At 51.8% G+C, this 71,619-nt stretch overlaps 3 protein-coding genes across 3 annotated transcripts; 1 reads left to right on the top strand and 2 right to left on the bottom strand.

The window, feature by feature from the left end:
- Positions 1-22,542: 22,542 nt before the first annotated feature.
- Positions 22,543-26,791, bottom strand: LOC306757211 (glutathione hydrolase 7-like; the record flags this gene model as incomplete). Its single annotated transcript, XM_079242176.1, has 14 exons — positions 22,543-22,557; positions 22,802-22,939; positions 23,020-23,137; positions 23,249-23,398; positions 23,643-23,731; positions 23,798-23,928; positions 24,007-24,094; positions 24,163-24,244; positions 25,363-25,488; positions 25,867-25,934; positions 26,001-26,118; positions 26,194-26,342; positions 26,411-26,598; positions 26,677-26,791. The coding sequence occupies 14 exons, from the start codon at positions 26,789-26,791 to the stop codon at positions 22,543-22,545; spliced, it is 1,575 nt and encodes a 524-aa protein (XP_079098302.1).
- Positions 26,792-26,900: 109 nt separating this feature from the next.
- On the bottom strand, positions 26,901-32,737 carry LOC306756679 (uncharacterized protein). The gene is made up of 4 exons (XM_079241507.1): positions 32,635-32,737; positions 31,963-32,156; positions 31,823-31,883; positions 26,901-27,400 (listed from the first exon to the last, which is right to left on the bottom strand). The coding sequence occupies exons 2-4, from the start codon at positions 32,090-32,092 to the stop codon at positions 27,175-27,177; spliced, it is 417 nt and encodes a 138-aa protein (XP_079097633.1). The 5' UTR covers positions 32,093-32,156; positions 32,635-32,737; the 3' UTR covers positions 26,901-27,174.
- A 1,185-nt stretch (positions 32,738-33,922) lies between these two features.
- On the top strand, positions 33,923-36,586 carry snai1a (snail family zinc finger 1a). Its single transcript, XM_079241506.1, has 3 exons — positions 33,923-34,133; positions 34,494-34,991; positions 35,450-36,586. Exons 1-3 carry the CDS (start codon positions 34,058-34,060, stop codon positions 35,632-35,634), a joined length of 759 nt encoding a protein of 252 aa, XP_079097632.1. The 5' UTR covers positions 33,923-34,057; the 3' UTR covers positions 35,635-36,586.
- The last annotated feature ends 35,033 nt before the right edge of the window (positions 36,587-71,619 follow it).

Below are 71,619 nucleotides of genomic sequence, written 5' to 3'. Positions count from 1 at the left end.
AACCTTTAAAACATTCCTGGATCCAAACGGTGATCCGAATCAGCTCCAAAATGATATCAGTTCTTCCTTTTCACATTTCCAACAACTCCTGAAAATACCGTGAAAATCCTTCCATAACTTTTTGAGTTATCTTGAAGACAAGCAGACAAACAAACAAATGAACGCTGGTAAAAAATAAATAAATAAATAAATAAAAATTTAAAAAAAACCATAATAATAATATTAATATATATTAATAAAGTATTTTTCATTTCATTCATTTAATTTCATAAGGAGGTAATTATGTTTCTTGTCAGACATACTGAGAAGGTCAGCAAACAGCTGCATGGTGCTGATGCTACAAAAATAAAGGGAACACTAAAATAAGACGCTGTAGATCTGAATGAATGAAATATTTTTATTAAATACTTCTTTCCATAGCTGAATGTGCTGGCAACAAAATCACATAAAAATTATCAATGAAAATCAAATGTATCAACCCATGGAGGTCTGGATTTGGAGTTCTACTCCAAATGAAAGTGGAAAAACACACTACAGGCTGATCCAACTTTGATGTAATGTCCTTTAAACAAGTCAGAATGAGGCTCAGTAGTGTGTGTGGCCTCCGCGTGCCTGTATGACCTCCCTACAATGCCTGGGCATGCTCCTGATGAGGCGGTGGATGTTCTCCTGAGGGATCTCCTCCCAGACCTGGACTAAAGCATCCGCCAACTCCAGGGCAGTCTGTGGTGCAACTTGGCGTTGGTGGATGGAGCGAGACATTCAATTCAATTCAGTTCAATTCAACTTTATTTATATAGCGTCAAATCACGGCAATGCCATCTCAAGACGCTTTACAGACAGAGGGGAAAACATCATGAAGGCCAATTCATAACAGCCTATATAAGGAAACCAACAGATTGAGTTGAGTCCAACTCAATCTCCCATCCTGAGCAAGCACACTGGCAAGAGTGGGAAGGAAAAAACTCCCTTTTAACAGGAAGGAAACCTCCGGCAGAACCCGGCTCAGGACAGGCAGCCATCTGCCTCTGCTGTGTGGGGGGAAGAGGACAGAAAGACAACAAACAACAGGAACTGCTACTCCCGGCCAGGGAGACCTGCTGAGACAGGAGACATACATGTTAATGATGCAACACTGTTATGGGGGGGGGGGGGGTAAAAGAAAGAGATAAAGAGAAAAAGAAAGAAGCTCAGTGTATCAGGAAATGTCCCTCAGCAGTCTAAACCTATAGCAGCATAACTAAGGGATGCTAACCATCCCTAGCTATAGGACTTATAAAAAAGATAAGTCTTCAGCCTAGTCTTAAAGGTGGGGAGGGTGTCAGCTTCCCTAACACTAACTGGGAGCTTATTCCATAAGAGAGGGGCCTGATAACCAAAGGCTCTGCCTCCTGCTCGGCTCTTTGAGACTCTAGGAACCACAAGTAAGCCTGCAGTCTGCGAACGAAGTACTCTGCTTGGTATATAAGGAACAATGAGGTCTTTGATATATAGTGTTGCCTGGTTGTGGAGGGCTTTATATGTAAGGAGAAGGATTTTAAATTCTATTCTAGATTCAACAGGCAGCCAATGAAGAGAGGCTAAAACTGGAGAAATATGATCTCTCCTGCTGGTTCTGGTCAGGACTCTGGCTGCAGAATTCTGGATCAGCTGAAGGCTTTTCAGGGCATATTTAGGACAGCCCAGTTATAGAGAGTTACAGTAATCTAGTCTCGAAGTAACAAAAGCGTGAACCAGTTTTTCTGCATCACTCTGAGACAGAATGTCCCTAATTTTGGCTATATTACGTAAATGAAAGAAGGCTGTTTTAGTAACCTGCTTAATATGTGGGCCAAAGGACAGGTCAGGGTCAAATATTACTCCAAGGTTTCTCACTGTAGCACTGGAAGCTAAAGTAATGCCATCCAGGTTCATTACAAAACCGGAAAATTTAGCTCTGAGTTTTTCAGATCCAACGAGAATTACTTCAGTCTTATCTGAGTTTAAGAGGAGAAAATTTCTAGACATCCAAGTCTTTATGTCTATGAGACAATTTTGTAGCCTATTGGGCTGATTTGTTTCATCTGGTTTAAAGGATAAGTATATTTGAGTATCATCTGCATAACAATGGAAGTTTATTCCATGCTGTCTAATAATTTTGCCTAAAGGGAGCATATATAGCGTGAGGAGTATTGGTCCAAGTACAGAACCTTGAGGAACTCCATGACTTACTGTAGTTTGTGAGGAGGACTTGTCATTTACATGAACGAACTGAAGTCTATCAGATAAATATGATTTAAACCAGCTTAATGCTGTACCTGTAATTCCAACCACCTGTTCTAGTCTTTGTAACAGAATGTTATGATCGACTGTATCAAATGCAGCACTAAGATCAAGCAAGATAAGTACGGACACAAGTCCTTTGTCTGAGGCCATAAGAAGGTCATTAGTAACTTTCACCAATGCTGTCTCAGTGCTATGATGAGCTGTAAATCCTGATTGAAACTCTTCGCATAAATTATTTCTGCTCAGGTGGGCATGTAGCTGAGCTGAAACTATTTTCTCCAGAATTTTGGACATAAACGGGAGGTTAGATATAGGTCTATAATTTGCTATCACCTCTGGATCCAGAGATTGTTTTTTAAGTAAAGGCTTGATTACAGCAGTTTTAAATGATTGTGGTACATATCCTGTCACTAAAGACATATTGATAAGATTTAGTAGTGATGCATTAATTAAAGGGAAAATGTCCTTAAAGAGGCTCGTTGGGAGAGGGTCTAAGATACAGGTGGATGGTTTAGATGAAGCTATTATTTTAGTTAATTCAGAGGGTTGGACAGGACAGAAACTATTTAGACACAAGTCAGATCCTGGTTCTAAGGATGCTTTGGAGACCACAACAGGCTCAACATTATAGGTAGAAGGAAGAATATTGTGAATTTGATCTCTAATAGTGTCAATTTTATTCCTGAAAAAATACATGAAATCATCCCAGCTAAGTGAGAAAGGGATACATGGCTCCACAGCGCTCCGGCTCCTAGTAAGCCTAGCTACAGTGCTGAAAAGAAACCGAGGGTTGTTTTTGTTTTCCTCTATCAATGATGAATAATAAGCTGTTCTTGCCGTACGTAAGGCTTTTTTGTATACAATTAAACTTTCTTTCCAGGTTAAGTGAGACTCCTCTAGTCCTGATGAACGCCATCTGTTTTCCAAACGCCTTGACGCCTGTTTTAGAGCTCGAAGCTGGGAATTAAACCAGGGAGCCTTCATAATCTTACCTAATTTCTTCTTCTTTAGGGGAGCAACATTATCCAAGGTTGTACGCATTGAAGCTGTTATAGTATCAGCATGTTGATCAATCTGAGCAGGAGTAAGGCTTAAAGGGGGACTCTCAGTCATGCTAACACATGGTAGAGGGGGAAAAATGATTCAATTGATTGTTTAAATTTTGTAATATTATTTGTAATATTGTCTGATAAACATCTACTACTATAGTAGAATTTATTTTTGGTCAGTGAGTAATCAAATAAAGTGAATTTAAAGGTTAATAAGAAGTGATCGGACAAGACAGGGTTTTGAGGAAAAACTTTGAGCTTATCAGTCTCAATACCAGATGTTAGAACAAGATCAAGAGTATGACCATGAGAGTGAGCGGCTTCATGGACATTTTGTTAAAACTCAATTGAGTTTAGAATAGAGCTAAATGAAATGTTTAAACTATCATTTTCAACGTCAACATGAATATTAAAATCACCTAGTACAATGACCTTATCAGTAGTCAGCACTAACTCAGACAAGAGATCAGAGAATTGGGTCAGAAACTCGGAGTAAGGTCCAGGTGGGCGATACACTAATGCTAAAAGCAGCGGTTTCTCTGAATTCCATTTTGGATGAGATAAATTTAATGTCAGGAATTCAAAGGATTTATAGTTAGTTTTGTGCTTAGGATTAATTAAAAATTCTGACTTAAAGATAGCTGCAACACCTCCTCCTCTGTCTGTAGTTCTAGGAATGTGAAAGTTTAAATAGTTAGCTGGCATAGCTTCATTAATACTAACATAATCCTCTTGCTGTAACCAGGTTTCCGTAAGACAGAATAAATCAATGTGGTGATCACCTATCAAGTCATTGACTAATAAAGACTTATTTGGGAGGGATCTAATATTCAGTAGGCCACACTTTATTGTCTTATTTTCAGATTTTATTAGATCCATTGTTTTTATTTTTATGAGGTTTTCACGATTAACCCCAGAAGTGTTTTTGTGTTGTTTAATTCTTACTGCTGGGGAGTTGTATAAGGTCGGAATGGGGTTTTGGGCAGAGCCGGATTAACGCAAAGGCAAACTAGGCACATGCCTAGGGCCCAGACTGGCAGTGTGGGGCTCAGACAGAGGGACAAAAAATAGAATAAAAATATATTTTTAAAAAAATATGCAAATGTTCTAGCTACAATTTATTCCACAATTGATTCTCCAATATTTATTTATTAATTAAAAACAGTGACGCTGTTTATCTTAATGTAACATTACGTGAAATCCGGGACATCAGCAGCAGTCAGAGGTCGGGTCAGATTGAGCGGGACAATAACGGTAGCAGGCTGGTCGTCTTGTGAGTAGGCTAACATTCAAGATGCTTTCAGGTGCAGCAAAACGTAAAAAGAAAAAAATTAAGAGGAACAAAAGAAGAGACTGCGGGGGGCTTTACAAAAGTTTCTTTCGGGCAGCCGCCCGACAGCTGAGAATCTGCTGGAGTCAACAGAGGCCGAGCCAGGCCGGGAGACACGGCCCGAGGACGCGGCGGAGGATGTCGTGGTGCGGCTGGCGCCATCAACCTCCGCAGCTCAGCAACCGCCATTAACCTCAGCAGCAGTGCCAGTAAAGGACAAAACTATGGAACAGCAGCCAGGCAGATGTGGTAGAAGTGAGCCCAATATTGTTTTGACGGGGCCTCTAGACCCAGAAAGGGTTTTGACAAGCTACCCATCTGATCCTGCAAAGTGGGACAAAATTGATAACAGGATGCGTGAGTACTTTGCACTAAACCATCCATGTTAAAATATTGGAGATTTTTCTGCATCACAGAGGAAATATGGAGACATTAACAGAAGTTTAAGGAACATTTCTTTAGAAAAAAGCTAAATGGAGAAACCCTTTCAAGAAAATGGTTGGTGTACTCACCTTCTGCTGGCACTGTATTCTGTTTCTGCTGCAAGTTGTTCAGTGTAAGAGACAATCAATTTGTCACTGGATTTAATGACTGGAAAAACTCTACAAATCGCATACAGGAACATGAGAATAGTATGGATCATGGCACTGCTGTGCTGAGTCTATCATCACTTGGAAATAAAGATGCACGCATAGATTCAAACATTGTACAGCAACAGGAGTCTGAGAGAGCATACTGGCTCAACATTTTGAAACGTATAGTTGTTATGCTGACGTTAAGTGCGTGGCATTCACATGCCGACTCGGCTCGGAGTTCCAAACAAACTTTATTTGTTCCTTTCTGACTTCGGGTTCTTTCCAAGGTGGATGCAGGACACAGGTTAGCTGGCAGGCAGACAAGCGGGGAGGTAAACCGGCTGACAGAGGCGAGCAGGCAGTCAGGCAAGCGGTAGGGCAGCAATCGGGCATGCAGGCAGGATCTCTGACGGGGAAAAACCACACAGGTTATCGATCTGTGATTCACACTGGGAAGAATCATTGAGGCCGAGAGTTATACCGCAGGGCATTCAACAATCTGGCGATGAACAGTAGGCTGGGCAGGTCTTAAATAGTGCTGTCGCTGATTGCCCAGATGAAGATCAGGTGCTGATCCAGGTGCCAGGATGCCGACACGCCCACCAGGGAACAAGATCACAACAATAGTTGCAACTATTCAGTTTCTTTCTTCACGAGGACTGCCCTTTCGTGGGGATGATGAGCTACTTGGATCACCCCACAAACTTTTTGGGCTGCTTGGAGTTAATTAGTCGCTTTGATCCACTTCTGTCAGAACATCTAGCCAGGTATGGAAACAAGGGCAGGGGAAATACCAGTTACTTGTCCTCTACAGTTTGTGATGAGTTTATTCAGCTGATGGCTGAGAAAGTTCTGCGTACCATTGTAAAAGAAGTCAAAGATGGCAAGTATTTCTCCATCATTGTGGACTCAACACCAGATGTCACCCATGTTGATCAGCTTGCTTTGATAATTCGCTACGTCCAGAAGAAAAGTGGAGAGCCTGTTGAGAGATTTTTGGAGTTCATACCACTACATGGTCACACTGCAGAACACTTGGAGAAAACACTCAAATCTGAGTTAAAAAAACTGGATATTGATTTGATGGACTGTCGCGGCCAGAGCTACAACAACGCTAGTAATATGGCGGGGAAATATTCTGGACTGCAGGCAAGAATAAAAAACACAAATCCTCATGCTGACTTCATACCATGCTCTGCACTTTCTCTGAATTTAGTTGGTGCATTTGCTGCAGAATGTTGCCTAGAAGCAGTTTCATTTTTTGGCTTCATTCAAAATCTCTACAACTTTTTCTCAGCTTCAACTCGGCGGTGGGAGATTTTAATAGCCCATCTCAGAAAATGTGAGCGAGGTCTGACACTCGAGCCTTTCTGACACAAGGTGGTCTGCGAGAGCTGATGCAACAAAAGCTCTGAGATTTGGCTACAAAGCTATTCAGGATGCTTTGGATGAAATCAAAGTTGACCATGGAACCCCCAGAGTTGCTCAGTATGAGGCGAGTCAATTAATAACAGTGATGGACACCCTTGAAACTGCAGTTATGACAGTACTGTGGGATGAACTGCTGAGAAGAATCAATTTAACCAGCAAAGCATTGCAACAGGTACAAATTGATGTGTGTACTGTTCCTATTTTGTACAGTTCACTCATAGAGTACATAGGACAGGCCAGAAATGATTTTGACATCTATGAAGCCGAGGCCAAGACCGTCACAGCAACAGAGGGATACAACGCAGATAGCCAAACAAGACGGGTGAAGAAAGTTATTGTGGTGATTCCTGTTCCTTGGTGGGCGTGGTCAGCTGAGAACTGGAGGCACACCTGATCCACATTCCAGCAATCAACAACAACCTATTTAAGACCAGCTCTGCCTGCTATCCAGCGCCAGATTGTTGATTGCCCTGCGGTAAAACAGCTCTCGGCCTCTGCGTACGTTGCTTGTGCAAAACCTCGATTTGTAACCTGTCCTGTCTTCCTCCTGCCAGTTCATAGACGCTACCTGCCAGTTTTGCCTGCCTGCCCGTCCGTTCGCTTGCTCCCCTGCTTACCTCCTGCTGCTCGCCAGTCCGCCAGTCTCTGAAGTTCTGCTGGAAGAGTTCACAGGGATCCGTGGAGAACCAATAAACCTCTCTCTGTACTCTGACAGTGTCCGCTCTTTGGATCCTACTAGCCCCTCTTTTACAACAGAACAATCTGGCCACTGAATGGATCCGACGGACGCGAACCTGGAAGCCACCGCTGACAGCCTTCAGCGCACCATTTCAGGTCAGAATGCACGTCTCACTCGACATGAGCAAATGATGCTAACTCTGGATCAGAACTACCATGCGATCCTCTCTCAGCTAACCCAGCTTACAACACACGTCGCCGGCTTGGGCCGTCCTGCACCAACTCAGCTGCCTGCTCCCAATCCGCCCGCTCACCAACCTGACTCAGCACACCCCGTAAGAGACGCATATTCCAGATCCCAAGCTGTATGCTGGCGATTTAGGCAGATGTAGAGGATTCTTGCTTCAATGTTCACTGGTATTCGATCAGAAACCATTCACCTACGCCACGGACCGATCTAAGATTTCTTCTGTGATCGGTCTCCTTGACGGGAGAGCTCTGGATTGGGCTGAAGCAGCCTACGAACAACAGGGTTTCAGGCAGCAGTCATATTCATCTTTTGTCCATGAGATGAAAAAGGTTTTTGATCATCCTGTAAGAGGCAGAGAGTCTGCTACACATCTCCTCAGCCTCCGTCAAGGAAGTACGAGTGTGGCTAACTTTGCTGTTGATTTCAGGACAGACGCCGCAGATTCAGGGTGGAATGAGGACGCTCTCCGTGACGTTTTTGCTAACGGTCTGAGCAGCTGGGTGAAGGACGAACTGGCAACCCATGACACGCCTGAGTCCCTGGAGGGACTAATTTCCCTCGCCATCCGGGTGGACAACCGACTGCGGGAGAGGGACCGGGAACGGAGATCCCAATCTGGTTACAAGCAGGAAAATTCCTCTGGAGCAGTACCATCCTTCCCTCACACAGCCACTCCCTCAGAGGAGCCTATGCAGCTGGGAAGAGCGCACGTTTCCCCGTAGGAGCGGCAGAGGAGAAGGACCTCGGGTGACTGTTACTACTGTGGACTACCTGGACATCGTATTTCATTCTGTCCCAACCGATCAAAAGACTAGGGCCGTCAGTAGCGGTGGGGGTACTGACGACCACATCCTCTGAGGTATTTCCCCACACTAAAACTCTCATCCCAGCAGTCCTGTTCAGCGATAATGTTCCCCATTCTGTTGATGCCTTGGTTGACTCTGGTGCAGAGGCCAATTTTTTGGATAGAGCCTTGGCTAGCTCGCTACATATTGGCTTGAAGACCCTCTCATCCCCCATATCTGCGCAGGCCCTTGATGGCAGTCTTCTTTACACCATCACACTGAAATCCCTTCCTATAAGAATGATTGTTTCAGGTAATCATCAGGAACTTCTCTTTTTTCATTGTTGATTCACCTAAGTCCCCTCTGGTTTTAGGCCACCCTTGGCTGGCTCTGCACAACCCTCACCTGAACTGGCAGACCGGGAGGATTATTAACTGGAGTTCCTTCTGTCATGTTACCTGCCTTCATTCAGCTGTTCCTGCTACCCTTGTTTCCAGCCGCCAACCTGTTCCCCTTGACCTGTCTACCGTTCCTTCAGTCTATCATGACTTAAGGGAGGTCTTTAGCAAGGACAACGCCTCGGCTCTTCCCCCACATAGACCTTATGACTGCTCCATTGATCTGCTCCCGGGGGCGCCATTACCCACCAGCCGTCTATATAACATCTCCCGACCAGAGACTGAGGCTATGGAGAAATATATCTCAGATTCTCTCGCTGCAGGACTAATCAGGCCCTCTTCGTCACCCCTAGGGGCTGGATTTATATTTCGTCTCAAAGGATGGTTCACTCAGGCCTTGTATAGATTATCGTGGCTTAAACGCTATCACTGTAAAGAATAAGTACCCCTTACCTCTGCTTGACTCTGTATTCAACTCCCTTCACGGCGCCACGATTTTCACTAAATTGGACCTCCGCAACACTTATCATTTGGTGCGAATAAAGGAGGGTGATGAATGGAAGACTGCTTTCAGAACCCCTCTCGGCCACTTTGAATATCTGATCATGCCATTTGGGTTGTGTAACGCTCCTGCGGTGTTTCAGGCCATGGTCAACGACGTGCTGAGAGACCTCATTAACCGTTTTGTTTGTTTATTTGGATGACATCCTCATTTTCTCCCGGACTCACTCGGAACATGAGCAACATGTTAGACAGGTACTGCAGAGACTGTTGGAGAACCGCCTGTTTGTCAAAGCAGAGAAATGTGACTTTCATAAAGATACCATCTCGTTTCTGGGCTATATATTTGAGCGTGGACATGACCGAGCTGACCCTGAGAAGATCAAGGCTGTTGCGGAGTGGCCGACTCCAACCTCTGTAAAACAACTGCCGCGCTTTCTGGGTTTTGCAAACTTTTATTGACACTTTATCCGCAACTTCAGCCGTACAGCTCTCCCCCTAACACGTCTCACTTCCCCATCGGTTCCCTTTTACTGGTCAGATGCGGCAGCCCAGGCTTTCAACAAGCTTAAGGAACTGTTCACCTCAGCTCCAGTTCTTCTCCATCCGGACCTGAACCGCCAATTTGTAGTGGAGGTGGATGCCTCGGACACCGGGGTAGGAGCAGTGTTGTCCCAGAGATCTCCTGAGACCCAGAAACTACACCCTTGTGCCTACTTTTCCCGACGTCTTTCCCCTGAGGAACGCAATTATCATGTTGGGGACCGAGAACTCCTTGCCATCAAACTGGCTCTAGAGCACTGGCGGCACTGGCTGGAGGGATCCAGAGTTCCATTCCTTATTTGGACGGATCACAGAAACCTCGAGTATTTGCAGTCAGCTAAACATTTGAATCCCCGCCAAGCCCGTTGGTCTCTATTCTTCAACCGGTTCCATTTCACACTGTCGTACAGACCAGGCTCCAAGAACCAGAAACCTGATTCACTTTCACGTCAGTTCACCCCTGAAGCCACCACCTCTGTGGTGGAAACCATCCTACCAGCTTCCTGCATCGTGGCTGCGGTCTCATGGGAAGTTGAGAATAGGGTCATTGCAGATCAGCAACACCAGCCTGACCCGGGTACTGGTCCCCAGGATCGACTGTTCGTTCCCGACACCGCCCGATCCCTGGTCCTCCAGTGGGGTCACTCCTCCCGTTTGGCTTGTCATCCTGGTTCCTCACGCACTCTCTCCCTTATCAGACGCAGGTTTTGGTGGCCAACCATGGAGAAGGATGCGCAGGAGTTCGTGGCTGCCTGTACTACTTGTGCTAGGAGTAAGGCATTGCATCGACCCCCGGCTGGACTTCTACGTCCTCTGCCTGTCCCCAGCAGACCCTGGTCGCACACTGCAGTGGATTTTGTTACCGGCCTACCTGTTTCCAAAGGTAAAGACACCATCCTGACTATTGTGGACCGTTTTTCCAAGGCTGTGCATTTCGTCGCTCTCCCCAAGCTTCCCTCGGCCAAGGAGACTGCCGACCTGTTGGTGCACCATGTCTTCCGACTCCATGGATTGCCCACTGACATAGTCTCTGACAGAGGACCCCAGTTCACTTCACAGGTGTGGAAAGCCTTTTGTCTCTCCATCGGTGCCACAGTCAGTTTGTCCTCCAGTTTCCACCCCCAGACTAACGGTCAAGCCGAGAGAGCAAACCAGGACCTGGAGACCGTCCTTCGTTGTGTGGCTGAATCCAACCCTTCATCATGGAGCAACCATCTGGACTGGGTTGAGTACTCGCACAACTCCCTCACATCCTCAGCTTCTGGTTTATCTCCTTTTGAATGCTCTCTTGGGTACCAGCCACCCTTGTTCCCTGTCCAAGAGGTTGAAGTAGCTGTTCCATCAGTTCAGCACCACATCCGCCGTTGTCGTCGGGCCTGGAGGACGGCTCGGACTGCGCTACTTCGGGCTGGGGAACGGAGTCGACGCCAGGCCGATCGCCATCGCACAGCTGGGCCCAGATACACTCCTGGTCAGAAGGTCTGGTTGTCTTCAAAGAACATTCCCCTGAGAACTGATGCCAAAAAATTGGCTCCCCGCTACCTGGGACCTTTTGATTCAGCGGGTCATCAATCCCACGGAGGTTCGCTTGCTGCTCCCCCGATCTATGCGGATTCATCCCTCCCATGTCTCCCAGTTGAAGCCAGTGTCTTCCAGTCCTCTGGTCCCTCCTTCCGGGCCCCCTCCTCCCGCCCGGCTTGTGGCTGGTCGCCTGGCTTACACCGTCCGACGGCTTCTGGATGTGCGCCGTCGCGGCCGGGGCTTCCAGTTTTTGGTTGACTGGGAGGGTTATGGCCCTGAGGAGCGGGCCTGGGTCCCCCACTCTTTCATCCTGGATCCTTCCCTGGTCTGGGATTTCCGTCGGGCCCATCCCGAGAAGTTCCGGTCGCCGGGTGGCTCCCGTTGAGGGTGGGGTACTGTGGTGATTCCTGTTCCTTGGTGGGCGTGGTCAGCTGAGAACTGGAGGCACACCTGATCCACATTCCAGCAATCAACAACAACCTATTTAAGACCAGCTCTGCCTGCTATCCAGCGCCAGATTGTTGATTGCCCTGCGGTAAAACAGCTCTCGGCCTCTGCGTACGTTGCTTGTGCAAAACCTCGATTTGTAACCTGTCCTGTCTTCCTCCTGCCAGTTCATAGATGCTACCTGCCAGTTTTGCCTGCCTGCTCGCCCGTCCGTTCGCTTGCTCCCCTGCTTACCTCCTGCTGCTCGCCAGTCCGCCAGTCTCTGAAGTTCTGCTGGAAGAGTTCACAGGGATCCGTGGAGAACCAATAAACCTCTCTCTGTACTCTGACAGTGTCCGCTCTTTGGATCCTACTAGCCCCTCTTTTACAACAGTTATGTTTGGTGAGTCTGCTGGTCCAGAAGCGCGTCGCTCAGGCCGTGAAGCATTTCTGATTGACACACATTATGTCATCTGTGACTGCTTGTCGCAGGAATTGAAACAACGCTAAGATGCATACAAAAACGTGGAGGAGAAATTTGGTTTCCTTACCAAAACAAAATCAATGGACATAGAACTAATCCGCGCAGCTACAGAAAAGCTAAATAAAATATACCCTCAGGATCTTGAGGAGGACTTTACAGCAGAGTTTTGCCAGTTCATCTCAATGGTAAAAGATGAAAAATCAGTCATGGCTATGTACAAGAAGCTCCTAGAGCTAGGCTTGAGGGATGCTTTTCCTAATGTGGACATTTGCCTTCGCATGTATCTGACATTACCGATTGCAAACTGTTCAGGAAAAAGTTCAGTTTCTTTGAAACAGGTGAAAACATAGCGGAGAGCAACAGTCACAGGAAAAAAAACTGCATGCCGTTGCCCTGTTGGCCATTGAGACTGGATTTACAACCGGCCTGGGTTTTGAAGATGTTATTGAGGACTTCAGCAAAACTCAGGAGAAAGCATCTCTAAATGTAAGTTTTCCATTTAAAAATCGCAAACAGCTGTCTTTCATCTGATGTGTAAATTTGATTATTTCTCCACAAGATCACGATGTCGTCAAGACATGTTTCTGCTGCAATGGCCTGTGATTCAGGAAGGCTGAAGGTTATCCCTGAGAGGAGCATGCTAAATGGGTTCCTTAGTAAGTGCTGCTGGTTTTGTTTATTTATAGTTGAACAGTTTCCAATTATCTTAATAAATGTGAAGGGTTCATGTTTGCATTGTTGTTCCTATATTTAATCACAGGTGTGAATATGGGCTCCAGAAGAAGGGACAAGAATGTTTGTTCACCCAATTCAGGCTCGTTTCCTTGGCTGTCTGAGCAGGTTAGTAGAAGAAAAAAGTGGAAAAATGTGTTCCTGGATTAAACATAAGGATCAAGTTATTTAATGATTGCTTTTTTTTTTTTTTTACCATGTTTGTGATTAAATCTGCTTTTAGAATGCAGTCTAGTAAAGCACACCATCCAGAGAAACATCCAGACCAGTGGAGAGAACTGCTGAACAGTACAGATGAGCTGCTGAGTGATAAATACCAGAAAATGGAAATGAGGTGATGCTTGTCCACGAAAATAAACATCTTTACCTGTACAGCACACTTTCTCTTACTGCAATTTTTATTGATCTTTGTATATTTCACTATAACAATTCAATCTGATCAACACATTTAATGGAGATTTTCTGCTAAATGCTGTAGCTTAAAACATTTATCTTATTTGCTCTGTTTGCATAGTTTACTGACACCTATAACTTATTTACTGATACTACTGCCTCAACAATGACACTCCCAATGGATAAGATTAGGATAATTTAATGGCATTTAGTAGAGCCAGCTGTGTAATAACATACAAGTAATGAAAATGGAAAAGTAGTCTAACATATAACATACGACTTATTTTGGCATACAAACAACCAATTTGTTACCAAAGACACACTATGTAAAATGTGAATTAACCTTTGTTATCTTTGGTAAGTTTCAGATTTCAGTTCATAAATAACATCGATGGAAGGGGGCCCAAAACATGCAGTGTGCCTAGTGAAGTCCATTTATTTAATCTGGCTCTGGTTTTGGGTGGGAAGCCAGTAAATAAGACGTCAGCTGCTCTGCACACGTCACTACAGCAGCAAACTCCTCCGTTTCTGGATGATGAAGTGCATTAAGGCTGATGAAGCAGGGATTTCGTGGAGCTGCAGAGTCTTCAGGGTTCTCCCTCGTTTGCATCTGAAGGTGCTGCTTTCTGGTATAAAAACATGTAAGAGTCACATAGCAGCCTTCGGACCAGCTCAGGGGCCTGAGATGGGTGCGTTCGGACCAGTTCCTCCTCCGACTGGGACAAGAAGTCGCCAAGTTCAGGACAAGCACGGATCTCAGGAATGTTGTAGCCACTTTGGTCGTCACCTAGAAGGAAGAATGGCCTCAAGATTAGGAAGCAGCTTCTGAGGAGATGAAACGTCAGAGTTACTCTCAGCAGCGCCGTTATCTGCTGCGGCCAAGGTTGCATCATCAACAAGGAGACCCGTCATGGCTAACAGAACATCAAGTGTTCGCACCAACATCCAGATTAAACTTCGTTCCAGGTATTCAATTCCCACGAGCAGAACGAAACCAAAAAAGGACTTGAAATGAAAGAGCAGTTACGTATCTCACCACATCTGTCTGCCATGCTGTCAAAGAAAAGCCACGACTGAGGGGCGGGGCCATACTTCACGAAGGAGACGTAGTGGCTGGTTTGGATGCAGAGCACAGCGAACAGCTGCATGGTGCGCCTGGCTAAGGGAGCATCAGCTGCTGCGACCGCCAGCGCCCTGGGAGAGTGGCCACGCCGAGCCGGATGGCTGTGCACCTGATGGAGCACAGACCAGACCAGCAGAAATGAAAGAAGATGAACTGGTTTAATCATCTGCTTTGTAAGCGGTCGTAAAGCCCACCTGCGTGCAGCAGAGCCTGCAGTACTGTTTGATTCTTCCTGGCTGCATTTTGCAATCTGGTAAACACTGAAGACACTCAAACTCTGCCAATCGTCCACAGATGAAGCATTCCCTGGGCGCTGTCAGCAGAATAACGTCATCTGTAAACAGCTGCAAGGCAGCATGTGGTCCATGCATTGTACCATATGAATATCTCACAGCTGTGCAGGAGGTCTGTGACGTCCAGCTCCACGGAGGGCATGATGTGAGGAAACATCTTATACTTGTTTCCACACCTTGGCATCTGGATAATTAAGCAGGATGGCATCTGAGGGACACATACAAAGAGGTGATGAAACAAACAGCGATGAAGTGGCTGAAGCCGCGGGACAGAAAACAACTCACCGTTTCAAATTTGAGGTCAGCTGACAAGCAGGATGTGTCCAGAAGCTGTTGGACGGAGGGCATCTGTCCCATCAGCTCTTTTTCCAGAAAGATCTGGAGGGTGTAGGCGCCTTGAGACATCTCCCCCTCTGATCTAAAGAGACAAACTTTCAGCTTTCAGCAAAAAGGGGAGAAAAGTTCATCAGAAGGCGGGAACACACCTGAGTTTGAGCAGCGGCTCCATGCAGAGCACCTTCTGAAACAGAACGGTGATAAACTCTTCTGGGTCTGTTGGGAGAACAGAACTTAGCAGGAGGCCCCCGTGCTACAGGGCATGTTACACACACACACGTACCTTTTTCATCTTTCCTAAAGGTGTCGCAGCCAAGCTGCTTACGGAGATTCATCACACACTCTGCAGGTACGAAGCCCTGTCTGCGATTCACACACATCATCACGCAGGCTGCAGGACGTTAAAGGTCTGAGATGAACGGATGGTGTTACCTGCGGAGACGGTTGACAATGGCTCTCAGAGTGCAGCTGATGGGTCGCTGTGGGTCAGCAGGCTTCTGGCAGATGCAGTCAACAGCCACAGATGAACTAAACAAACTGTAGACAAAAAACATCTCATGCATTTATCCAATGAGATTAAAGGGAATCTGTGATGTCATTTCACTTGCTGGTGAGGTGGTTTTACCTGAACAGTGTTGCATCCAGGTAGCAAGAGTTACTGTGACCCTGTATTCCCTTCATCCTCCCGGCCAGCAGCGGCAGCACCTCCGACTCGGGGACGGGCGGAGCGTCCTCGCCCGAGTCTTCGTACAGCGGGACTGGAAAGCAGCGAAACGAGGAAAAGATGAAACAGCCTGGGAAATAAAACAGTTTAATACAAAACGAAGCTAAGTTTCAACCCTGACCTTTGACCTTGACCCTGACCTTGACCCTGATTGAAATTTATGACTATTTCATTTTATATGTGTACATATATATACACACATATACAGGTTGTTTCTAAATATTTCTATATGTATATTTTTCCTGTTTCTTTCTCCAAACAGGCAAAAAGGGAGTTTTTAGTATTTATGGGTGCAGTTATTTGACTGGTTCGGCCTCCTGGAAGTACATGAAATGATTTTTACATCTTTCTTTCATATATAAAGCGTCACGGTGGGGTTAGGGTTAGTCAGGGGAGCTGATAAATGTGTGATTTGAGTTTGTGGCGAGGATGAACGCAGCGGTCCAACCTGGAGGTGTTTCCGTGGGTTTGAGGGTCTCCCGTTGTGTGGAGGAGCCGACGAACCTGCTGTCAGGGCTGCACCTGGTGATGGGAACAAACAAAGCCCTGCTCCCTTGGCAGGTGAAAAGCCTCTGGCCTTTGTGGACCCCATCAGAGCAGCCGTTCACCTCATAGTCCTGAAACAGATCTGAAATCAGCATTGCGACCAAACATAACAGAGCCTGGCTGAGGAGCGTTTGATTCACTCACCAGCTCAATCCCAACCCACTGGTCTGTTTTTCCTCCAGGGGTCCCCAACCAGCGGATGACTCCGTACACGACGGTCCCAGAGCTGGAAGCCACCTCCACCAAGGATCCCACCTCCAGAGGAGCACGAGAGACGCTCGGCTGTTGGACCTGAATGACTGTCGGCTCTGTGTGGGTCTCTGTGGCGGATCGTGCACCAGATCCAATACCTGGCATGGAGTTGGCGCGGGTCACTGCTTTTCTGTTTAGGCCTGCAGACAGACAAGGAGGTGTGAGCGTCTGAGGAGGGAGATAGGGCTGCTATCAGTCATATGACTTTTTTTTCCACCTGACTGAGCTCCAGGTGACATACATCCAGCTCTACGGAGCAGGTATGCAGACAGGTTGAAGTCCAGCATGCGCAGGAATGTCAGATATGTGATAAATCTACTGTTAGACGTTCCAGAGTAGCTGGACCAGTTTTTCCTGTGTCCTCACGCAGGTGTTCAGTCAAAACTTAAAGTTTCCGGGTTTGATAAGAAAACAGGGACGCAGGTTTTGTTCCCTCCGCCAAGGAGGTGATGTTTTCAACAGCTTTATCCGTTTGTGTTCAACATGACTCAAAAAGTTACGGATTGTCATGAAATGTTCAGGACTTGTTGGAAACGTGAAAAGAAAGAACTGATTTAAATCTGGTGGTGGTCCGGAAGAGATTATCAAACAGGTTTTTATGTGATACGAAGCAGAAGAGCTGCCCACCTTTCCCGTCTCTCCAGTGCAGACGAGTGGGGACAGAGCTGGACGGGACCACCTGGATGATGTCTGCAGCGCTGAAAAGCGGGAGCGGAGCCGGTTTCTTGGGTGATAAATTATGATCACCATCCTATAAAGAAGCAAAGACAAACAGAAACTCACATCTTAAGAGCAAACATTTGATCTTGATCTCAACTTTATTTTCCATAACAACTTTGCCAAAAGTCGCATGGACCACTGCAGTTCTCATCTGGTGCATTTTAAAAGCTTTATTTAAAGGAAAGCACAACCCACCAGAAGTTCCACCTCGAAGGCCAGCATGTGCAGATCTTCCTTGGTGTCCTTCTTCCCAATTTGCATGAGGTTTCTCACCAGACCAGGGAGGAATCCCGCCCTGTGTTTGACCACCACCAGGTCCTCCTGGACCAGGTTGCAGATGGCCAGGAAGAGCTGCGGGCTGCACAGCAGCTCCAGGCGCTTAGCGGCGTTGGAAACAAAGAGCAGCAGCTGAGCCTGGTGGCGTGTCAGCGGGTACGTGTCCTCCTCCTTCAACACGGCTCCTTTCTTGGGGCTCCCGGCGTTGCTGCCTCCGCTGAGCAGAAGGCCGATCAGCTCCCCACGCGGCGTCTCTGCCTCCACGCGACCGATCCATCCTTTCCTCGACTTCCCGCGTTTCACGATGAAAAACTTCTCTTTCACAACAGTTTCAGGCTCCATCGGTTCCAACAAGCTTTTTTGTTGGTTTGTTTAAAAAGAAACAGGTTAAGACTAAAAGTGCGGCTTGTGATGATCTGAAAACAAATGTATTTTATTCTAGATGAAGGTTTTAAATTTCATCCTAAAGAGGATAGCATTTGAGTTTGTAAAAAGTTCTCCTTTCTGACTGCATTTCCTCCTGCTTAGGAAGGTGTGTCTGCTGCTTTTAACACCTGCCTGGCGACGCCCACCTGCCTGTCGACGCCCACCTGCCTGACGACGCCCACCTGCCTGACGACGCCCACCTGCCTGGCGACGCCCACCTGCCTGTCGACGCCCACCTGCCTGACGACGCCCACCTGCCTGTCGACGCCCACCTGCCTGACGACGCCCACCTGCCTGTCGACGCCCACCTGCCTGTCGACGCCCACCTGCCTGACGACGCCCACCTGCCTGGCGACGTCCACCTGCCTGGCGACGCCCACCTGCCTGTCGACGCCCACCTGCCTGTCGACGCCCACCTGCCTGGCGACGCCCACCTGCCTGTCGACGCCCACCTGCCTGTCGACGCCCACCTGCCTGTCGACGCCCACCTGCCTGGCGACGCCCACCTGCCTGTCGACGCCCACCTGCCTGGCGACGCCCACCTGCCTGTCGACGCCCACCTGCCTGTCGACGCCCACCTGCCTGACGACGTCCACCTGCCTGGCGACGCCCACCTGCCTGGCGACGCCCACCTGCCTGGCGACGCCCACCTGCAGGACCGTCTGGATGAGTCCTGAGATAAAACCACTGTTGCCAACTTGGCGACTTCTTGTGAAAAGCGACAAATCTAGCAGCTTTTACAGGAGTTATTGGAGACTTTCCTGGTGTTTTGGCGACTGACTTTAAAGCACATATTGTAAAGTTATTGTCAGAAGGAGAGTCTCTCCCCGTCCTAAAGCACTCAGTCGCTCCGGCTGCAGCTGCAGCCAGTCAGAGGAGCAGAGAGGACACCTGCACGACTCCACCTACAGTCACAATGAACAGCCAAATCCACCACTGATCCCGCTCTGGATTACAGAGTGGGACGTAAATTACAAAGATTTTCACGTCACGCAAAAATAATTCATTCTATTTGATTACATTCACAGCCTCTGTCACTTACTCACCTCATCCACTGTGTGTGACACAAGCATATTTATCTGGCTCCTCATGTCTCTAGAAAGTACAGAAAGCAGTGGGAATCAAACCCTGAATTAAAAACTGGCTGAAGCCGTTTATTGGAGACGATACGAGGACATTCTGCCTGGATTATAAGACTGATTTCTACGCTAAACTCTGTGATTAAAAAAATTTAAAAAACACAACTCAAAAACATATTCATAAAGCAAAGCTTTATTATAGTGCAACTCATAGCAAGCTTCAGCTAAAAAAAATAAAATAAAATAAAAATAAGAAAACTACATAACAATTTATAAATAAATAAATGTATCTCTATCAAAGTGTCTTTTTTTTGGGTCACTGGCAGTCCCAAGTCCAGATAGAGGAGGAGGGTTGAACATGCAGCTAGCTATTCCACAAAACATAATCCTTTGGTTAAATTTGATGTAACGTTTAATAAAGCAGGACAAAGCTGATTTATACAATGTTGGTTTAATTGTATTCAAAATTATTTTTCAAAGGGATAGCCTGTTTTAATGGCAAAATAAAATAAAAAATAAAAACAATAACCATTAGAAAAAGTTTATTCATAGTACAAAACATATTTAGGGTGGTTTTGACTGACCTTTTGTTTCTCCCACAACGTTATTCCTCTCTCCTACAACGTCCATTATATTTCATGCAAATGGTAAATTAGGTGCAAATTAGGCGGTGACGTCATTTAGCGACTTCTAGAACAGCCAATAGCTACTTTCTTTACTGAGGAGTTAGCAACAGTGGATAAAACTGCCTTGTGGTTTAGTCACAGAGAACCGTTTTTTCATCTCACTTCTGTTTCAACTTGTTCAGCTGAGAAAAAACATTTTTCATCAACTTGGCATCTAGAAGAATAAATTTCTGCTGCTCCTACACCTTTAGAAATCCATCAAAATGCAAGATTTACCAAGCTGTTGGTTTCCAAATAATGCATCACAAAAAGTTTAGACATATATGGGTTTGTGTGATGTCAGAATGTATAGTTGGTTACCTTTACAGGTTAGTTAAATTTCACTTACTCTTAACTTTCTAATGCACATATACACACCAATGTAAGCTTTTGTTGCAATATTGACATAACGGAATTACCACTCCATGATTAAATGGTCTAAATTAATCAAGTATATGACTGTAGCATGAACCTTTGACACTTGACGTAAATTCCACATGATCAAATATCTGATCATGCATCCATTAAGTGAAGACAATCTGATGTGATAATACAGTCTATATACGTAAAATGCTTTTGATGTAATACTCAGCTCATGTTATAATAAAACAGGACAGAATTTCCAAGCTGAGCCACAGCTGTTGTCCAAAATCTGAATAAATTCTTAACAAGCAGCTCCAGGCTGTAACTTTATTTACAGCAAAAAGACCAAAGTAGGCTGGCATACAATAAAAAACAAAATAAGAGGTACGTTGACAAGACCTAAAAACAAATTTAAAGAAGACATTTTTCATGATTACAGATGCTCAATTAAAGCAACACATTCAGATTATGTGTTTTCAACTGCTAGTGACAGAGCTAGTGAAAGAGCTAAAGAATAAGCTAGTGACAGAGCTAGTGAAAGAGCTAAAGAATAAGCTAGTGACAGAGCTAGTGGCTGAGCTAATGTGATAGAGCTAATGAATTAGCTAGTGACTGAGCTAGTGACAGACCTAGTGACTGAGCTAGTGACAGGGCTAGCGAAAGAGCTAATTATTGAGCGAGTGACTGAGCTAATGTGACAGAGCTAATGAATAAGCTAGTGACTGAGCTTGTGGCTGAGCTAATGAATAAGCTAGCGACTGAGCTAGTGACAGGGCTAGCGAAAGAGCTAATTATTGAGCGAGTGACTGAGGTAATGTGACAGAGCTAATGAATAAGCTAGTGACTGAGCTAATGTGACAGAGCTAACGAATAAGCTAGTGACTGAGCTAATATGACAGAGCTAATGAATAAGCTAGTGACTGAGCTAGTGAAAGAGCTAATGATTGAGTGAGTGACTGAGCTAATGAATAAGCTAGTGACTAAGCTAATGTGACAGAGCTAATAAATAAGCTAGTGACAGAGCTAGTGACTGAACTAGTGACTGAGCTAATGTGACAGAGCTAATGAATAAGCTAGTGACTGAGCTAATGTGACAGAGCTAATGAATAAGCTAGTGACAGAGTTAGTGACAGGGAAAAATGTATGATTGTTTGTGTTTTCTAACCCGAGTGTGTGAGGCCTTCTGTTAGCTTTCAGTGTTTGTTTTTTTTTGTTGTTGTTGTGGAAATCCCTTATTGAAAAGGGCTTTATTACGTGATTTGACGAGGCGTGATGGAAGCTGTCGCTGCTAATTCAATTCAACTTTATTTGTATAGCACCACTTCACAACAATGTTGTCACAGGGCACTTTACATAATGAAATAAAAGTACATCTGTTGATGTTAATAAATTAATCAGGTTGTGTTTGTGACCAAGACAATCAGCTCAGAGCTTCTAGTTGTTCTAAATGTTTTTGTCCCTGAAAAAATTTAATTTGAAGAAAGCTGATTATATTGAGCTCATCAGTTAGATGAGTGGTAGTTGGAGAAGCCTGGCCCTTAAGGGCTACTATTCTGCTGGTTTTCAATGTTTCTTTGCTCCAACACACCTGATTCAAATTAATAATTTATAGTGCAGAAATTCATAAGTTGTTCCATTTAATTAGAATCAGGTATGTTGGAGCAGGGACACATCTAAAATATCTATGACTGCAGCCTCAAGGACGGACACCCCTGTATATAACATATCGCTTATTTCAATGTGAAGTGCAATATAGTTTTGGCTTCAAGATGAGAAACTCCACCCATATTTACATGAAGACATTGAACTTTTTTCCACTTTTAAAACCACAAGGGAGGAGTAATCATGTCTGATTACTCAGCATTAATCATAGCTGCAGGAAAATGAGCCAGTGAGTGTTTACAGGAACTAATGCCTGGCGGGGAGCGCTGTGAGTGACATGTTGTCCACACAGTTACTTCCACGTGATGGAGTCCACATGCATGTGTGACAGTATCTTGACTGAGGATCAGCTTTACATAACACCCTTATTTCTTCAACATAATCTGCTTTTGCTGGCAGTGTTTATGATGGTATTGGAATTTACTGAGAAAATGCTTAAGTTATTTATTAAATGAGAGCACATGTAAATATTTTTGCTTTCTTTCAACAGATTTTTCAGCCAACTGTCCTCTGAAGGCTGGTGAGCAGCGTACGAGGACGAGGAAACAGGAGTACAGCCTCCAGAGTCCATTTTCAACAGAAAAGGTCATGAAAACTACGACAAAATACAACCAATAGCACAAGTACCTTAATTAGGAGATCTTTATTCTTCTGGTTTAACATCAAAGATTGTGTTCATGAACTCTGGTCAGTTTCTTGCTAAATCCGCACTGTTTTTACTGGAAACTCATCTGATAAGAGAAAATTAGAAAGAATATAAGATTACTAATCTCTCAGTGATAAAGCCAAAGGTCAGCCGCTAAACACGAGGTCAAACTTACACTTCACAAGGTTGTTTGGCCTGAGTTGGAGAGGCTCTCGTTCTTCTCTTTATGAAGGAATAGCACACTGACTAGCATCTAAAGTATACACACATTAATATTTTGGGGTTTTTTTATGTGTGAAAATGAGTCTGTAAATAAATCTCTTTCCAACCTGGGTGATGGGACGCAGGTGGGCTCGTCCACCTGAACTGCTCAGTGCCATGTAAGTCCCACATTTGCTCCAAAGCGGCAGCATCATTGAGGGCATGAGAAAGGTCAGAGGCCTCTTACCAGGCTCCACTCCATTAGTCTGTGGCACAAACTGAGATTTTTCTTTCTTTAAAGGCTTCTGACTTGCCTCTTTAGCTGAGATTTGTGATCATATTGCACCTGCTTGGTTTGAAGTTGCCCTTCAGCTTTATTTGGCCAGATGAAGTCAAGAATGAGGCTGTTGAGAACGATGCCGGACTGAGTTATGATCCCGCTCCCAAATGGCCGGCTCAAGGAACTGCATTGTCACAGCAACAACAGATAAGACAAGAATGTTAACTGCTCAGCAGCACATACCAAACATATCCTGCTGACAGGATCAGTATCAGACTGGAGACACAAACACCACCTCGCAACAGACACCACGAGGTTATCTGGCCCCATGACCACAACTTGTCCAGTCTGCAGCTCTGGGGAGGAGTGGATGTCGGAGTTGGGGCCAAACAAAGAGGTTTCAGAAGAATTCATCCTTCTGCGTAGCAACGCAGTCTGATTCTTGCTGGAATTAGAGCAGAAAGTGAGACTTAAATCAGACTGATGTAAATGACGTTCTGTTGGCTCAGAGGATGAAGGCAATGTGGCAGCTGGCATGTCCATCGCCCCCATCATGTGCACGCCTCTCGGACTACCAGTTTATCTGAGGGCCATCTAACAACACTGGTGCAGTTAAAGGATGGACAGATGGATGATGGATAAATAAAGTATCAGCTCTGACAGGCTGACATTTCCTCAGAATAACTTACCTGAGTATGAGGGATAGAAACTCCGTCACAGCAGAGTTGAATTCAGGGTCACCCAGTCCACGGCTCATCGCTAAAGCTGCCGTCAGAGCCTTTAGGCAGAGAAAAGGGGGAGAAAATCTTCTATGTGCTTTAAATTTACAGCACATACCCAATACCTCATCAATCCAGCTGTTTGTCTGATTCTCCGTGACGCTGCCTTTTCCCAGATGGAAACTCTCCAACAGGTTGAGAGCTGTGATCAGCGCTGCACCCGCCGATGGGGGAGGGGGGACCTGAATTATCAGCTCTGAGAGCAAATCAGGCTCTAGATGAAGACATCAGGAGGATTTCTGGAGTGTACAATGCAGGGGAATGTAATATTTACCGTTGTAGTGGCCTTCCAGTGGTTTTTGCACCTCGACGCTGTAGTTACTGATGTCTTCTCTGCTGAGGACGCCTCCGTTCGCTCGCACCTTTTTTGTAGTGGAACAACATTAATATTTCCTCCCATGACAGCAGAGGATGGATTTTCTTTAAATACCTCATCCTCCATCTCTTGTGACAAAGTCCCGTGGTAGAAATGAAAAAGGCCGGCCTCCAGGACTCGGGCCACTGCAGGTATTCTGACATATGAACCAGGACTCAGGTCCCGGTCATCTAGGTGAAACAGGTCCCTGAAGCGTCTCAGCAGCTGCTTATCTTCTACCTTCCACAGTGCTTCAGCTGCAGACAAAGACTAGTGAGATCCTGCTACTTTCAGCCTCTGCTGAAAATCATATGGCAGCAAAAAGCAGCTGACTCCCATCGCATGGCGAGTAAGTTCCTGTTCAGGCCTTCAGGTCGGAGAATCTGAGAACTGACGTTGAGAAGCACCTGAAAACAAGAGCTTTGTTCCTGCCATCATTTTCCTTTTAAACAAGACTTTCTGCACCTTTCATGCTTTCAGGTCAACAATTTACTCATTTATTTCCATTTGAGCTCTTCGTACTTCTGACACTAGATATCATCCATCTTCTGCCGCTTATCCGGGGTCGGGTCGCGGGGGCAGCAGCCTAAGCAGGGAAGCCCAGACTTCCCTCTCCCCAGCCACATTTGCCAACTCTGCGGGGGGGATCCCGAGGCGTTCGCAGGCCAGCTGAGAGATATAATCCCTCCAGCGTGTCCTGGGTCTTCCCCGGGGTCTCCTCCCAGAGGGACGTGCCTGGAACACCTCACCAGGGAGGTCCAGGAGGCATCCTGACCAGATGCCCGAGCCACCTCAACTGGTTCCTCTCGATGCGGAGGAGCAGCGGCTCTACTCTGAGCCCCTCCCGGATGACCGAGCTCCTCACCCTATCTCTAAGGGAGAGCCCGGCCACCCTGACATACATGAATTCCTCCACTTGAGGCAGGACCTCACTCCCGACCCGGAGAGGACACCACATGCAGGGAGCTGAGGAGTGGGATAGGGTTAGGGTGGCTGGAGCACGTCCTCTGGTCCCCCATTTTGAAGAGGGGCACCACCACAAATGTAAAACGTTTCAAATGAACAGTGGAGTGAAATCCGGCCAGATGCAGCGTTCTGAACCAGATGCAATCAGAACCGATCCCTCTGGTCCGTTACAACCGTCCAAATGGGACAAAATAAAAGCATAAATTATTGTTTAGAAAGAAAAATGTAACTTTTGTCTTTCATTGGTGAAACGAGACCGTCTCACCGTGCCGTTTGGTCAAAGGAAGTACTTCTAAGTATGAAAGTTACCTTGTCGACGGAGAAACATTCTGAGAAAGTAATGAAGGTTTATTTGGCTCACCGAGACTCTGTGACATGTTGAATCCTTTCCGGGCAACATCTGCAGCCCTGCTGACAACATCCTCCCATGGCAGACTGCATAGAGTTAGTACAGTCATATTTAATATACATGCATATTTTAATATACCATTTGATTAACATTTTATTGCTTTTACAACGTAGACATATGCATGCATGTCCACTCAGCATGTGCAGATCCAGAAATATGGTCCAAGGTGGAGGAGTCTCCCCAAGCAAAGCTAAGAAAGAACTTCTTTCCTATGAACCACGATCTGAATGCAGCACAGGTAAGCCTTGTGTTCTGGGTAATGCACCTGCCTCTTGGCATTTCCAGCAACCTGGCTGCTTTTTAAACTTAAGCCTGCAGAGTTTGTTGTTGTACTAAGCAAGTACAGGTCCTGGGTCTGCAGGATTAAATACCAGAGAATGAGAAAGCCTTCGCCGTCTCCTTACCTTCCGTACAGACTGTGAGCACGATGCAAGCCCAGAAGCAACCCTGGTACACCCACAAGAAGACCTGCCTGAAGACATGTTATTATCAGCAAGTCCCACCAGAAACACGTGCACACACCCTCGTCTTCCATTACCTTCACCTCTGAAGCATTCTGAAACATCTCCTCTCGAATTTTTCTTGGTGCTGATCCCTGAAAATTGATGACCCTGGTTTCATTCCTCTGGACGTCGTGGACCAACATCAGCCCTCCTCTGCAGACAGAAACCCGCGACGACTTGCCGTCACTCTTATTTCACAGAATCTCGCCTGAGAACTGGATGACCTACCCGCCGATCCCAGACACATGCGGATGCACCACACCCAGGCAAAGGGCGCCAGCCACGGCTGCGTCCACGCTGGATCCACCATCAAGAAGAACTCTTTGCATGAGCGCCGTGCACAGCTGGTGGTCTGACTGCACAGCTTTGATGACGAGCTGTGGAGGAGCTGTGATTAGCAGTGCAGGACAAACTGCGCTCATGTGGACAGTCTGGAGCAACATACCAGACGTGCATCCAGGTTGATTTGCAGAAACAGAGCGATGGTTACTCCAGCTGCAAAGACAAGCAATGCAGCGTAGACCTGGACAGGCATTCCCTGACTGCAGCAGTCCTCCTCCTGCAGCTTGGACAAGCTTTGCTCTAATAGCTGCGGGCTTCCAGAGGAGATCTCCTTTAGCTGGATGGGATCTGCTGCAACAAGTTTAGTCTCCAATGGATCCTCACAAAAGCGTTGATTTATCTGGTTTATGCTCCGCTTGTATTTCTCACCATGTTTCATCAAGTCATCTGTTGTGGACCCATCAGCCAAGTCAGATGGAGCAGCAAAACTCTTGTAGCTGCACGTGGACTGCTGGTTCAGTTTAGTTTCAGCAGAGACATCCATCGCCGCTCAGAGCTCCTCCAAGTCCGTCAGCAGGAATCAAACCCAGCAGGTGTAAATTAGCTCCAGACCAGTTTGCTTCAGTTCGGCTGCGACGAGTTCAGGGCCATCAGGACATCATAGTTTCAAACTCAGACTTTTTATTTATGCATCTTAAAAAGCAGAAGTTTATTTATTCATGTATTTACAGACAAATGTATTTTAGCACATAAAAAACTTTAACAGAGTAACTGAGAAACATTTTGTAGAAGCTGCACTTTTCTCATCTACATGTAGAAAATCAGCGGCTTCGGTTCCGATCCGGCTGCCTCCAAACAGGGCGAGAGCTGCAGAACCGGACCCGAAGGTGAGCTGGAAGTTTTTATATCGGGACCAGATCCATAACGTCAGCGGCTGAAGCCGCGAGGCCCCGGCTGCTGCAGGTGGAAGGTGTGCTGGACCGCCCGGCGAGCCCCGTTCTGGCGCTGGATGGCGTTACGAGACCCGCACCATCCGTCCGACTGGGTTTTCTGGATGCAGGTGAACTGAGTCGGTTCTGCCAAAGTTCTGGGCCGGGAGAGGGAGCCCGATGTGGCCCGGCTGCTTAGAACCGCCGACGCTGCTCCGGCCTCGCTGGACAGAAACAGAAACGCTGGAAATCAGCAGGAATACGAGAAAAATGTCCCAAACGGGCCACCAGGGGGCCACCAGGGGGCCTGCAGAGGGCCACCAGGGGGCCTGCAGAGGGCCACCAGGGGGCCACCAGGGGGCCTGCAGAGGGCCACCAGGGGGCCACCAGGGGGCCTGCAGAGGGCCACCAGGGGGCCTGCAGAGGGCCACCAGGGGGCCACCAGGGGGCCTGCAGAGGGCCACCAGGGGGCCTGAAGAGGGCCACCAGGGGGCCACCAGGGGGACTGCAGAGGGCCACCAGGGGGCCTGCAGAGGGCCACCAGGGGGCCACCAGGGGGCCTGCAGAGGGCCACCAGGGGGCCTGAAGAGGGCCACCAGGGGGCCACCAGGGGGACTGCAGAGGGCCACCAGGGGGCCTGAAGAGGGCCACCAGGGGGCCACCAGGGGGACTGCAGAGGGCCACCAGGGGGCCTGAAGAGGGCCACCAGGGGGCCACCAGGGGGACTGCAGAGGGCCACCAGGGGGCCTGCAGAGGGCCACCAGGGGGCCACCAGGGGGACTGCAGAGGGCCTGCAGAGGGCCACCAGGGGGCCTGCAGAGGGCCACCAGGGGGCCACCAGGGGGCCTGCAGAGGGCCACCAGGGGGCCTGCAGAGGGCCACCAGGGGGCCTGCAGAGGGCCACCAGGGGGCCACCAGGGGGCCTGCAGAGGGCCACCAGGGGGCCACCAGGGGGACTGCAGAGGGCCACCAGGGGGCCTGCAGAGGGCCACCAGGGGGACTGCAGAGGGCCACCAGGGGGCCACCAGGGGGACTGCAGAGGGCCACCAGAGGGCCTGCAGAGGGCCACCAGGGGGCCTGCAGAGGGCCACCAGAGGGCCACCAGAGGGCCTGCAGAGGGCCTGCAGAGGGCCACCAGAGGGCCTGCAGAGGGCCACCAGAGGGCCTGCAAAGGGCCACCAGAGGGCCACCAGGGGGCCACCAGAGGGCCACCAGAGGGCCTGCAGGGGGCCACCAGAGGGCCACCAGGGGGCCTGCAGGGGGCCACCAGAGGGCCACCAGAGGGCCTGCAGAGGGCCACCAGGGGGCCACCAGAGGGCCACCAGAGGGCCTGCAGGGGGCCACCAGAGGGCCTGCAGGGGGCCACCAGAGGGCCACCAGAGGGCCACCAGAGGGCCTGCAGAGGGCCACCAGGGGGCCACCAGGGGGCCACCAGAGGGCCTGCAGGGGGCCACCAGAGGGCCTGCAGGGGGCCACCAGAGGGCCACCAGGGGGCCACCAGGGGGCCTGCAGGGGGCCACCAGGGGGCCTGCAGGGGGCCACCAGGGGGCCACCAGAGGGCCACCAGGGGGCCTGCAGGGGGCCACCAGGGGGCCTGCAGGGGGCCACCAGAGGGCCACCAGAGGGCCTGCAGGGGGCCTGCAGAGGGCCACCAGGGGGCCTGCAGGGGGCCACCAGGGGGCCACCAGGGGGCCACCAGAGGGCCACCAGGGGGCCACCAGGGGGCCTGCAGGGGGCCACCAGGGGGCCACCAGAGGGCCACCAGGGGGCCTGCAGGGGGCCACCAGGGGGCCTGCAGGGGGCCACCAGAGGGCCACCAGAGGGCCTGCAGGGGGCCTGCAGAGGGCCACCAGGGGGCCTGCAGGGGGCCACCAGAGGGCCTGCAGGGGGCCACCAGAGGGCCACCAGGGGGCCACCAGAGGGCCACCAGAGGGCCTGCAGGGGGCCACCAGAGGGCCACCAGAGGGCCTGCAGGGGGCCACCAGAGGGCCACCAGAGGGCCTGCAGGGGGCCACCAGAGGGCCACCAGAGGGCCTGCAGGGGGCCACCAGAGGGCCACCAGGGGGCCTGCAGAGGGCCACCAGGGGGCCTGCAGAGGGCCACCAGAGGGCCTGCAGGGGGCCACCAGAGGGCCTGCAGGGGGCCACCAGAGGGCCACCAGAGGGCCACCAGAGGGCCACCAGGGGGCCTGCAGAGGGCCACCAGGGGGCCTGCAGAGGGCCACCAGAGGGCCACCAGGGGGCCTGCAGAGGGCCACCAGGGGGCCTGCAGGGGGCCACCAGAGGGCCACCAGGGGGCCTGCAGAGGGCCACCAGGGGGCCACCAGGGGGCCTGCAGAGGGCCACCAGAGGGCCACCAGGGGGCCACCAGGGGGCCTGCAGAGGGCCACCAGAGGGCCTGCAGGGGGCCACCAGAGGGCCACCAGAGGGCCACCAGGGGGCCACCAGGGGGCCTGCAGAGGGCCACCAGGGGGCCACCAGGGGGCCTGCAGGGGGCCACCAGGGGGCCACCAGAGGGCCACCAGAGGGCCACCAGAGGGCCACCAGGGGGCCACCAGGGGGCCACCAGAGGGCCACCAGGGGGCCACCAGGGGGCCTGCAGGGGGCCACCAGGGGGCCACCAGAGGGCCACCAGGGGGCCTGCAGGGGGCCACCAGGGGGCCACCAGAGGGCCACCAGAGGGCCACCAGAGGGCCACCAGGGGGCCACCAGAGGGCCACCAGGGGGCCTGCAGAGGGCCACCAGAGGGCCACCAGAGGGCCACCAGGGGGCCACCAGGGGGCCTGCAGAGGGCCTGCAGGGGGCCACCAGAGGGCCACCAGGGGGCCACCAGAGGGCCTGCAGAGGGCCACCAGAGGGCCACCAGAGGGCCACCAGAGGGCCACCAGGGGGCCACCAGAGGGCCACCAGGGGGCCACCAGAGGGCCACCAGGGGGCCACCAGAGGGCCACCAGGGGGCTACCAGAGGGCCACCAGGGGGCCTGCAGGGGGCCTGCAGGGGGCCTGCAGGGGGCCACCAGGGGGCCACCAGAGGGCCACCAGGGGGCCACCAGAGGGCCACCAGAGGGCCACCAGGGGGCCTGCAGAGGGCCACCAGAGGGCCACCAGAGGGCCTGCAGGGGGCCACCAGGGGGCCTGCAGGGGGCCACCAGAGGGCCTGCAGGGGGCCACCAGAGGGCCTGCAGGGGGCCACCAGGGGGCCTGCAGGGGGCCACCAGAGGGCCTGCAGGGGGCCACCAGAGGGCCTGCAGAGGGCCACCAGGGGGCCACCAGGGGGCCTGCAGGGGGCCACCAGGGGGCCACCAGGGGGCCTGCAGGGGGCCACCAGAGGGCCACCAGAGGGCCACCAGGGGGCCACCAGGGGGCCTGCAGGGGGCCACCAGAGGGCCTGCAGGGGGCCACCAGGGGGCCACCAGGGGGCCTGCAGAGGGCCACCAGAGGGCCTGCAGGGGGCCACCAGAGGGCCACCAGGGGGCTACCAGAGGGCCACCAGGGGGCTACCAGAGGGCCACCAGGGGGCCTGCAGAGGGCCACCAGAGGGCCTGCAGGGGGCCACCAGAGGGCCTGCAGGGGGCCACCAGAGGGCCACCAGGGGGCTACCAGAGGGCCTGCAGGGGGCCACCAGAGGGCCACCAGGGGGCTACCAGAGGGCCTGCAGGGGGCCACCAGAGGGCCACCAGAGGGCCACCAGGGGGCCACCAGAGGGCCACCAGGGGGCCACCAGAGGGCCACCAGGGGGCCTGCAGAGGGCCACCAGAGGGCCACCAGGGGGCCACCAGAGGGCCACCAGGGGGCCTGCAGAGGGCCTGCAGAGGGCCTGCAGAGGGCCACCAGGGGGCCACCAGAGGGCCTGCAGGGGGCTACCAGAGGGCCACCAGGGGGCTACCAGAGGGCCTGCAGGGGGCCTGCAGGGGGCCTGCAGGGGGCCACCAGAGGGCCACCAGGGGGCTACCAGAGGGCCACCAGGGGGCCACCAGGGGGCCACCAGAGGGCCACCAGGGGGCCACCAGAGGGCCACCAGGGGGCCACCAGAGGGCCACCAGGGGGCCTGCAGGGGGCCACCAGAGGGCCTGCAGAGGGCCACCAGAGGGCCACCAGGGGGCCTGCAGGGGGCCACCAGGGGGCCACCAGAGGGCCACCAGGGGGCCTGCAGGGGGCCACCAGAGGGCCTGCAGAGGGCCACCAGAGGGCCACCAGGGGGCCACCAGAGGGCCTGCAGGGGGCCACCAGGGGGCCTGCAGAGGGCCACCAGAGGGCCACCAGAGGGCCTGCAGGGGGCCACCAGGGGGCCTGCAGAGGGCCACCAGAGGGCCACCAGGGGGCCTGCAGGGGGCCACCAGGGGGCCTGCAGAGGGCCACCAGAGGGCCACCAGAGGGCCACCAGAGGGCCACCAGGGGGCCACCAGAGGGCCTGCAGGGGGCCACCAGAGGGCCTGCAGAGGGCCACCAGAGGGCCACCAGAGGGCCTGCAGGGGGCCACCAGAGGGCCTGCAGGGGGCCACCAGAGGGCCTGCAGAGGGCCACCAGAGGGCCACCAGAGGGCCTGCAGAGGGCCACCAGAGGGCCTGCAGGGGGCCACCAGAGGGCCTGCAGAGGGCCACCAGGGGGCCACCAGAGGGCCACTAGCATCTTGATTTGCCGCCTCACCGTTTCCTCTCCACGTCGGCGTTCTGGTGAGCGATCTCTTGCTTTTCAGGCGAAGCTGCTTCTGAGGAAACATCTGGACAGTTAACCATCAGACCGGCTTTGACCAGACGACATCATTTACATAGAAAATGTCGTCTTACTGATATTTTCATTAGATGCTTCGCCTGGATGATTGACAACAAGCCACCCCTCCTCCACCTCCCCAGACTTCACATCTTTGGGGGTCTCCTCTGCTCCCCCGAAAAGGAGGCGTGTGATTGTTCTGAACATGGCAGCTTGTTCCTGACCTGCTTCTCTTCTCTGTTCAGCTTCTGGTGTTTGAGACGAAGTTCAGCTGCAGAGACAGAACGATCATGTTCATATAAGCAGAACAACAGCGACTCTTCGTCCAACTGACTGAAACCTTGGGATTGTTGTTTTTTAAAGGTTCAAGCAGGTCAGCTGACTGGGATGTCCAATGAAACGCTTGGTGGGTTTAAAAAGGACGCCAACTCCACAGAACTTCATTGTTGTGTCCATCTGTGCCTGAATCCATGTGGGCGGAGCTTCTCTCGTCTTCTGCATGATGCTGAGCCTTTCCACATGCAATTTATTTTATTTATAACATGCTGGGATTAAAAAAAATAGTTTTGGATTGCAAACAATAACACCTACACAGATTATTTATGGTCAGAAACACTTGGTTTAAATGCCTGGTTCTAAACCTCAGAGTGGAAAACGGTAAACTACCTTCACATCACAGCATTTCACTCTGAAAACAGTGAAGCAGCGAGTTTTAACCTCTACTTTCAGTAAACCTGCATCTTCCTCACCTGCAGCGACTTCCTCAGTTTGATTCGTTCGACATCGTTCCCGAATATTTCTTAATAAACGCTCTTGACCTCCTGCGCCTCGAGAGACTATGGATGTTTTTAACGAAGCAGGACCATAGACATCAGATATACGTCTATGAGCAGGACCGTAGCCCCGCCCCGCCCCGCCCACAACCAGGAACGAGCCAATCAGAGCGCAGAGTGAGCCAGCCGTTTGATTTGAGTCTCTTCAAAGATGAAACTGCTGTCAAGATGATTCCCGCCACTCTTCCGTCCGTGCTCTAAAACCCGCAGGAGGAGGGCCAGGATTCAGGAGCAGAGCAGAAAGATGCCAAAATCACGGCTTCATCATTTTTATTAATCCAAGATATTTACATTTATCAAAAAAGTGCAGTTTTGTTGATTAATTATATACTTTTTGAAATATGATTTTTGTCTTGCTTGAGTTCTTCCGTTGTGTGCTACCGGATTGACTGAAACCACCTTTTTTAGATTGCTCGAGATCAGTCTGAAGCTGTAAATGTGTCATTCATTCATTCATTCATTCATTCCAGTCCTGGAAAGTTGAACGAAAAAAAATGTGCCCCTGACATTTTAAACGTCGCAAACGTTTTACAATGCAGAAGCATCACTCAGAGTTTCCTGGAATGACCACAGTTTTCCTCACTTTCCCCAGCAGGTGGAGCATTTACCCCACTCAACTTAAATACACCCACCCACCCACACACACACACTATATATATATATATATATATATATATATATATATATATATATATATATATATATATAAAATTACATTTATTGGCCTATATATGTCAAACGGGTAATGAAATTGGGTGGAAGTACCAGCTGCAGTTCTAATATCTGATATTTATACATATTTAGAGAAATATTTCTTCATTTCTCAACAGACAATATTTAATAGAACATGTGGAATAAACGTGACATCTGAATATGAACAGATTCATATGGAACTTTTGACACCTGTATTACAGAGCAGAACTGATGGAAGCTTCTTTCAGCACATAGGAGGTCATTTGTGACACATCCACTTCCACGCTTCTCCCCACGGAGGCAGCTTTCAGCTCCTTCTGCTCTCTCTGTGGATTTCTCGTGTTTTTGTTGTTGGAAAGTGCGCGAGCAGGAAGGCTTCTTCCCAAACACTTAAGCAGCGAAATGCGAGGTGGGGAGGGCCCTCAGGGCGAGCACACCCCCACTGCCTGTGTCAGACTATTTCAGAACAGAGGCCAGCATTTAGTCCCTCTGCTTCCAGGCTCCACGCATCACTCCAGCCTGTGGACTGCAGGAGGAACTTTTCTCACTCGGAGGAACGAGTCCTGCGTTTGTTCACCTCGGACAGACTGTGCGTCCTGACCACAGCTAACTTTTACGCACAGATCTTCCAGCAGCAGGAAGGACCATGCCTCGATCTTTCTTGGTGAAAAAGTATTTCGCAAAACAAAAACCAAACTACAGCGAGCTGGAATGTCAGAATGGTGAGTCGCCAACTTCTTTATTCCTTGCCTTAATGCGTTGCGTAAGTGTTGGGAAAAACACCTGTTTTCTCATGTTTAAATCAAGCCAAGCAACTTTGTGTAATCCAGGCTACTCCCCGATCAAGTCTTGGCCCGTTAGACGCACGCGCCCCCTTTCTGCGCGCACACAGAGCTCCATTCATGTTCCAAGCCCTGGTGAATACGTGGGAGGAAACGGACCGTGGAACTTTCCCATATGGCTCCTATTTTACAGTCAAAGCTGAGAAAACTGGACAAATAATTCTCCAGAAACGTTTGGAAAGTTTCTGAAAGTATGAAAATATTTCTTGGTGTCTTAACCTCCTCTACTTCCCCCTTCAGACACTCTGGAGAGGAGTCCTCCTGCTGAGCTCTCATCGGCCTCCTGCCTCCCCAGCGGTCTGCTGTGGGACCTGAGCGTCCTTCCGGCCCTCTACCTGCCCGTGTCCCAGTCAGAGCCTTCTGCCCCCCCGGTTCCCCTGGACCTCAGCTCCCCGTCCAGCCTCAGCAGCAGCGCCAGCAGCAGCGGTGAGGAAGATGAGGGCCGCACCTCGGACCCCCCCAGCCCTGAACCCGTGCACACGTACGGCCCTCGCCAGAGGATGAAATGCACCGGTGTCATGGCTCACATCAGCCCCCCAGAGGAGGAGGAAGACAGGGAGCCCCCCCCCACAGCAGCCAGGCCGGCTTTCCTCTGCAAACATTGTCCCAAAGAATACAGCAGCTTAGGAGCTCTGAAGATGCACATCCGCTCACACACTCTGCCGTGTGTGTGCACCACCTGTGGAAAGGCGTTCTCCAGGCCGTGGCTGCTGCGCGGCCACATCCGCACACACACAGGTACACACACCTGAAGCTCTGCACCACGTCACACCGCTCAGCTCCTCTTCTCTCCGCAGCTCAATCACTCCTGATAATCAATCTGATGAACTCAACACCTGATCAGCAGAGCTGATCACACAGCATTGATCAGGCATTGTGTTCATGTAACAATGACTGATTATCTCATCAGGCTGGAGGAGCGGACGGGGAGAGAGGAGGGACAAAAGCCCGAAGACTCCCTGCTGTCACTTAGAACCTGCAGCAACTTCTTATCATGCTGATCAGATTATCCTCTGATTGAATCATGTTAATTCAGTCCGACTTGGACCCCGCCACGCGATTCTTCATTACCTCCACAGTGTGTGTGTGTGTGTGTGTGTGTGTGTGTGTCAGTAGGGAGTGAACGGAAAGGCTCTCGTCGTGTCAGTATGATGACCGTATTAAAATGAGAAATGTTTCTATCCTTGTCCACCCAGGCGAGCGTCCCTTTTCCTGCCCCCACTGCAACCGGGCCTTTGCGGACCGCTCCAACTTGAGGGCCCACCTGCAGACCCATGCAGAGGTGAAGAAGTACCAATGTGGCGTCTGCTCTCGCACCTTCAGCCGGATGTCCCTCCTGCAAAAGCACAGCTCGTCGGGTTGCTGCTCCGCCGCCGTCTGAGGCGTCCTGGACCAGACGGGAAGGACTACGGAGTCTCCGCAGCAGAGGACTGAAAGCTTTGGAGAGTCTACAGAAGCCCTGCAAGCTGGTTCAGGACCTGATTTAAGAGACCTGGAGGGAATCAATCCTCATTGTGGATCTGACTTTACAAGCCTCCTTTCCATTATAAAAGGGCTGAGAAGCAGATTTTTTGTCTTCTTCCAATCTTGACTGAGGTCTAGAGGCTGGACCAAATATGAACAGAAAGATGCAGAAACTCGTCTGATATCGATCTCTTCGTGTCCTTTCCGTCTATCCGGGTGTCGGCCAGCTCCGGATCACGGCCTGGACACAGTTGCTGAGAGGTCGGGGTGTGTGGGTGGGACGGTGTCAGAGAACACACAGCTGTCGGTGCTGCGGTGGAGATAGACGAGGCGCTAACAGGTGCTGCAGCCGTGACCTTCGCCGCTCCATAGCAGGTGACTTCCTCTGCCCTTGGTTTGCTTAAGGAAAGAGGAAGCATGTCATCACAGAAGAACGGCTCCAGTTCGAGTCCCTCTTTTCACCGCTGGGATGATTTTAAGCCTCTGTTTTGACGACACCCAAAGCTCATCTTTAATCTGATGAGTTTCAGAGATAGAAAGATGAAACGAAAGCCGTGCTCTCAAGGTTACCACAGTGTTAATATGAACAGCAAAAGCCATAAAACGTAACGAATGTGTAACTTCTGCAACCAAAATGTGCCTTTTCTGTGACGTTGTGTAGCGACGGTGACTTTAACATCCAACCGGACCAAAGATCTTCCAGCATGGAAACACGGCTGCTGAACATGTTGTGAGAGTGGACAGCAGAAAACAAGAATTTTTCCTGAACATTTCGCAGCGTTTCTTCAGTGCAATGTGCAGATGATGTTTCCTTTTTTTGTACCGTGCTCGTGTGTTTCCTGTATTTCCTGTAAATGTTGAAACTTTTTCATCCAATAAAGTAATTTATGTTTATTAAATTTTCTTCTGTTGCCTTCAGCACAAAGAGGAGCTGGTGTGAGATGGGGGGGGGGGGTGAGATGTTGCTTCATGAAGCTCAGTTTGAACATTAACTGGGAAATTTCTGTTCAGCATCTTTTACCGGGGGGGGCAGCTGAACACACCTGCTTCCAGTTTGCACCTGCACCGTGCAAACATGAACATATGCAAATCAGTTTGGTGCTAAAGTGTTTGGCTTTTATTTGTTGGATAAACCAGCATATTTAGTACCCCCCCCCCCACACCCCTTCCTAGACAGTGAGTCAGAGCCGGCCGGCAGGGTGACGTCAGCTGTTCCTGGTTTCCTCTGGACTCGGTGAGCTGACAGCGAGCAGCTGGGACGACTCTCCTCGCGCTCAGAGGAGGTTCTGCTTGAACACAAACCAACATGGCGCGTTGCTCCAGTCCTCGGCTTCGCCTGCGGACTTCTGTGTGGAAAAGCTCCGCTGTTGGAGGTCAGCTCAGCGCCATGGCCTTCTCATCAGCGTTTCCCCAGAACATTCTGGCTCTCTGCACCTTTCCAACGGGACGATGCTTCAGCGCAGACGGAGAGAAGTTTGGAAACGGGATGTTGAGTCTTTTTCTATGGAACTAGAAACACAAACCTTTGCAGGGTCCTTGAGGAGAGGCTGGATCTGAAATCTGAGAGCGTTTTCCTGCTGTGTGCTTTACAGTGCCAGAGCACTCACTGTAATTTACCAAAAGTGGCTGCTATTTATGCCATAAAGCATGTGTTTAACATTCCTCAACCCCACTGTGTTTGTGTATTCCTCACTCGCCCCCCCCCCCCCCCCCCCCCCCCCCCCCCGCCTGCCTCCACCACTGCATTTCTATTTATGTGTGTTTAGTAAATGGTCCCTTTCCCTCCTCTCCCCCCTCGGAGACAAGGCCGACAGGAAGTCAGGGTTTACATTGGCCGACTTCTCCCAAAAAATACTGAGGAGCTGCAGGGATGAAGTGGTCCTGCTGCCACCAGGTCCCACCAGGTCCCACCAGGTCCCACCAGGTCCCACCAGGTCCCACTGCAACCAGGTCCCACCAGATCCCACCAGGTCCCACCAGATCCCACCGCCACCAGGTCCCACCAGGTCCCACCAGGTCCCACTGCCACCAGGTCCCACTGCCACCAGGTCCCACCAGATCCCACCAGGTCCCACTGCCACCAGGTCCCAACAGATCCCACCGCCACCAGGTCCCACCAGGTCCAACCAGGTCCCACTGCCACCAGGTCCCAACAGATCCCACCGCCACCAGGTCCCACCAGATCCCACCAGGTCCCACTGCCACCAGGTCCCACTGCCACCAGGTCCCACCAGATCCCACCAGGTCCCACTGCCACCAGGTCCCAACAGATCCCACCGCCACCAGGTCCCACCAGATCCCACCAGGTCCCACTGCCACCAGGTCCCAACAGATCCCACCGCCACCAGGTCCCACCAGATCCCACCAGGTCCCACTGCCACCAGGTCCCAACAGATCCCACCGCCACCAGGTCCCACCAGGTCCAACCAGGTCCCACTGCCACCAGGTCCCAACAGATCCCACCGTCACCAGGTCCCACCAGGTCCAACCAGGTCCCACTGCCACCAGGTCCCACCAGGTCCCACTGCCACCAGGTCCCACCAGGTCCCACTGCCACCAGGTCCCACCAGGTCCCACTGCCACCAGGTCCCACCAGGTCCCACTGCCACCAGGTCCCACCAGGTCCCGCTGCCACCAGGTCCCACCAGGTCCCACTGCCACCAGGTCCCACCAGGTCCCACTGCCACCAGGTCCCACCGCCACCAGGTCCCACTGCCACCAGGTCCCACTGCCACCAGGTCCCACCGCCACCAGGTCCCACCGCCACCAGGTCCCACTGCCACCAGGTCCCACCGCCACCAGGTCCCACTGCCACCAGGTCCCACTGCCACCAGGTCCCACCGCCACCAGGTCCCACCAGATCCCACCAGGTCCCACTGCCACCAGGTCCCAACAGATCCCACCGCCACCAGGTCCCACCAGGTCCAACCAGGTCCCACTGCCACCAGGTCCCACTGCCACCAGGTCCCACCAGATCCCACCAGGTCCCAACAGATCCCACCGCCACCAGGTCCCACTGCCACCAGGTCCCACCGCCACCAGGTCCCACTGCCACCAGGTCCCACCAGATCCCACCAGGTCCCACTGCCACCAGGTCCCACCAGGTCCCACCAGGTCCCACTGCCACCAGGTCCCACCAGATCCCACCAGGTCCCACTGCCACCAGATCCCACTAGGTCCCACCAGGTCCCACTGCAACCAGGTCCCACCAGATCCCACCAGGTCCCACTGCAACCAGGTCCCACCAGGTCCCACTGCCACCAGGTCCCACCAGATCCCACCAGGTCCCACTGCCACCAGATCCCACTAGGTCCCACCAGGTCCCACTGCAACCAGGTCCCACCAGGTCCCACCAGGTCCCACTGCAACCAGGTCCCACCAGATCCCACCGCCACCAGATCCCACCAGGTCCCACCAGATCCCACCGCCACCAGGTCCCACCAGATCCCACCAGGTCCCACCAGATCCCACCAGGTCCCACTGCCACCAGATCCCACCAGGTCCCACTGCCACCAGGTCCCACCAGGTCCCACTGCCACCAGGTCCCACCGCCACCAGGTCCCACTGCCACCAGGTCCCACTGCCACCAGGTCCCACCAGGTCCCACTGCCACCAGGTCCCACCGCCACCAGGTCCCACCAGGTCCCACTGCCACCAGCTCCCACCGCCACCAGGTCCCACTGCCACCAGGTCCCAACAGATCCCACCGCCACCAGGTCCCACCAGGTCCAACCAGGTCCCACTGCCACCAGGTCCCACCTCCACCAGGTCCCACCAGGTCCCACTGCCACCAGGTCCCACCGCCACCAGGTCCCACCAGGTCCCACTGCCACCAGGTCCCACCAGATCCCACCGCCACCAGGTCCCACCAGGTCCCACTGCCACCAGGTCCCACCAGAACCCACCGCCACCAGGTCCCACCAGGTTCCACCAGGTCCCACTGCCACCAGGTCCCACCAGATCCCACCGCCACCAGGTCCCACTGCCACCAGGTGCCACCAGGTCCCACCAGGTGCCACCAGGTCCCACCAGGTGCCACCAGGTCCCACCAGGTCCCACTGCCACCAGGTCCCACCAGATCCCACCGCCACCAGGTCCCACCAGGTCCCACCGCCACCAGGTCCCACCAGGTCCCACTGCCACCAGGTCCCACCAGGTCCCACTGCCACCAGGTCCCACCAGGTCCCACCAGATCCCACCGCCACCAGGTCCCACTGCCACCAGGTCCCACCAGAACCCACCGCCACCAGGTCCCACCAGGTTCCACCAGGTCCCACCAGATCCCACCAGGTCCCACTGCCACCAGGTCCAACCAGGTCCCACTGCCACCAGGTCCCACCAGGTCCCACTGCCACCAGGTCCAACCAGGTCCCACTGCCACCAGGTCCCACCAGGTCCCACTGCCACCAGGTCCCACCAGAACCCACCGCCACCAGGTCCCACCAGGTTCCACCAGGTCCCACTGCCACCAGGTCCCACCAGATCCCACCGCCACCAGGTCCCACTGCCACCAGGTCCCACCAGGTGCCACCAGGTCCCACCAGGTGCCACCAGGTCCCACCAGGTCCCACTGCCACCAGGTCCCACCAGATCCCACCGCCACCAGGTCCCACCAGGTCCCACCGCCACCAGGTCCCACCAGGTCCCACTGCCACCAGGTCCCACCAGGTCCCACCAGATCCCACCGCCACCAGGTCCCACTGCCACCAGGTCCCACCAGAACCCACCGCCACCAGGTCCCACCAGGTTCCACCAGGTCCCACCAGATCCCACCAGGTCCCACTGCCACCAGGTCCAACCAGGTCCCACTGCCACCAGGTCCCACCAGGTCCCACTGCCACCAGGTCCAACCAGGTCCCACTGCCACCAGGTCCCACCAGGTCCCACTGCCACCAGGTCCCACCAGATCCCACCAGGTCCCACTGCCACCAGATCCCACTAGGTCCCACCAGGTCCCACTGCAACCAGGTCCCACCAGATCCCACCAGGTCCCACTGCAACCAGGTCCCACCAGGTCCCACTGCCACCAGGTTCCCACCAGATCCCACCAGGTCCCACTGCCACCAGATCCCACTAGGTCCCACCAGGTCCCACTGCAACCAGGTCCCACCAGGTCCCACTGCAACCAGGTCCCACCAGATCCCACCGCCACCAGATCCCACCAGGTCCCACCAGATCCCACCGCCACCAGGTCCCACCAGATCCCACCAGGTCCCACCAGATCCCACCAGGTCCCACTGCCACCAGATCCCACCAGGTCCCACTGCCACCAGGTCCCACCAGGTCCCACTGCCACCAGGTCCCACCAGGTCCCACTGCCACCAGGTCCCACTGCCACCAGGTCCCACCGCCACCAGGTCCCACCAGATCCCACCAGGTCCCACTGCCACCAGGTGCCACCAGGTCCCACCAGGTGCCACCAGGTCCCACCAGGTGCCACCAGGTCCCACCAGATCCCACCGCCACCAGGTCCCACCAGGTCCCACCGCCACCAGGTCCCACCAGGTCCCACTGCCACCAGGTCCCACCAGGTCCCACTGCCACCAGGTCCCACCAGGTCCCACCAGATCCCACCGCCACCAGGTCCCACTGCCACCAGGTCCCACCAGAACCCACCGCCACCAGGTCCCACCAGGTTCCACCAGGTCCCACCAGATCCCACCAGGTCCCACTGCCACCAGGTCCAACCAGGTCCCACTGCCACCAGGTCCCACCAGGTCCCACTGCCACCAGGTCCAACCAGGTCCCACTGCCACCAGGTCCCACCAGGTCCCACTGCCACCAGGTCCCACCAGAACCCACCGCCACCAGGTCCCACCAGGTCCCACCAGGTCCCACTGCCACCAGGTCCCACCAGAACCCACCGCCACCAGGTCCCACCAGGTGCCACCAGGTCCCACCATGTCCCACTGCCACCAGGTCCCACCAGATCCCACCGCCACCAGGTCCCACCAGGTCCCACCGCCACCAGGTCCCACCAGGTCCCACTGCCACCAGGTCCCACCAGGTCCCACCAGATCCCACCGCCACCAGGTCCCACTGCCACCAGGTCCCACCAGAACCCACCGCCACCAGGTCCCACCAGGTTCCACCAGGTCCCACCAGATCCCACCAGGTCCCACTGCCACCAGGTCCAACCAGGTCCCACTGCCACCAGGTCCCACCAGGTCCCACTGCCACCAGGTCCAACCAGGTCCCACTGCCACCAGGTCCCACCAGGTCCCACTGCCACCAGGTCCCACCAGATCCCACCAGGTCCCACTGCCACCAGATCCCACTAGGTCCCACCAGGTCCCACTGCAACCAGGTCCCACCAGATCCCACCAGGTCCCACTGCAACCAGGTCCCACCAGGTCCCACTGCCACCAGGTCCCACCAGATCCCACCAGGTCCCACTGCCACCAGATCCCACTAGGTCCCACCAGGTCCCACTGCAACCAGGTCCCACCAGATCCCACCGCCACCAGATCCCACCAGGTCCCACCAGATCCCACCGCCACCAGGTCCCACCAGATCCCACCAGGTCCCACCAGATCCCACCAGGTCCCACTGCCACCAGATCCCACCAGGTCCCACTGCCACCAGGTCCCACCAGGTCCCACTGCCACCAGGTCCCACCGCCACCAGGTCCCACTGCCACCAGGTCCCACCGCCACCAGGTCCCACCAGATCCCACCAGGTCCCACTGCCACCAGGTCCCAACAGATCCCACCGCCACCAGGTCCCACCAGGTCCAACCAGGTCCCACTGCCACCAGGTCCCACCAGATCCCACCAGGTCCCAACAGATCCCACCGCCACCAGGTCCCACTGCCACCAGGTCCCACTGCCACCAGGTCCCACCGCCACCAGGTCCCACCAGATCCCACCAGGTCCCACTGCCACCAAGTCCCAACAGATCCCACCGCCACCAGGTCCCACCAGGTCCAACCAGGTCCCACTGCCACCAGGTCCCACTGCCACCAGGTCCCACCAGGTCCCACTGCCACCAGGTCCCACCGCCACCAGGTCCCACCAGGTCCCACTGCCACCAGGTCCCACCGCCACCAGGTCCCACTGCCACCAGGTCCCAACAGATCCCACCGCCACCAGGTCCCACCAGGTCCAACCAGGTCCCACTGCCACCAGGTCCCACCTCCACCAGGTCCCACCAGGTCCCACTGCCACCAGGTCCCACCGCCACCAGGTCCCACCAGGTCCCACTGCCACCAGGTCCCACCAGATCCCACCGCCACCAGGTCCCACCAGGTCCCACTGCCACCAGGTCCCACCAGAACCCACCGCCACCAGGTCCCACCAGGTTCCACCAGGTCCCACTGCCACCAGGTCCCACCAGATCCCACCGCCACCAGGTCCCACTGCCACCAGGTCCCACCAGGTGCCACCAGGTCCCACCAGGTGCCACCAGGTCCCACCAGGTGCCACCAGGTCCCACCAGGTCCCACTGCCACCAGGTCCCACCAGATCCCACCGCCACCAGGTCCCACCAGGTCCCACCGCCACCAGGTCCCACCAGGTCCCACTGCCACCAGGTCCCACCAGGTCCCACTGCCACCAGGTCCCACCAGGTCCCACCAGATCCCACCGCCACCAGGTCCCACTGCCACCAGGTCCCACCAGAACCCACCGCCACCAGGTCCCACCAGGTTCCACCAGGTCCCACCAGATCCCACCAGGTCCCACTGCCACCAGGTCCAACCAGGTCCCACTGCCACCAGGTCCCACCAGGTCCCACCGCCACCAGGTCCCACCAGGTCCCACTGCCACCAGGTCCCACCAGGTCCCACTGCCACCAGGTCCCACCAGGTCCCACCAGATCCCACCGCCACCAGGTCCCACTGCCACCAGGTCCCACCAGAACCCACCGCCACCAGGTCCCACCAGGTTCCACCAGGTCCCACCAGATCCCACCAGGTCCCACTGCCACCAGGTCCAACCAGGTCCCACTGCCACCAGGTCCCACCAGGTCCCACTGCCACCAGGTCCAACCAGGTCCCACTGCCACCAGGTCCCACCAGATCCCACCAGGTCCCACTGCCACCAGATCCCACTAGGTCCCACCAGGTCCCACTGCAACCAGGTCCCACCAGATCCCACCAGGTCCCACTGCAACCAGGTCCCACCAGGTCCCACTGCCACCAGGTCCCACCAGATCCCACCAGGTCCCACTGCCACCAGATCCCACTAGGTCCCACCAGGTCCCACTGCAACCAGGTCCCACCAGGTCCCACTGCAACCAGGTCCCACCAGATCCCACCGCCACCAGATCCCACCAGGTCCCACCAGATCCCACCGCCACCAGGTCCCACCAGATCCCACCAGGTCCCACCAGATCCCACCAGGTCCCACTGCCACCAGATCCCACCAGGTCCCACTGCCACCAGGTCCCACCAGGTCCCACTGCCACCAGGTCCCACCGCCACCAGGTCCCACTGCCACCAGGTCCCACCGCCACCAGGTCCCACCAGATCCCACCAGGTCCCACTGCCACCAGGTCCCAACAGATCCCACCGCCACCAGGTCCCACCAGGTCCAACCAGGTCCCACTGCCACCAGGTCCCACTGCCACCAGGTCCCACCAGATCCCACCAGGTCCCAACAGATCCCACCGCCACCAGGTCCCACTGCCACCAGGTCCCACTGCCACCAGGTCCCACCGCCACCAGGTCCCACCAGATCCCACCAGGTCCCACTGCCACCAAGTCCCAACAGATCCCACCGCCACCAGGTCCCACCAGGTCCAACCAGGTCCCACTGCCACCAGGTCCCACCAGGTCCCACTGCCACCAGGTCCCACCGCCACCAGGTCCCACCAGGTCCCACTGCCACCAGGTCCCACCGCCACCAGGTCCCACTGCCACCAGGTCCCAACAGATCCCACCGCCACCAGGTCCCACCAGGTCCAACCAGGTCCCACTGCCACCAGGTCCCACCTCCACCAGGTCCCACCAGGTCCCACTGCCACCAGGTCCCACCGCCACCAGGTCCCACCAGGTCCCACTGCCACCAGGTCCCACCAGATCCCAGCGCCACCAGGTCCCACCAGGTCCCACTGCCACCAGGTCCCACCAGAACCCACCGCCACCAGGTCCCACCAGGTTCCACCAGGTCCCACTGCCACCAGGTCCCACCAGATCCCACCGCCACCAGGTCCCACTGCCACCAGGTCCCACCAGGTGCCACCAGGTCCCACCAGGTGCCACCAGGTCCCACCAGGTCCCACTGCCACCAGGTCCCACCAGATCCCACCGCCACCAGGTCCCACCAGGTCCCACCGCCACCAGGTCCCACCAGGTCCCACTGCCACCAGGTCCCACCAGGTCCCACTGCCACCAGGTCCCACCAGAACCCACCGCCACCAGGTCCCACCAGGTTCCACCAGGTCCCACTGCCACCAGGTCCCACCAGATCCCACCGCCACCAGGTCCCACTGCCACCAGGTCCCACCAGGTGCCACCAGGTCCCACCAGGTGCCACCAGGTCCCACCAGGTGCCACCAGGTCCCACCAGGTCCCACTGCCACCAGGTCCCACCAGATCCCACCGCCACCAGGTCCCACCAGGTCCCACCGCCACCAGGTCCCACCAGGTCCCACTGCCACCAGGTCCCACCAGGTCCCACTGCCACCAGGTCCCACCAGGTCCCACCAGATCCCACCGCCACCAGGTCCCACTGCCACCAGGTCCCACCAGAACCCACCGCCACCAGGTCCCACCAGGTTCCACCAGGTCCCACCAGATCCCACCAGGTCCCACTGCCACCAGGTCCAACCAGGTCCCACTGCCACCAGGTCCCACCAGGTCCCACTGCCACCAGGTCCAACCAGGTCCCACTGCCACCAGGTCCCACCAGGTCCCACTGCCACCAGGTCCCACCAGATCCCACCAGGTCCCACTGCCACCAGATCCCACTAGGTCCCACCAGGTCCCACTGCAACCAGGTCCCACCAGATCCCACCAGGTCCCACTGCAACCAGGTCCCACCAGGTCCCACTGCCACCAGGTCCCACCAGATCCCACCAGGTCCCACTGCCACCAGATCCCACTAGGTCCCACCAGGTCCCACTGCAACCAGGTCCCACCAGGTCCCACTGCAACCAGGTCCCACCAGATCCCACCGCCACCAGATCCCACCAGGTCCCACCAGATCCCACCGCCACCAGGTCCCACCAGATCCCACCAGGTCCCACCAGATCCCACCAGGTCCCACTTCCACCAGATCCCACCAGGTCCCACTGCCACCAGGTCCCACCAGGTCCCACTGCCACCAGGTCCCACCGCCACCAGGTCCCACTGCCACCAGGTCCCACCGCCACCAGGTCCCACCAGATCCCACCAGGTCCCACTGCCACCAGGTCCCAACAGATCCCACCGCCACCAGGTCCCACCAGGTCCAACCAGGTCCCACTGCCACCAGGTCCCACTGCCACCAGGTCCCACCAGATCCCACCAGGTCCCAACAGATCCCACCGCCACCAGGTCCCACTGCCACCAGGTCCCACTGCCACCAGGTCCCACCGCCACCAGGTCCCACCAGATCCCACCAGGTCCCACTGCCACCAAGTCCCAACAGATCCCACCGCCACCAGGTCCCACCAGGTCCAACCAGGTCCCACTGCCACCAGGTCCCACCAGGTCCCACTGCCACCAGGTCCCACCGCCACCAGGTCCCACCAGGTCCCACCAGGTCCCACTGCCACCAGGTCCCACCGCCACCAGGTCCCACCAGGTCCCACTGCCACCAGGTCCCACCGCCACCAGGTCCCACCAGGTCCCACTGCCACCAGGTCCCACCAGATCCCAGCGCCACCAGGTCCCACCAGGCCCCACTGCCACCAGGTCCCACCAGAACCCACCGCCACCAGGTCCCACCAGGTTCCACCAGGTCCCACTGCCACCAGGTCCCACCAGATCCCACCGCCACCAGGTCCCACTGCCACCAGGTCCCACCAGGTGCCACCAGGTCCCACCAGGTGCCACCAGGTCCCACCAGGTGCCACCAGGTCCCACCAGGTCCCACTGCCACCAGGTCCCACCAGATCCCACCGCCACCAGGTCCCACCAGGTCCCACCGCCACCAGGTCCCACCAGGTCCCACTGCCACCAGGTCCCACCAGGTCCCACTGCCACCAGGTCCCACCAGGTCCCACCAGATCCCACCGCCACCAGGTCCCACTGCCACCAGGTCCCACCAGAACCCACCGCCACCAGGTCCCACCAGGTTCCACCAGGTCCCACCAGATCCCACCAGGTCCCACTGCCACCAGGTCCAACCAGGTCCCACTGCCACCAGGTCCCACCAGGTCCCACTGCCACCAGGTCCAACCAGGTCCCACTGCCACCAGGTCCCACCAGGTCCCACTGCCACCAGGTCCCACCAGAACCCACCGCCACCAGGTCCCACCAGGTCCCACCAGGTCCCACTGCCACCAGGTCCCACCAGGTCCCACCGCCACCAGGTCCCACCAGGTTCCACTGCCACCAGGTCCCACCAGGTTCCACTGCCACCAGGTCCCACCAGATACCACCGCCACCAGGTCCCACTGCCACCAGGTCCCACCAGGTTCCACTGCCACCAGGTCCCACCAGGTCCCACTGCCACCAGGTCCAACCAGGTCCCACTGCCACCAGGTCCCACCAGGTCCCACTGCCACCAGGTCCCGCCAGGTCCCACCGCCACCAGGTCCCACCAGGTTCCACTGCCACCAGGTCCCACCAGGTTCCACTGCCACCAGGTCCCACCAGATACCACCGCCACCAGGTCCCACTGCCACCAGGTCCCACCAGGTTCCACTGCCACCAGGTCCCACCAGATACCACCGCCACCAGGTCCCACCAGGTCCCACTGCCACCAGGTCCCACCAGATCCCACCGCCACCAGGTCCCACCAGATCCCACCGCCACCAGGTCCCACCAGGTCCCACCAGGTCCCACCAGATCCCACCGCCACCAGGTCCCACCAGATCCCAGCGCCACCAGGTCCCACCAGGTCCCACCGCCACCAGGTCCCGCCAGGTCCCACTGCCACCAGATCCCACCAGGTCCCACCGCCACCAGGTCCCACCAGGTCCCACCAGGTCCCACCAGATCCCACCGCCACCAGGTCCCACCAGGTCCCACCAGATCCCACCGCCACCAGGTCCCACCAGGTCCCACCAGGTCCCACCAGATCCCACCGCCACCAGGTCCCACCAGGTCCCACTGCCACCAGGTCCCACCAGGTCCCACTGCCACCAGGTCCCACCAGGTCCCACCGCCACCAGGTCCCACTGCCACCAGATCCCACCAGGTCCCACCGCCACCAGATCCCACCAGGTCCCACCGCCACCAGGTCCCACCAGGTCCCACTAGGTCCCACCAGATCCCGATTAGAACCTTCAGACCGGGTCCCGGTTAGAACCTTCAGACCGGGTCCCGATTAGAACCTTCAGACCGGGTCCCGGTTAGAACCTTCAGACCGGGTCCCGGTTAGAACCTTCAGACCGGGTCCCGGTTAGAACCTTCAGACCGGGTCCCGATTAGAACCTTCAGACCGGGTCCCGGTTAGAACCTTCAGACCAGGTCCCGGTTAGAACCTTCAGACCGGGTCCCGGCCTCCTGGCAGCAAACTAGTAGCCTTGGCGTTGGTGTGAAAGGAGACGCGGTGTAGTCCAGGTATGCTCGGTAAAGCCACTGACTTTACAGCTACGTCGTTCAGCAGCTCAGCTAACGTTAGCTGCGCTACGCTGCTGCAGTTAGCCGATCAGCTGCATTAACTTTAACCTGAACATAAAACAGATATCAGTTTATATGTCTATGAGCCCGTCTGTCACCAGTCTGTGTGCCAGCACTGCTTTAGTCGTTTCAGAACCCTTCCTCCCTGAAACAGAAGAGCAGAGATGAGGTGACGATGAGCGGATAAACTGATATTTGGGATAAACTCAGCAGAGTAGTCTTACAGGTCAGTTTTTCTGGAACAGTTTTCTGGGCTGTTTTTAAAACAAGGGCAGAAAATTGTCAGGATACCAACTTGTTCAGAACCCTAACCCAGTAGAGCAGCGGGACAGAGGATCGTCCATCCACGCCATGGCTTCATGCCTCACTCCATGAAGATCAGCCCCTTCCAAATGTTTTCCCTGCATGTGTGTGCTGAGCGTTTTTTCTCAGGAAGATCTTCTGGACGATATTTTGACAGACATACAAGAGAAAGGAGCTGATTCCTGTCTGCTGAGCTGCAAACGGGACACAAACCCCGTTTCTGGTAAATAACAGCGGTAACACCGCAAGTATGCTTAATGATGGATTTGATCAGGCTGTGGAGTCGCCCGAAGGCTGGACTGGAGAAGTGGTTGGGGGGGGGGGGGTGCATATTAAAGAGTAATGAATCACACACTCAGTCACAGGGTCGCCAGCTATGAATGTGCTCTCTGTTGGTTTTCCTGGAGCCTGGAGTTTACAAACTGATGACGCAGGCTGGACTTGATCAGAGACATGTGTTGCTGTGGACTCCATGCCAGTGAGAAGCAGGGGGCGGAGCTTCCCTCTGTGTCCTTCTGGGCATTGCCTCACACTGAAGCTGATGGACCGGAGAGGAGAAGATAAAACCCGGGACAGGAAGCAGGAGCTTCTCAGAGTAGCCTGACCAAGACGTCTTTCTTAACCATCGTTTCTCCCAAATTCTTGTGTGGCATCTTCCTAAGATGAGCGGAGTGTGTGCTGCATGCAGAAGAAGCCACAACACACACCGCTCCGACGCCAAGTCACTAATAAATGCAACGAATTCTAAAACGATCTTCTCGCCAGAGGATGTTTGTAACTGAAGAAACACTGAAACTTTCACCACTTTAACCAAATCTGGCTTTTACATACATTCAATATTTAACAACAATAAAAGAGAAAAATTGTTTCCATCTCACTCAATAATTTCCACCAATAAGCTGGTCAATAAGAGTAGACAGACGTTTGAGAACAGTGTGTCACAATTACAAAGAGCTGGAGAGAAAAACTCTTTGCTGAATGAAATTCTTTGTTTTTCCTCCTTTAAGATGAACCGTGTAGACCAGAGGTGTCCAGCTCCGGTCCTCGAGGGCCAGAATCCTGCAGGTTTTCTATGTATCCCTGCTCAGACACACCTGATTCAAATTAATTAGAAGTAGAGCTTAATCAGTTGTGCACGTCATTGGCTGTTTGATCCATTTAGTGGAAGCTAGATGTGTTGGAACAGGAATACATGGGAAACCTGCAGGACAGCGGCCCTCGAGGACCGACTTTGGACACCCCTGGTGTAGACAGAAGACTCCTTTCCCCTCCATCTCAGGCTCCAAACGGCGCTGCTGACAACGACAACAACGATGATGGAGTCTAACTGGTCCGAGTCTCCAATCAGACCAAGTCTAGTGGACTATCCTGATGTGAATGCACCCTCAGAGACACAAATCAGCTAAATGTGAAGGTTTAAAATATGCATTTATGTGAGTTTATCCAAAAGCAAAACGCCTGAGGAAGAACAGTTGGCTGTTTTCTCTGCTGCTGCTATTTCAACATGCTGTTGTATAGATGCAGAATGTTGCAGTCGCAGACGGCACTGGGGATCGTGCAAGGTTGGGGGGCTTGCGGGGGGCGGAGTCTGTCTCAGTGGCTGGTCGATGAGGGTCAGAGTACAGAAATGAACAGTAAGCGTTCTTTATTTTTATTAACAACCCGAACAGAGACGGAGCTACAAGGTATGCCAGGTTGACACTGGCCACTTCTGAAATCTGATTGAACAAGTGCCAACTCAGGTGTGTGACAGGTCAAATATTGATCCTTTTATATATTTAGCTACGTGTTAGCGCTAACATCAAGCTGTTAACCATAAGTTAGCATGAAGCTATGTGTCAACGCTAACATCAAGCTGTTAACCTGAAGTTAGCATGAAGCTACGTGTCAGTGTTAACATAAAGCTGTTAACCTGGTGTTAGCATTAAGCTACATGTCAGCACTAACATCAAGCTGTTAACCTTAAGTTAGCATGAAGCTACGTGTTAACGCTTACATCAAGCTGTTAACCTTAAGTTAGCATGAAGCTACGTGTCAATGTTAACATCAAGCTGTTAACCTGGTGTTAGCATTAAGCTACATGTCAGCACTAACATCAAGCTGTTAACCTGGTGTTAGCATTAAGCTACATGTCAGCACTAACATCAAGCTGTTAACCTTAAGTTAGCATGAAGCTACGTGTTAACGCTTACATCAAGCTGTTAACCTTAAGTTAGCATGAAGCTACGTGTCAATGTTAACATCAAGCTGTTAACCTGGTGTTAGCATTAAGCTACATGTCAGCACTAACATCAAGCTGTTAACCTGGTGTTAGCATTAAGCTACATGTCAGCACTAACATCAAGCTGTTAACCTTAAGTTAGCATGAAGCTACGTGTTAACGCTTACATCAAGCTGTTAACCTTAAGTTAGCATGAAGCTACGTTTCAGTGTTAACATCAAGCTGTTAACCTGGTGTTAGCATTAAGCTACATGTCAGCACTAACATCAAGCTGTTAACCTAAAGTTAGCATGAAGCTACGTGTTAGCGCTAACATCAAGCTGTTAACCTTAAGTTAGCATGAAGCTTTGTGTCAACGCTAACATCAAGCTGTTAACCTGAAGTTAGCATGAAGCTACGTGTCAGTGTTAACATCAAACTGTTAACCTGGTGTTAGCATTAAGCTACATGTCAGCACTAACATCAAGCTGTTAACCTTAAATTAGCATGAAGCTACGTGTTAACACTTACATCAAGCTGTTAACCTTAAGTTAGCATGAAGCTATGTGTTAACGCTTACATCAAGCTGTTAACCTTAAGTTAGCATGAAGCTACGTGTTTGCACTAACATCAACACATAGCATCCAGCCCTACATGTTGGAACCTGAATCAGAGCCTGAAAAAGAAGTGGAAAACAGCAACCCACAGCAACGAATGCAGCAGGATGTCTCTCTTTGGTAAACTCACCAGCCATCGTTGGAAATAACTTTATCCCACGTTTTCCACCCGCCTGATGTATTTGTACATGCCCTTGTTAACCAGTAGAAGGTAACCAATCACCGAACCATATCCCCCGGGACGTCACAAGGATTTCCACGTAGAAAAAACTCTCTAAAACCACGTGTTTTTCGTCGCCATGGAAACCGAACGGAGAGAGTGCTGGAACTCAAACTCAAACATCCGTTTAGGTGATAAAAAAAAACAGTGCCGTTCACATGTCTGATGAGGATTCAACACTGTAACACTGTAGAAAGCTCAGAAAACTCCAAATACCATCATAGCAACCTTTTAACCTGAAGTTAGCATTTAGCTACATGTCAGTGCTAACATCGAGCTGTCCACCTGAAGTTAGCATGAAGCTATGTGTCAGTGTTAACATCGAGCTGTCCACCTGAAGTTAGCATGAAGCTATGTGTCAGTGTTAACATCGAGCTGTCCACCTGAAGTTAGCATGAAGCTATGTGTCAGCGCTGAGATCAAGCTGTTAACCTGGTGTTATCTTGAAGCTACATTGCATTTTACACAGAGAAGAATATTTAAAAAGAAAAAAAAACCAATAAAATAAATGTCAGCCTTGGAGAGTTAGGAAACCCTGGGATGGCTTATCATGAACAAAACCATATTACGAAGTAAAACATACATTAATTATTACATGGGAGATAGTACAAATAACAGTATATAGGTAGTAAAATAAATAAAAACAAAGTAACTAAACTTTACAATTAAGCAAAACATGAGAGGAGACATGCAACAGAAAAACAGAAATGATCACAGTTCTTTCAGTTTCATTTGATTTTACTGGTAATGGTTTAACTGGTTACTTGTCCATCATGGTTTAACTGGTTACTTGTCCACCATTGGTTAACTGGTTACTTATCCACCATTGGTTAACTGGTTACTTGTCCACCATTGGTTAACTGGTTACTTGTCCACCATTGGTTAACTGGTTACTTGTCCTTCAGGTTGCATAAAATAACACTTTTGTGTCTGATGGATAACTGAGCTCTGGCAGCACGACAAAGTGGAATACGGAGGAGTTCAGGTTGTCTGGTAGTTCTGGGGAGACAAAACTCCACAAATACCTCTCCTATGTTTTCCAGGTTTTTCACATATGTCAGCATAATGACGTTGCGTATTGATAATGTAATGTTACACAGTTTGTTTAACTCGCAGCGATGAAGTCCTGTGTATCTTTCAGCCGCCCCCTAAATGAAAGCAGTCTAAGTCAAACCAAGACCATCTGAGAAAAAAGTGAGAGAAATCCAGTTGGTGTGAAGAGACAGAGGAAGAACTGTCACCTGCCTGCCAAGTGGAATGCACCTGAGCATATTTTCCCAGACAAGGTGCAGAAGGTGGTTGAGATGCTGCCTGAGGCCTCGCAGCGTTGTTAAAAAACAGGTAATGTAATGTAGCCGGCCTGTCGGGACATGTCAGTGTAACCGTGTGTAAACAGCATCAGCCAGCGTGGCTGGGAAACTGCTTTTTTAAGGTTTTGATACATTGAAATCTAGAAAGATGTGTGTGAAAGGGAGCGCTATTTGTCTGGACAAGCTGGATCATGCTAAACGCGTTGCACTAAAGCATATCATTGACAAGAACCGGATTGCTAATCGAGTCATGATATTGCCCATAAGCGTGTCATTTGCCATGAACGTCACAAGATCAGAGGTTTGACGGGATTTGGAGCAGAATGGAGTATTTTATCATCACCGTGGAGGAGTTAGTGTCCAAGGATTCCCATTTATCCCAGACATCAAAGAAAAGTTCAAACCTGAGTTAGTGTCCACAGGAAACAGATGTGTAGCATTAAAACCCTCACTGAGACAGTAAACAGCAGCAATCTTGCCTTCGTACACGGACTCAACACAGCAGGTGTCATGTTGTCATCAATCAGCCTTCAGGGCTGCTTTTCCACCATCTTCACATACAAACAGAAAGATGCAGACGAACACAGTCAGACATACCAAGAAGCTGTTGACCATGTGGGAGGCAGCAGCTGGTTATGATGGAAAGCATCCAACCCACACACTGACACCCCCCAAGCTGTCCAGTCATTGTGACACCAATGGCTTCTTATCCGCCAAAGACTGATGCTCCAGACCTGCACCAGAGCTCTCCAACAACTTCACAGAGCCAACGGTTGATTCTGCACAGTGCGTTCCCAAACAATAGACACACACAGGCCAGCTAGCAAAGCACATGCACAGTCAAAAGTCTGTGCACGCATGGAGACACATGCACACAGTGATGCACATGTTGAAGCCATTATCCTGATGCTTGTTAAGTCATTACTGTATAGCTTGTTATTTTCTCAAGTGAGAGAAAGCAATCTGTCCACAAAGGAGTGCTGAGAGATGTGCCACCAGGCTGAGCCCGGGGATATGGGAAGTTACCCTGAAATCTGAGGAATGTGGGGAGCTCTGGAGCCTAAGGAATACAGCGAAGCCTTTTTCCCCGAGTCTCCATGTCTAAGCTGCAGCCCAGGCTGTACGAGACGTCCACAGGGAGGGAGTAGCACACACATAACTGATGACAGCGCAGAAAAGTTTCTGTGCACCAATGGGACAAGGAGGAACTGACATAGTCTCGGAGCTTTGACATATTCACGGTGGATCTCAGACATCTGGTTTCCATTTCCCCTCTCTCCCAAGACAGCGAATGCTGGCAGCGAAGCTTTTCAATGAGATCGTCTCTTCAACTTCCTGTACTATCAGCTTAGCGTGAATGTGTGCGCCACAAAGAGCAATGGAAACGATGCTCAGCACATCATAGGCGGTTAATAGAGTAAGCTCCAAATCTCTCCTCCAGGGTTTATTTTTAGCTCCCCACCCCCCACTCTTGACAGCAGCTTCTTGGTTTATTAGCAGGAACAACCCATGAGCGGCCATTTTCACAGCATCCTCCCCACGCTGCTCTGCCAGCCTGCACACACTCAGCACACTGCTAATGAGCGACACATGCCCCCCACCCCACCCCCAGTTTGGCCACCGACACTTCCAGATCAAAGCCCTGGAAGAGAAGTTTTAAACCCAGACCCTCATATCCCACATCCACCTCCTCTTTAACACCCAAGTGGCACGTCTGGGAGCTGCCAAATGGAGAAGCACCTGTCCTCACTACATTTCACACACGCAGCAGTGTGGCCGTCTTTTCATCGCAGGCCTCACTCCAGCTGGTGACGCTAGGCGATAAGAGGACTTATTTCAGGTATGCTGCAGGTCAGAGAAAGAGCTTATCCAAACACAAAATGGCGCCTGATTTCAAAAGTCTGGATCAACACTGAACCCAAGTCTTTTTCATCAATTCAAACGCTTCCAGCATCTCAAGCTGAAACATTGTCCGAGCTGAAGGGCGTCAAAAGCAGAGCGGGAAGGCAGGCAGGCGGAGGAGGGGGTGGTGGGTGGGCTAGCCAGGGCAAAGGCAGGAAATCCCAATGCAGCATGAACTATTTTCCTCCATAGTTCTACCAGAACAGCTCTTTGTACCAGCCCCCACCCGCTTCCATGACTGTTTCTGACACTGCTGTTCTACAAGGCAACAAATAACAATCCAGTCCCTGTCACACAAAAACACATGCATGCAGCTCACTGGTTACTCAGCAGCGCTGGGGGTTGAGGATCAAAAGCTTGGGGTTCCCCTCCAACTCGCTCCAAAGTCCCACTGTGGTTAGGCCGTAGACAGAGAGGCACCTTACTTTACACAGAGCCCCCAAACACCAAAAAACACTCATTTCTTCCACTTGATACTAAACACAGGACAGAAATGATTTTTCTTTCTCATTCGATCGGTCAAACATTCCTGGCACCAATTCCGTCTCCTCACGGTATCACTTGATCATGGAGGACGCACATGCTCTTCATGTGACTCCAATGAAGAGATAGCTGCCAAGCCGCATGGCTACACAACTCGGTTCTGTCTCAGACGCATTTCACAGTGACACACATTCCAGATCATTAAGACTGAACAGTTGGAGGAGTGAAAAAAATCCAGGTCAGTGCCACTGGTGAAAAACCAAGAAATTCCATATCAGCATTAAATCTGAGCCAGAGGACAATAGCAGAGGAAAATGTGGGACAACGTCAAATACAGACACAGTGTAGGTTTGTTGCAGAGCACAACTCAGGATTGTGATTGACTTGGATTTATTTTATGCACCAGAGAGACCCCATGCAAAGACTGAGAGGCCCAAAAAGCCCACAGCCAGGCTCTTTTTCTATCTCAGGGCTGTAGCAGAGGCAAGCGTGAGTATGTAGTGGGTGGGAGTAAGCAAGGCACCTTGCAACAGCTGGTCTGAATTATCTTTGGGGTTGGGGGTAGGTGGCTCAGGGGGTGCGGAGGGGAGACGTAGAGACTCCTGGCGCCAGGATCAGGCCAGCAGGTCAGAGAGGATGACGATTACCAAAATACTAGCAGGCAGCAATGGACTAGCAAAACGGGGGTGTTCCTGGCTCACAAAGCTCCCAGCTACAGGATGGGCAGCAAATGGATGACCATGGAGGGAGGGTGTGTATGTGTGAGCGAGGGACGCTCCTACTTCCACTTCCTATGAGATAGACTCTTAACTTCCTGTCACTGAGAAAACACACAGAAACATCATGCCAATAAGTATCAGGTGAAGTGACCTTGACTGGAGGACCACCAGACGACTGCAGCAGAGTTTGTACAAGCCCAGGAACTGCTTTCTGATTTACATCTATGGATCTAAAACAGTTTTCCTGCTTTGGAGTACTGATAACCAGCTGCTTGTAAGGTGCAGTACGTTCATAAAGTTCCTCTTGTGTTTCCTCTCAGGCTGAACTGGCCAAATATGAAAAGATTCAGAATCCATGAAGGTAACTGGTTCGACGCTGGAGCATGGCTCCCCCTGCTGGTGACAAAGCTACCCTGCATCCGTACAGTCAGAGCAGGGGTCTGGACCTCTCGGACCACGACCCTGCAGGTTCTAAGTGGTTCCTGATGCAGCACATCTGATTTGCATTAAAAGGTTTGCCAACTTTAATTCAAGCCAAGTGCTGCAGAGGGAATCATCCAAAATCTGCAGTACGGCAGCCCAAGAGGTCCAGATCCTTGGTATCACTGTGAATATTATTCATGATTATTATTCATGATCGTATTTCTATTATAAATCCCTGTACTAAGTTTTTTTGGTCTTAATAAATTAACGGAGTTATCCAAGAAACTTTGTCTTAAACAAAAGTTGGGATGCTGTGTGAACCAAACAAGTTATTTCAATTCAACACCAAACTGAGATTGCACAAATTTAGGATCAATATTTAATCATTTCAGTTAAATTACATTTTCATCAATATGTGCCAACACAAGTTAATCACCTCTTTATTTTTCTTTTTACAACTTGTGTGAGTGTGTGTATTAGTGGTGGAACTTAATCTAGTTGTTTAAAGGCTTTGCAATTAATTAATCTTGATTAATCGCATGACAAAATTTGCCCCAAAAAGCAACGTTTTGTTTTTTATTCAAATGGATTTTAGGGGACGATTTAATGAAAATAATACAAAAATGATTTAATATTGAAACTCGGGCTCTATTAACGTCTGCAAAAATGCATTTCCTTTTAAAACTTTAATTTTAAATATTCCTGGCCAAAACTGAACAAACCCAAAGTTAAAGAGTCATTTTAAATATTCAGTAGATAAAAGAAAAGAGAAACGAGAAGACCAGATCATTTTTTATCTGTCCCCCACAGGAGAAGTTCACAGTGCCACAGCAGCTGGGGAAAAAAAAAAAAAAAAAAAAAGTTAAATATTTTTTTAAAAAAACAAATAAGTGTGCTGTATAAAATTGTATAAAAATTTAACAGCTGCGGCTGTTCTGTAATGAAGAGTCTCCATCATGTTCCCCTCCACAGGCTTCATCACGAACATGTGACCGTAAAGTTTGTTCCATCCTCCACGAGAAGCGAGAACTTTGTTCTTGTTCTCAAGGCTCCGAGAAGTATCGTGTGATTGGTCTGACAATTCAGGTGGGCGTGGTTAACACGGAAAAAGCAGGAAGCGCAGTTGCTGCTTCCGTGTTTTTACTGTTGCAGGTAAAACGGATTGTTTTGATAAAACATACTGCTGCAACACAGATGACTCACATCAGACTTAATTAGCAGGCTGCTGCAGAGCTTGACATCCAACGGCACTCGTCTGCTCATTACCCGCTGATTTGTTTCTGGAGAGTTCTTCTGGACGGGGGAGGGGCTTACCCAGCTTCTGGAGAGTTCTTCTGGACGGGGGAGGGGCTTACCCAGCTTCTGGAGAGTTCTTCTGGACGGGGGAGGGGCTTACCCAGCTTCTAGAGAGTTCTTCTGGACGGGGGAGGGGCTTACCCAGCTTCTGGAGAGTTCTTCTGGACGGGGGAGGGGCTTACCCAGCTTCTAGAGAGTTCTTCTGGACGGGGGAAGGGGCTTACCCAGCTTCTGGAGAGTTCTTCTGGACGGGGGAGGGGCTTACGCAGCTTCTGGAGAGTTCTTCTGGACGGGGGAGGGGCTTACCCAGCTTCTAGAGAGTTCTTCTGGACGGGGGAGGGGCTTACCCAGCTTCTGGAGAGTTCTTCTGGACGGGGGAGGGGCTTACCCAGCTTCTAGAGAGTTCTTCTGGACGGGGGAGGGGCTTACCCAGCTTCTAGAGAGTTCTTCTGGACGGGGGAGGGGCTTACCCAGCTTCTGGAGAGTTCTTCTGGACGGGGGAGGGGCTTACCCAGCTTCTAGAGAGTTCTTCTGGACGGGGGAGGGGCTTACCCAGCTTCTAGAGAGTTCTTCTGGACGGGGGAAGGGGCTTACGCAGCTTCTAGAGAGTTCTTCTGGACGGGGGAGGGGCTTACCCAGCTTCTAGAGAGTTCTTCTGGACGGGGGAAGGGGCTTACGCAGCTTCTAGAGAGTTCTTCTGGACGGGGGAGGGGCTTACCCAGCTTCTAGAGAGTTCTTCTGGACGGGGGAGGGGCTTACCCAGCTTCTAGAGAGTTCTTCTGGACGGGGGAGGGGCTTACCCAGCTTCTAGAGAGTTCTTCTGGACGGGGGAGGGGCTTACCCAGCTTCTAGAGAGTTCTTCTGGACGGGGGAAGGGGCTTACGCAGCTTCTAGAGAGTTCTTCTGGACGGGGGAGGGGCTTACCCAGCTTCTAGAGAGTTCTTCTGGACGGGGGAAGGGGCTTACGCAGCTTCTAGAGAGTTCTTCTGGACGGGGGAGGGGCTTACCCAGCTTCTAGAGAGTTCTTCTGGACGGGGGAGGGGCTTACCCAGCTTCTAGAGAGTTCTTCTGGACGGGGGAGGGGCTTACCCAGCTTCTAGAGAGTTCTTCTGGACGGGGGAGGGGCTTACGCAGCTTCTAGAGAGTTCTTCTGGACGGGGGAGGGGCTTACCCAGCTTCTAGAGAGTTCTTCTGGACGGGGGAGGGGCTTACGCAGCTTCTAGAGAGTTCTAGATGGGGGAGGGGCTTACGCAGCTTCTAGAGAGTTCTTCTGGACGGGGGAGGGGCTTACCCAGCTTCTAGAGAGTTCTTCTGGACGGGGGAGGGGCTTACGCAGCTTCTAGAGAGTTCTAGATGGGGGAGGGGCTTACGCAGCTTCTAGAGAGTTCTAGATGGGGGAGGGGCTTACCCACAGCCGCTATTGTTAAGTGAAAACTACATGTTCTTTTAATGTTACTCACCAAAAGTTTCAGCCACCACCAGAAATAGACGCCAGACTTGTTGATGCTCACTTCACTGAATATAGCGGCGATGCTGCTGAGTTAGTGGACATAAAGTGTGCATCAGGTTAATCGGTGTACCAGGAAATGTGCACCAACGAAAAGAGTCCAAATAAATGTATTAAGTTTTTTAACACATTAATTTTTCAATAATTATTTAATTGTAATTAATGTATTAAGGTCCAACCACTAATATATGGTTGAGACTTCAAAGGGTTAAACAGCTAATGTTTAGTCTGACTGTGTTTGGCAGAAGCTCTGGGTCCTAATAAGTCAAATCTCTGATGTGAGTTTAAATAACTTTCTGTCCTCACTTGCAGTGAAATAGTTTCCCATCCATCTGGGTTTCAGGTTCATTTCTCTCAAGCTTTAGTCATGCAAGAGATTTACTGAGCCATGGTAACAACTCTGCAGACTGAGACCCCAGCGTGACACATCACAGAAGCTTAAAAGTAAAAAAAAAATAAAAAATAAAAAAAAAATAAAAAAAAAAGATTAAATTAATCCAAAAACAAAAGCAAAACATGAAAGTATAAAAATATTACCCTGCATAATAATACAATAGTGAGGAACTGACTGATGTTTTACTTCATAATTAACAATCCAGGTTTTTTATTTTAAAAAAATGGAGGAAAACATTTAACATGTGTCCTAATTGACATGTTACAGGGTAATAATTTAGGACCAGCTTATCATCGGTTACTCCTCTTTAGTTACCTACTGGTAACTTTGCATCATCCACTTGTTTAGACTTGTAGTTGAAGCTCCATGGCAGCAGAGGGAAGCACTGACATTCTTTTCAGCCCTTTTTACCCGACATACAGCAGCATTCCTCTGGGAATGCTGCAACTTCTCCAGGCACATCCATTTTATAAGTCGCCTCCTGGCTCTGATCATACTAATCTCCTGTTGGCAGTTCGATGACAGTGGACCACTACAGATGGAATTTATGGATCTTAGAAGGGATCCAGATCTTGAGGAACCATTTCTTTATAAGAGCCATTCAAAAGACTGACTGGATTGTTTGTTGTTGTTTTCTTTTAAAGAAAGCTGGCTAATGTGCACTTTGCTTTACCTTGCCTGTTGACCCTGTGACATGCCAGGAAGCAGCGTTGTGAAATGCATCAGGAGTATGGAGCTTTCCCTCTGGACTCGCCCTCACCTGCTGCTCCACCCACCACCGGCTTGTATCTGTTTCGTGTTGGCAGAATGACTTAAAGGCCATCATGATGGTGGAATCGTAATGTAATGTAGAAAGAATACAGTCACACAGGGAGTTTCACATCAGGCCACACACAGATGCAGATGGACATGGACGGATGCAGATGGATATGCAAGGACTCTTTGGTGGACACCAGCAGTGAGGGATGCCGTCAAGCTGAAGAAGGAGTCCTATCGGGCCTTCTTGGCCTGTGGGACTCTGGAGGCAGCTGATGGGTACCGACAGGCTAAGCAGCATGCGGCTTCGGCTGTCGCCGAGGTAAACACTCGGGCATGGGAGGAGTTCTGCGAGGCCATGGAGAAAGACTTCCGGACGGCTTCGAGGCGATTCTGGTCCACCATCCAGCGGCTCAGGAGGGGGAAGCAGTGCTCCATCAATACTGTGTACAGTGGAGATGGGGAGCTGCTGACCTCAACTCGGGACGTTGTGGGTCGGTGGAAGGAATACTTCGAAGACCTCCTCAATCCTACCAACACATCTTCCGATGAGGAAGCAGAGCTGGGGGACTCAGGGGTGGACTCTCCTATTTCTGGTGCTGAAGTCGCTGAGGTGGTCAAAAAGCTCCTTGGCGGTGTTATGTCCCGGCTCGCTATGGGTGACGGCCGCAACATAAATTAAAGTGTGCCAGATTTAATTGGAGTTTTAGGGAATTTTATTGTCCCACACAAAAAGGAAAAACAATATTCACCCAAGAGGGAGGGGCAGGTGGTGCAGCTTAAGTACAATCAAAGCAAACCCAAAACAAAAAGCACAAACTACTGTCAGTTAACCATCCAAAACAATCAAGACAGAAAAACACAAGGCTAAGCCCAAAACTATACACACATAAAAAAAACAAGAATGCATTCAAAGAGCACAAAAACACAAACAAGTACCACCAGCTACCCAGATAACAAAACCAACCAAAACTACACAAAAAGCCAACAGCAAGATGCACAAAAAGGCTTAATATTTTCACACAAAACAGCAACCAGTCTGCGAGGGCAAGCTGTATCCAGAACCACAGCTGCCGTGGAATGAATAAGTTGCAGGTCCTTTATACTGGAGTGGAGATGTGTTGAGTCTTGATTGGTTCTGAAGGCAGCCAATCAGCAATACAGATGAATGGGGTGTGATGAGGAGGTGCCAATCCGAGCCAGGTGATGCTAGTGGAGGTTGTCCATGCTGTGAGAGAGGATTTATTATAGGAAAGTGGTGGCAGCTGTAACAGCGGCAAGGCCCCGGGGGTGGATGAGATCCGCCCGGAGTTCTTTAAGGTGCTGGATGCTGTGGGGCTGTCCTGGCTGACACACCTCTGCAGCATCACGTGGACATCGGGGACAGTGCCGCTGAATTGGCAGACCAGAAATCATGGAAAAAACAAAATTTATGTTGTTTGGAAATTGTAAGTGGAACATTGAAGCAAAACTTGTAACAGACAGTGTAAGTGTAGATAAAGTTGATGAAATAAATTTTCTGGGTGTGTACAACAAAAAACTGGTATTGTCAGTTCGTAAAACTACTTTTGAAACTATGCACCAATCAATAAAGTATGAAAACATATTTATGGCCCAACACTGACTGGTGGACGCCACATGTAATATGTTGAGTACTCATTCATTCATTGATTTTCTGAACCGCTTAGTCCAGGGGTTAAATTCAATTCAACTTTATTTATATAGCGTCAAATCACGGCAATGCCATCTCAAGACACTTTACAGACAGAGAGGGGTGTCTGGCTCCAGTCCTCGAGGGCCACAATCCTGCAGGTTTTCCATGCATCCCTGCTCCAACATACCTGACTTGAATTATTCAGTCACTGTGCAGAACTTTGTTGGATCTATTCAATATAAGTCAGGTGTGTTGGAGCAGGAATATATCAAAACCCTGCAGGACAGCTACCCACAAGGACCGACTTTGGACACCCCTGGCTTAGTTTGATTATGGCTCACAGAGAAGCTGAAGCCTATCCTAGCAATCATTGGGCAAGAGGCAGCTGGACAGGTACACCTGGTCAGGTCACCAGTCCATTGCAGGGCCATGTTGAGTGCTCAATTCACAAACTGCTTTTTGGTAGAGGACTTTAGATCCAGTGCAGTGGTTTCCCCTTCATGCCATACTGGTGTTTATTTAGTAACAGATCATTGTTTTTAGTGTTCTTAGTTCTATCTTTAGATCTATGAATATCCCCACAGTGTACTTTGTTTTGTTCCAACGTGTTTGGGATTTCCTTAACTGATTAATGCCATTGATATTGCTCTACTTGATCCAGATCCATATTGACTTTCAGTGAATAATTTATCATTTTCTGCTAATTTGTCCAGTTGGTTATTGAAAAGCTACTCCCTGAGCCGTCACCTTATTGTGGTGGAGGGGTTTGTGTGTCCTGAAGATCCTAGCAGCTATGTTGTCTGGGGCTTTATGCCCCTGGTAGGGTCAACCATGGCCAACAGGTGTCTAGAGGATGGACCAGACTAAGTGCGACTCAAAGACCCCTATGATGGCGACGACCATGGGTGGAAATGTTTCCTTGCCTGGAAGCGGGTCACCAGGGCCCCCCGTTGGAGCCAGGCCTGGGGGTGGGGCATGAGAACGAGCGTATTTGGTGTCTAGGCCTTTGCGCCTCCTACCTCCTGTAGGCTCACCATCTGCGGGAGGAGTGCAATGTGAGCTGGATGGAAGCAAGACATAAACATAAAAAAGCCAATTCATAATAGCCTATATAAGGAAACCAACAGATTGAGTCGGAGGATCCAACTCAATCTCCCATCCTGAGCAAGCACACTGGCGACAGTGGGAAGACTGGTGTTGTGGCCCCCTTTTCAAGAAGGGGGGCCGAAGGGTGTGGTTCAACTACAGGGGGATCAAATCCTCAGCCTCCCTGGTAAGGTCTATTCAGGGGTCCTGGAGAGGAGGGTCCGCCGGGTAAAGTTAAAACTTTTTTTTTTTTTTTTTTTTAAATAGTTAAAACCATTTTTTTATGTGTCTAATAACACTTTCGAAAGATAAACATCCAGAAATTTCAGAACCACCAATCCAAAAAATCCAGAATCCAGGTCAGAACCATAAATTGCCCCCAGCTGCATCACAGAAAGTAGAATATAATGTTTATCTGTTCGATGTTTATCTTTCGAAAGTGTTTTGATACATTTATAGATATACATTTTAAAAAAATGGTTTTAACTATTTAAAAAAAGAAGTTTTAACTTTACCCCTCCCTGAGCTGTCACCTTATCATGGTGGAGGGGTTTGTGTGTCCTGAAGATCCTAGCAGCTATTTTGTCTGGGGCTTTATGCCCCTGGTAGGGTCAACCATGGCCAACAGGTGTCTAGAGGAGGGACCAGACTAAGTGCGACTCAAAGACCTCTATGATGGCGAAGACCATGGGTGGAAATGTTTCCTTGCCTGGAAGCGGGTCACCGGGGCCCCCCGTTGGAGCCAGGCCTGGCGGTGGGGCACGAGAGCGAGAGTCTGGTGGCCGGGCGTTTGCCCGTGGGGCCCGGTCGGGCTCAGCCCGAAAGGGTTACATGGGCCCCACCTCCCGTGGGCTCACCATCTGCGGGAGGAGCTGTAGGGGTCGGGTGCAGTGTGAGCTGGGCGGCAGCAAGGGGCGGGGACCCTGGCAATCCGATCCCCGGCTGCAGAAGCTGGCTCTAGGGACGTGGAACGTCACCTCTCTGGTGGGGAAGGAGCCTGAGCTTGTGCGCGAGGTTGAGCGGTTACGACTAGATATAGTTGGACTCACCTCGACGCATGGCTTGGGCTCTGGAACCAGTACCCTCGAAAGGGGCTGGACCTTCTTCCACTCTGGAGTTGCTCATGGTGAGAGGCGCCGAGCAGGTGTGGGCATTCTCATCAGCCCCCAGCTTGGTGCCTGCACGTTGGGGTTTACCCCGGTGGATGAAAGGGTAGTTCCCTCCGCCTCCGGGTGGGGGGACGGGTCCTGACTGTTGTCTGTGCTTATGCACCGAACAGCAGTTCAGAGTACCCACCCTTTCTGGAGTCCTTGGAGGGAGTGCTGGAGGGTGCTCCTTCTGGGGACTCCATTGTTCTGCGGGGGGACTTCAATGCTCACGTGGACAATGACAGCGAGACCTGGAGGGGAGTGATTGGGAGGCATGGTCACACCCCCCAAGTGTGTTGAAACAGTTGTTGCCAGAGGCCAAACGCAGCTGGAGTCATGTCTCCAGTCTTTCAGGTCCATGCTGCCTCGGTTGCCCATACCTGCCGAAATGCTCTCTACAACATCAAGAGAATCAGGCCGTACCTCACAGAACACATGACTCAGCTGTTGGTTCAGGCTCTGGTCATTTCACCCATCAATTACTGACTAAATCACCAGTCAGACTCTTTTCCTCTGTTGTGCCACGATGGTGGAATGATCTCCCAAACTCTGTCCGCTCTGCAGAGTCCCTGTCTACTTTTAAGAGCAAGCTGAAGACTCAGCTCTTCAAAGAGCCCTTCAACACTTAGTATAGCTGTATTTGTTGGAAAGTTGGAGAACTTAGCTCAGTTCTTTGCAACAAACTTTATGGTATTAATTCTTTGTATTATAATATAGGTGATATTATGGGGTGGGAAGGGAGTAAACAAAAAAACAAAAAAAGCCTGTAGCATTTCATGGAAGGACCTGTGTCCAACTGGACAGTCCAGCACCTTCCTACCATGTCCTCTACTGTTTGATTTCCTGCTTGTGTTGTTCTCACTCAGATGTAAGTTACTTTGGAAAAAAGCGTCTAAATGACTTTAGAATAGAATAGAATAGAGTAGATGGCCTGCAGGTCTTTCCAAGCAGCTGGGCCAGTTTCACCTCAGAGTCTGCTGAAGTTCCATCTGCTAGAAACGGAGCTTTGATGCAGCTGGACGGAGGACAGAAAACTCTGTTCCATTACTGTAGATCTGGGACCAGAGGTCCAGCTCATGTGTCTGCACAGCCTTGTTAACCCTATCCTCCAACTTAATTGGACAGGAGGGGCTCAAGGAAGGGGGAGAGGGGAGGGGGGGCGTCAGATTGTCTGCGAGCCTGCGTTTGGATAAGGCAGTATGTCCATTGTTTCAGATGCCCCAGCTGGGTGGAGGTATGTGTCCACACTCCTGAAATAGAAAGACAGCTGAGGGCTGCCATGCATACTGAGGGCAGGGCGGGGGCCGGGAGGAGGGGGGGCAGAGTCCTCTGACCAGACCACAACTTAGCACAATGAGAGATGGGTTATTGTCTGGAGCCAGAGCCTAAAAGCAGAGCTATGGAACCCCCAAAGCGTCGCTAAAGCACTCATTAGCTCGCTGCTAGGTGGAAAGTGCATGTGTGCGTTTGTGTGAGTGGGTGGTGGGGGGGTAATTGAGGCTTAAGGGTGTGTTTGTGCCACGCGCCTGCCCGTCTCCACTCATGACCTGATGGCTCAGACCTGAGCCAACAGTTGCTGTGAGGTTTGGCGGCAGCAGAGGCGATGCAGCGCCGCTGGGTGGGAAGAGCCACGGAGCCTTTCCCCTCCTTGCACACACAAGACGCACACAAGAGGAACACAAGACGCACACAAGAGGAACACAAGACGCACACAAGAGGAACACAAGACGCACACAAACGGAACACAAGACGCACACAAGAGGAACACAAGACGCACACAACAGGAACACAAGACGCACACAAACGGAACACAAGACGCACACAAACGGAACACAAGACGCACACAACAGGAACACAAGAGGAACACAAGACGCACACAAGAGGAACACAAGACGCACACAACAGGAACACAAGAGGAACACAAGACGCACACAACAGGAACACAAGACGCACACAAACGGAACACAAGACGCACACAAGAGGAACACAAGACGCACACAAATGGAACACAAGACGCACACAAGAGGAACACAAGACGCACACAAGACGCACACAAATGGAACACAAGACGCACACAAGACGCACACAAATGGAACACAAGACGCACACAAGAGGAACACAAGACGCACACAAGACGCACACAACAGGAACACAAGACGCACACAAGAGGAACACAAGACGCACACAACAGGAACACAAGACGCACACAACAGGAACACAAGAGGAACACAAGACGCACACAAGAGGAACACAAGACGCACACAAGAGGAACACAAGACGCACACAACAGGAACACAAGACGCACACAAGAGGAACACAAGACGCACACAACAGGAACACAAGACGCACACAAGAGGAACACAAGACGCACACAAGAGGAACACAAGACGCACACAACAGGAACACAAGACGCACACAACAGGAACACAAGAGGAACACAAGACGCACACAAGAGGAACACAAGACGCACACAAGAGGAACACAAGACGCACACAACAGGAACACAAGACGCACACAAGAGGAACACAAGACGCACACAACAGGAACACAAGACGCACACAAGAGGAACACAAGACGCACACAACAGGAACACAAGACGCACACAAGACGCACACAACAGGAACACAAGACGCACACAAGAGGAACACAAGACGCACACAAAAGGAACACAAGACGCACACAAGAGGAACACAAGACGCACACAAAAGGAACACAAGACGCACACAAGAGGAACACAAGACACACACAAGAGGAACACAAGACGCACACAAGAGGAACATAAGAGGAACACAAGACGCACACAAGACGCACACAACAGGAACACAAGACGCACACAAGACGCACACAACAGGAACACAAGACGCACACAACAGGAACACAAGAGGAACACAAGACGCACACAAGAGGAACACAAGACGCACACAAGAGGAACACAAGATGCACACAAGAGGAACACAAGACGCACACAAGAGGAACACAAGATGCACACAAGAGGAACACAAGATGCACACAAGAGGAACACAAGATGCACACAAGAATAACACAAGACGCACACAAGAGGAACACAAGACGCACACAAGATGCACACAAGACGCACACAAGAGGAACACAAGACGCACACAAGAGGAACACAAGACGCACACAAGAGGAACACAAGAGGAACACAAGAGGAACACAAGACGCACACAAGAGGAACACAAGAGGAACATGAGGCGCACACAAGAGGAACACAAGACGCACACAAGAGGAAGACAAGAGGAACATGAGGCGCACACAAGAGGAACACAAGATTCACACAAGAGGAACACAAGACGCACACAAGAGGAACACAAGACGCACAAAAGAGGAACACAAGACGCACACAAGAGGAACACAAGACGCACACAAGAGGAAGATAAGACGCACACAAGAGGAAGACAAGAGGAACACAAGAGGAAGACAAGAGGAACACAAGACGCACACAAGAGGAACACAAGATGCACACAAGAGGAACACAAGACGCACACAAGAGGAAGATAAGACGCACACAAGAGGAACACAAGACGCACACAAGAGGAACACAAGACGCACACAAGAGGAACACAAGACGCACACAAGACGCACACAAGAGGAACACAAGACGCACACAAGAGGAACACAAGACGCACACAAGATGCACACAAGACGCACACAAGACGCACACAAGAGGAACACAAGACGCACACAAGAGGAACACAATAGGAACACAAGACGCAAAAAAGAGGGTACACAAGAGGAACACAAGACGCACACAAGAGGAACACAGGAGGAACACAAGACGCACACAAGAGGAACACAAGACGCACAGAAGAGGAACACAAGAGGAACACAAGATGAACACAAAAGGAACACAAGACGAGCACAAGACGCACACAAAAGGAACACAAGAGGAATACTAGAGGAACACAAGAGGAAGACAAGAGGAACACAAGACGCACACAAGAGGAACACAAGAGGAAAACTAGAGGAACACAAGAGGAACACAAGATGCACACAAGAGGAACACAAGAGGAACACAAGAGGAATACTAGAGGAACACAAGAGGAACACAAGACGCAAAAAAGAGGAACACAAGAGGAACACAAGACGCACACAAGAGGAACACAAGACGCACAGAAGAGGAACACAGGAGGAACACAAGACGCACACAAGAGGAACACAAGACGCACACAAAAGGAACACAAGAGGAACACAAGAGGAACACAAGACGCACACAAGAGGAACACAAGAGGAACACAAGATGAACACAAGAGGAACACAAGACGAGCACAAGACGCACATAAGAGGAACACAAGAGGAATACTAGAGGAACACAAGAGGAAGACTAGAGGAACACAAGACGCACACAAGAGGAACACAAGAGGAACACAAGATGAACACAAGAGGAACACAAGACGAGCACAAGACGCACACAAGAGGAACACTAGAGGAACACAAGAGGAAGACAAGACGAACACAACAGGAACACAAGAGGAAGACAAGAGGAACACAAGATGCACACAAGACGCACACAAGAGGAACACAAGATGCACACAAGAGGAAGACAAGAGGAACACAAGATGCACACAAGAGGAAGACAAGAGGAACACAAGATGCACACAAGAGGAAGACAAGAGGAACACAAGATGCACACAAGAGGAAGACAAGAGGAACACAAGATGCACACAAGAGGAAGACAAGAGGAACACAAGATGCACACAAGACGCACACAACAGGAACACAAGACGCACACAAGAGGAACACAAGACGCACACAACAGGAACACAAGATGCACACAAGACGCACACAACAGGAACACAAGATGCACACAAGAGGATCACAAGACGCACACAACAGGAACACAAGACGCACACAAGAGGAACACAAGACGCACACAACAGGAACACAAGATGCACACAAGACGCACACAACAGGAACACAAGATGCACACAAGAGGAACACAAGACGCACACAACAGGAACACAAGATGCACACAAGACGCACACAAGAGGAACACAAGACGCACACAACAGGAACACAAGACGCACACAACAGGAACACAAGACGCACACAACAGGAACACAAGATGAACACAAGACGAACACAAGACGCACACAACAGGAACACAAGACGCACACAACAGGAACACAAGACGCACACAAGACGCACACAACAGGAACACAAGATGCACACAAGAGGAACACAAGAGGAACACAAGACGCACACAAGAGGAACACAAGACGTACACAAGACGAACACAAGAGGAACACAAGACGCACACAAGAGGAACACAAGACGCACACAAGACGCACACAAGAGGAACACAAGAGGAACACAAGAGGAACACAATAGGAACACAAGGCGCACATAAGAGGAACACAAGGCGCACATAAGAGGAACACAAGACGCACACAAGACGCACACAACAGGAACACAAGACGCACACAAGACGCACACAACAGGAACACAAGACGCACACAACAGGAACACAAGAGGAACACAAGACGCACACAAGAGGAACACAAGACGCACACAAGAGGAACACAAGATGCACACAAGAGGAACACAAGAGGAACACAAGATGCACACAAGAGGAACACAAGATGCACACAAGAGGAACACAAGACGCACACAAGAGGAACACAAGACGCACACAAGATGCACACAAGACGCACACAAGAGGAACACAAGACGCACACAAGAGGAACACAAGACGCACACAAGAGGAACACAAGAGGAACACAAGACGCACACAAGAGGAACACAAGACGCACACAAGAGGAACACAAGACGCACACAGGAGGAACACAAGACGCACACAAGAGGAACACAAGAGGAACACAAGACGCACACAAGAGGAACAAGACGCACACAAGAGGAACACAAGACGCACACAAGAGGAACACAAGAGGAACACTAGAGGAACACAAGACGCACACAAGAGGAACACAAGAGGAACACAAGACGCACACAAGAGGAACACAAGACGCACACAAGAGGAACAAGACGCACACAAGAGGAACAAGACGCACACAAGAGGAACACAAGACGCACACAAGAGGAAGACAAGAGGAACATGAGGTGCATACAAGAGGAACAAGACGCACACAAGAGGAACACAAGACGCACACAAGAGGAAGACAAGAGGAACACAAGACGCACACAAGAGGAACAAGACGCACACAAGAGGAACACAAGGCGCACACAAGAGGAACACAAGATTCACACAAGAGGAACACAAGAGGAACACAAGACGCACACAAGAGGAACACAAGACGCACACAAGAGGAACACAAGACGCACACAAGAGGAACACAAGACGCACACAAGAGGAAGATAAGACGCACACAAGAGGAAGACAAGAGGAACACAAGAGGAAGATAAGACGCACACAAGAGGAACACAAGAGGAATACTAGAGGAACACAAGAGGAAGACTAGAGGAACAGAAGATGCACACAAAAGGGACACAAGAGGAACACTAGAGGAACACAAGAGGAACACGAGACGCACACAAGAGGAACACAAGAGGAATACTAGAGGAACACAAGAGGAACACTAGAGGAACAGAAGATGCACACAAAAGGGACACAAGACGAACACAACAGGAACACAAGAGGAAGACAAGACGAACACAACAGGAACACAAGAGGAAGACAAGAGGAACACAAGATGCACACAAGACGCACACAAGAGGAACACAAGATGCACACAAGAGGAAGACAAGAGGAACACAAGATGCACACAAGACGCACACAACAGGAACACAAGATGCACACAAGACGCACACAACAGGAACACAAGACGCACACAAGAGGAACACAAGACGCACACAACAGGAACACAAGATGCACACAAGACGCACACAACAGGAACACAAGATGCACACAAGAGGATCACAAGACGCACACAACAGGAACACAAGACGCACACAAGAGGAACACAAGACGCACACAACAGGAACACAAGATGCACACAAGACGCACACAACAGGAACACAAGATGCACACAAGAGGAACACAAGACGCACACAACAGGAACACAAGATGCACACAAGACGCACACAAGAGGAACACAAGACGCACACAACAGGAACACAAGACGCATACAACAGGAACACAAGACGCACACAACAGGAACACAAGATGAACACAAGACGAACACAAGACGAACACA

The sequence above is a fragment of the Telmatherina bonti genome (genome assembly GCF_933228915.1).
Source record: "Telmatherina bonti genome assembly, chromosome: 6".
NCBI classification, from domain to species: Eukaryota; Metazoa; Chordata; class Actinopteri; order Atheriniformes; family Telmatherinidae; genus Telmatherina; species Telmatherina bonti.
Note: the sequence above shows the minus strand (reverse complement) of the source record. Positions and strands in the feature narration are given on the sequence as shown.

Bases quoted from the DNA above. Each gene is read 5' to 3' on its own strand.
- snai1a (XM_079241506.1), top strand. From the start codon at position 34,058: ATGCCTCGATCTTTCTTGGTGAAAAAGTATTTCGCAAAACAAAAACCA. The intron at 34,134-34,493 runs GTGAGTCGCCAA...TTCCCCCTTCAG, and splicing joins CGAGCTGGAATGTCAGAATG to ACACTCTGGAGAGGAGTCCT. The intron at 34,992-35,449 runs GTACACACACCT...TTGTCCACCCAG, and splicing joins CCACATCCGCACACACACAG to GCGAGCGTCCCTTTTCCTGC.
- LOC306756679 (XM_079241507.1), bottom strand. From the start codon at position 32,092: ATGTTCAGAACAATCACACGCCTCCTTTTCGGGGGAGCAGAGGAGACC. The intron at 31,884-31,962 runs GTAAGACGACAT...ATGTTTCCTCAG, and splicing joins AGCATCTAATGAAAATATCA to AAGCAGCTTCGCCTGAAAAG. The intron at 27,401-31,822 runs GTGAGGCGGCAA...GTTTCTGTCCAG, and splicing joins GCCGACGTGGAGAGGAAACG to CGAGGCCGGAGCAGCGTCGG.